This window comes from Callithrix jacchus, chromosome 2 (assembly GCF_049354715.1).
Source record: "Callithrix jacchus isolate 240 chromosome 2, calJac240_pri, whole genome shotgun sequence".
NCBI lineage: Eukaryota > Metazoa > Chordata > Mammalia > Primates > Cebidae > Callithrix > Callithrix jacchus.
Window position 1 is genome coordinate 169,032,952 of NC_133503.1, and position 72,089 is coordinate 169,105,040.

Below are 72,089 nucleotides of genomic sequence, written 5' to 3' on the forward strand. Positions count from 1 at the left end.
TCAGCATTATTTTATACCCCATGTTGGCAAATCACAAAAACAGTTACAAGATATATCTAAAGTGGGAGGTAGCAGAGTCAATGATAACACTCAATTTATAGTTTATACTATGTTCTCCATAGATATTGGTGCTTTTAGGGCAGAAAATTTGGTTGAGAAAAATACATTTGCTAAGTAGATAAAATTCCTATTTCACGTGTGTAAGACTGATTTCTAAGAAGACAGAATTTTAGAATATCCTATTTCTTACTATATAAACTGGGGCTTGGTTAGATGTTAAGGCCAATAGTAGGATGTTTGTGCGTAGAAAGGCCAATGAAGAATTAAATTTACCAAGAGTTACTTGTTTTTGTGATCACGTTTTACTATGTTTGGGTCAGTGTGTGTGTGTGTGTATGTGTGTGTTTTCTTCAGTGTGTTGTTTTTGAAATGTGTATCTGCCCTTGGAGAGTTCTGTGATGAGAACATTTGAAAAACTCTTTAAAAACCTCTGCAGTTCTTTAAATGCTGTCAACTGTTGGCATGTGGTCAAAACATAATTCACAATGAAACATTTGTTCTTTGAGATTAGTCCACATCCATCAGGCAAAAGCTTGTCTAGTCAGGTGCCTTTTCCAGAGGCTGTGATGGGTAGTCTTGCTGTCTGTATTGTTTTAGATGACTCATATCAAAGGTTAAATTCCTTGATCTTTTCTCGCGTCACGTGGCCAAACATGTGCTGGGTACAGAGTCTTTCCTTCTTCATCCACCAGCAAAAGCTTCAAGGTCCATTCTTTTCTTTCTCTCATGTTGGGACTCACCTCTTCTTCATTCTTCCATTCCCATCATTGTTCTCTTCCACTCCCTCTCACTTCACTCACGTGCTGCCTGCCTGGAAGAGGAGGCAATGGAAGAATTTCAGTTAATATTTTCCTGTAAAAATTTTAATTGAACAAGCAAAAAGTGTACAGTCTCATGGAGAAAATACCTAATTAAAGATGACAATGTTTGAGACATATGCTCTAATTGAAGTGAGCACACAGTGTTGCAGCATGTATGGGAGAAAGCTCAAAAGGGAGGGAGGGTCTAAGAAGGTTTTCTATATTAGAAGATACTTTTAGAAAATACTTTTCTATATTAGAAAATTGGGATAGCATGGGGAGAAATGCCAGATGTGGGTGAAGGGGAGGAAGGCAGCAAATCACACTGCCAGGTGTGTACCTATGCAACTATCTTGCATGTTCTGCACATGTACCCCAAAACCTAACATGCAATAAAATAATAAATTATTATTATATTATTTTTTAAAAAAGAAAATACTTTTAGAGGGGGAGGGAGGGGCAGTTTCCTCCTTTCTCCCCTCCTTGAAAAATATATTTTTTTAAAAATGAAAAAAAAAATCCCAAACAAACAAACAAACAAACAAAAAAGAAAATACTTTTAGAGGTGCAACTTGAAGGGTAAGCAGAGGCTAAATCATGAAAGAATCTGAATGACATGCTAAGGAATTTTAAGGAGCCATAGAATACTTTAAAGTGGCCTTTTAAGGTTCATATCTTTGGAAGCTCTCTGTAGTGGCATGACGGAGGATGCACTGTAGACAGAAGATCTAATGGTACACAAATGAATCAGAACAGGTGAGAAATTGTGAGCACCTGACAGTGGGGTGATGAGTGTGCATAGGAGGAGAGAGAATCGAGAGGCATTTTAGCATTAGACTCCATGGTACTTGGCGACCAAGTGGATGGGCAGGTGGAATAGGGATGGTGAGGAGTCAGGGGTAGGTCCTCCAGGTTTGAGGACTGATGGATAGCAGAGGCACTGGCCAAAAAAGGAATATAGGCATAGAAGCAACTGTGTTTGGGGGTGAATGGATAAGACATAATGAGTTTATTTTTGAACATATTGGATTTGAGGTGTCTATGGAGAGATAATAATCAGATGTCTTAAGGATGTAAAGAAAGGTTTTCATTTCTTATTCTTAAAATTGATAGTATTTGGTAACTTTTTAGTTAATATCCAGTAACTTTTTGTATTTTTTCTCTTTTTTTTTTGACACGGAGTTTTGCTCTTGCTACCCAGGCTGGAGTGCAATGGTGCGATCTCGTCTCACCGCAACCTCCGACTCCTGGGTTCAGGCAATTCTCCTGCCTCAGCCTCCCGAGTAGCTGGGACTACAGGCATGCACCACCAAGCCCAGCTAATTTTTGTATTTTTAGTAGAGACGGGGTTTCACCATGTTGACCAGGGTGGTCTCGATCTCTTGACCTCGTGATCCACCCGCCTCGGACTCCCAAAGTGCTGGGATTACAGGCGTGAGCCACTGCACCGGGCCCTTATATTTTTTCAATCATATAAACATTGTAATAATTTTTTTTCTTAATCTATTTGGCCACACATAAACATAGTCCCCACTCCTTTGCACGCAAAGTTTGTGAGTTATTTTTGCATCATCGCTATTATCGGATTAGAAATATATTTTACCTTTAGATATGAATTTCTTTATTTGCATTATTGTTTGATATTTCAGAACAAAACACTTTTTATGTACACATCTCATTTTTTTCTATATAACAGTGCTACAAGTAGTTTTTATCAGATGAGGAAATTGAGGCTCAAGGATAATAGGCAAGTAGTTAGGTTTATGCAGAGAGGGGTCAAAACGTTACTAATACTTGAGAAGTTGGCCTGCAATGGGTCTGCAGAATAAGCAGAACCAGAAGTGGATGTCAGAGCTGGGATAGGAAGGAAGAAATTGAGTGGTGACATGGGACAGTCAAAAGGTCCTCCAGCAGAAGTGGCAGAATAGTGCCTGAGGCTGGGCCTCTTCCACCTGTGTGGAACAGAGTGGCACCTGGCCCATTTCAAGAACCTCTGGGCATATCACATTCAATTCCATACATTAAGAACATCTACTATGTGCTTGGCACAAGGCTAGGAACTGGAGATATAAAGAATAAGTTAGACAGTCCTTCCTTTCCAGGGGCTGGGAGTGGTAGATATATAAACAATTGACCATACACAGTTGTTGAGTTCTAAAACAGAGTAAAGACTAAGATACCTTGAGGATAGGGAAGAGGGAGTAGTTAATATTATGTAAGAGTGCAGTAAAGAGAAGATGAAGAAAAAGTTACATTTGAGCTGAATCTTGGAAAGGCTGGTGAGACATTTCCTAGGAGGAGAGGAGGACAAAGATGTTCCAGGTACGGTAAAAAACAGGGGAAAAGCATGGAAGTATACAAGCTTATGGGTGGATATAGGCTGATGTAAAACATACTGCAAGGGATAGAATAGCTCATGGAAGAAGACTCAGATAGAAAGGTGGACATTTTACTGCCAACTCAATGCAAACTATTCAAAGGCAGGTCTGGGAGGATGGGAGAGGGAAGGAAACTCACAGACCACCTCTCTATGGTATAATCAGCTTCACTGCTGACACTTGTACAGCCCTAGAGACTTTAATAATCTCTGTGTCCCAAAGATTGGACATCCGTGGGAAAGTTTGGTTTTGAATACCCTGTCTTTCTTATGCTGGAGTCTGGACAAGGTTTTGGGCAACTAGTTTTCTGCATGTGTTTACCGCGATCTTGGGGTTACTTGGATCTCCTCACTCCATGAAGTGAAGATACCTATGAAAAATTGGGCAGACATCAATGATAGACTGGACAAAGAAAATGTGGTACATATACACCATGGAATACTATGCAGCCATAAAAAACGAGTTTGTGTCCTTTGTAGGGACTTGGTTGAATCTGGAAACCATCATTCTCAGCAAACTAACACAAGAACAGAAAGCCAAACATCATATGTTCTCACTCATAGGTGGGTGTTGAACAACGAGAACATGTGGACTCAGGGAGAGGAGCATCACACACTGGGGGCAGTTGAGAGGGGTAGGGAGAGACAGTGGGGGGTGGGGAGGGAGGGGAGGGATATGCCAGATATAGTATGCACCTAAAGTAAATAAATTAATTTAAAAAATACAAAATTTTAAAAAAAAGGAAAATTGGGCAGAAATCAAGTGTCAATTATGGGAGAGAGGGCTTCATGACAAAGTCGGGGCTCATGCTCCCCTTGAGGCCTAAGTGAGGATGAGCACCTCGCAGAGAAGGTAGTCTGTGCTCAGGCACAGGTGTGGACATCAAGATACATGGGAAAATGTGGAAACATTCTTCAAATGAACAGACGGCTTGTGTCCCCAGGAGCAAGCTTACGTCAGCAAGGCTGTTTATAAAGCATTTATATCGGACATGGGAGAACTGTGCAGGCTTCTGAGCAATGGGTAGTGAAAGGGACTTTTTAGGGAGAATTATTCTGGATGAGTGGAGAGCCTGGAGTCCCTGATTAAATTTGCATTTTTAATTCCTGGATTCTTATGAAGTGGAAGGAAGCTTTCATGTAATTTTCATGACAAGCAGATTGAATGGACACCCATCAGCCTCTTACTCTTCACAACTGAGGGTTCTGGAGTTTAGGGTAAACATAGGACTGAGTAAAGGAAAAATGGCCTGAAGCCTGCATTGAGTAGCTGAAATCAGCAGGTGTTTATCATCCCTGTGCCATGCCAGTGGCTTTTTCCTCTGAGTGTTTTTTATCTGTGTTTGCTTGAACCTCAGGGGACAATCTGTTCAGTCACCATAAGGGATACCTTCAAAGAGTTTTCTTGGACAAGGTCCACTCATGTGGTCAGCCGTGATCTCATCTCCCTGCTCTGGGGGCCCTGGTTTGGGGCTTGATATCTTGAGTTTCTGCTTGAATAGGAAGCCGAAAGGCCCTGGTTTTGAATGTCTCTCATTTTGGAACACAACAGAACCACTAGTTAGCTTGTTAAATGTTTTTCCAGATTTTGTATTATTTTTAAGTAATTTAGCCCATTGCCCTGTTTATTGTCAAGAGTCGTTAAGAAAGCCAACTGCTTATAATCTTTTCACAAACATACACAAAGTGGGGGTTTGGGGAGGTGCGCTGATGGGGAGAGTAAGGCTTTTCAATTTCTGGCACAAAATTTGTAACTGTAAGGAAAGGATAGAAATACTGGTTCAGACTTTCCTAAATTGTGAACTTGATGTTTTTACCAGCGACCATGATACTCATCTCATGGAAATTTTCACACTTCTCTTTCTTAGCTGTCTCTTTGAATTTGAAACTGTCCAGAGAGGGCTCTATATCCCCCCCATTTTATTTATTCTTGAAAGTGAGGCCCCTTGTCTGACTTCTGCAACCCTTTGGAGAAGCCATGTGTCATGGTACCTTTCTCCTGCCTGGCTCAACCAGCTGTGGGTACAAATTCAAGTCCCCCAGCAACTATATTCATATCTTCCTCCAGTAGCAAAGGGATTTGTACAGATTCAGTGAGAAGAGAAGCTCCAGGGATGGGTGGGGTGCGTGAGAGGATTGGAGACAGGTCTTCCTATAGCCCTGGAGAGAGACTGTGCACGGGACTGGACCTGCTTCCAGAACCAGCCTCCTCTGCCAGAAACAACTTATTCCCTGAAGAGCCTCTGACTCATGCCTCTAATAGGACTATTATGGTTTCCTGGTGGCAAATGTGTCCTTTTGAAATGTTGGGCTTTTTAAATTTCTTTTTGAAATTTGAAGTATCAGTTGATCTATGTAGAAAAGTTCTCCTGGTCCATGCTTTCATGGTACTTTTTTGAAGCTCAATTCGCAATATCCATTTGTAGAACTAAAATTAAAAACTCCTTGCATGCAAAGAATAGTTGTCTGTCCTAGTTACTAGTGTATGTCCAGTATCTGGCATAGTGAAAGGAGGAGCATTATTGCAAAGTGATTTTTCATTGAACAAGCAAATAAGTGAGTGAGTGAATGAATGAATGGTGTGTTATTCCTATGTGATCCTACCAAGGAAGAAAGATTTTAGGAGACATTAAATCTCCCAAAGCCATAGCAGGGGACAACTAACGAATGTCCCAGAATTTTCTTAGGTTTTCATTGGAACACAATTCAGCAATTGTTTTCATCTAGTTTCCAGGCCACAATAGAGTAGAAGCAAATTAAGGAGATGGGATGCTGCTAGAGAGAGGCGACTCTGATAGGAAGAAAGGGAACAACCTAGAGTCTGGCAAAAGAAAGGCCTAATTTTAGGAAAGTGTAGGGGGGTGAGGCTATTGAATGCAGGGGCAGATGACCCTAAACTTTACAAGCATTGAGATCATCCCTACAGTATACTAAAACACAATAGTTGGACAAGCAGTGAGAATCTTCAGTTATTTGGAAAGTTTACTTATGTGAACTAGTTTATGTTCAAATGATGCTAGGCCACCGGGGTATTCTATTAGCACTCTTTAACATATCAATGTTGTCTCTTGCAAGCATTTTAGAAAATCCACCACTGTCTTTGATGCAGGTAGTAATAACCATATCCCATTCTGCTTCTACTTCACCTAATGTAGGATGAGATGTTCCTCAATGGCAATAGCTTGGTAGTCTTTTTGAAAAGGAAGAGAATCCTCTCCTGATTCTGCTTGGAACACAGGGATCTTTATGCACATCTGTATCGGAAATTGCTTTCAACCAAAAAAGGGAAGACTGAGAGAAGAAAGCATGACACGAAGTAACTCTGAGGGTGACAGAGATGCTAAGACATAGAATTCAACGAATGAAGAAACAGAAATTTCTAAAAATGTCACAGGAGAGACAAATAGAGACACACAGCCTGAAAGAGGAGGGGTAAGTCTTTTTCAGGCCATGGAGTGTGGCAGGCATTTGCCAAAAGGAGCTGTGATTCTTCCAAAACCCTTTTAATGTTCATGGCACACAGAACAATATTAGTTTCAAATTTCTTGGCAAGGAGAAAAACCCTGCATGACTTAAGCCATAAAAAAGTCCTTGTCCCAGAATTTAATATTTGAGGGCATACATGAATTTCTCTTTTTATTTCTCGTATTTTAAGCAGGCACCAGGTTGTCTAGCTTGGGAAATGCCACTCAATTAACACCTGAAAGCACTAAGTACATAATGTGAAATACAAGAAACTGTTACATTCAAATTATTATTGGAAAAAAAAACTTAAAGAAAAAGGCAAAAAGGATGATGAGGAAAAATGAACTCTTCAATATCTAGTTTATATCAATTGTGAAAACAAGATTATAAAGAAAACAAATTTAAATACAAAAAAAATTACTCTTACAAAAGTGCTTTCCAGCTTTATACATTATTTTCTAATCTTTGTCAGTATGCTAGTATGTTTTTACATAATTACAATCACAGTGTATACGTACTTTTTTTTTTTTGAGACGGAGTCTCACTCTATTGCCCAGGCTAGAGTACAATGGCGCCATCTTGGCTCACTGCAACCTCCACCTCCTGGGTTCAAGTGATTCTCCTGCCTCAGCCTACAGAGTAGCTGGGATTACAGGCCCCACCATCATGCGCAGATAATTTTTGTATTTTTGTAGAGATGGGGTTTCACTGTTTTGGCCAGGCTGATGTCTTGAACTCCTGACCTCAGGTGATCCGCCTGCCTTGGCTTCCCAAAGTGTTGGGATTACAGGCGTGAGCCACTGTGCCCAGCCTGTATATGTACTTTTGTATTAACTTTTTTTGGTGAGTAAATATTCTGCGGTGGTGGCTACTTGAAAAAAAGCTCATCTATTCAGGGAAGAGAAGAGTTAGTTCTTTATCTCACTCCATAAGCCAATTTAAGTAACAGATTGACTAGATGATAAAACATAAAGATGAAACCTTTGTCAGAAAGTGAAAGAGAAAAAAAATCATATGGTTGTCAAAAGAAGCAAAAAATACAAAGTAACTAGAAATAAACTTAAAATGTGTAAGTCTTGCCTGAAAAAAACTAAAAACTTCCCTGAGAGAACAAAAAGGCTTGATTAAATACAGAGACACATTCTTTCCTAGATAGAAGGCTTTCTATAGCAAAGATGTAACTTCTCCCTTAATATCTATAGCTGTAACATTTTCGACCAAAATGTCAGAATTTCTCTTAGAATTTGACAAAATGCTTCTGAAGTTCACATGGAAGAATTAACACAGGAGAAAACAAAAGAAAATGTTGAACAGGAAGGGAATGATAAGGCTCTGTTTTATCAGAGATTAAGATATATTGTAGTGCTAAAGTAAATGAAATTGTATGGAACTGGCTCAGAAACAGATAAACAGATAAATAAAAAGACAATAGAAACTACAGAAATGGAATTAAATACATATATTTGAATTTAAGATATTCTAAGGGAAACTAATTAGCCATTTGGAAAAATAGTTAGCTCACTAGGGCATACCTTCTAATAAAGTATATTCCTGTAAGATTAAAGTACTTAATGTAAAAGGAGACATTAACTAAATACAAAAATAGATAAATACTTAATCTTGGGATTAAAATCATAAAGCACAATCATTAAGAAAAGACTTGAAATTAAAATGATCTATTTGAGGAGAAAACACTTAGCTAACAAGTAAATGACAAAATATGAAGAAATGAGGCCTGGCGTGGTGGATCACACCTGTAATCCCAGGACTTTGGGAGGCCGAGGCAGGTGAATCACCTGAGGTCAGGAGTTTGAGACCAGCCTGGCCAAAATGATGAAATCCTGTCTCTACTAAAAATACAAAAATTAGCTGGATGTGGTGGCAGGCAGCTGTAGTCCCAGCTACTCTGGAGGCTGAGGCAGGAGAATCACTTGAACCCAGGAGGCAGAGGATGCAGTGAGCTGAGATTGTGCCATTGCACTCCAGCCTGGGCAACAGAGCGAGTGAGATTCCATCTCAAAAAAAAAAAAAGAAAAAAGAAAAAAGAAAAAAGAAATGGCAATATACATGACAGAATGACAGACACGGAATTATTTTTCTTAATATATAAAAGAGACCTTAATCATCAGTTTAAAAATCAGACAATCACAAAAAAAAGAACAAAGAACATGAACAGGAAATTCACAGAATTACTGTAAATGACATTTAAATTATGAATATTACAAACTAAATAAATGACAACATAAAATTCAGGACAGGTTTTGCTTATCAAAGCTTTTTTGATAGTATTCTGTGATGATGAGGATATGGAGAAATACACATTCTTGTATGCAAATATTTTATCATTAGCAATGCAAATACTAAAATCTTTCTGAGAGGTAATTTATAATATATTGTATCAAAAGGCCTAAATTAATATAGACTCATTGATCCAGAAATTCACTTTGAGCAATCTATCTTAAGAACATTATTTAAAAGTACAAAGATGTATGACTACGATGTTTTTCATTGTCTTTTTTTGCCTCAAATTTGAACCCTCCGGAAAATTACGTGAAATATTTGATATTCTTAAAGAAAACTTTGTATTATGAAAAATGTCAAATAGGATAGTAGAAAGAATATTTCAGTGATTACTCAGATATCCACCACGTGCCTAGATTTCATGCTTGCTAATATTTTGCCATATTGGCTTCATCTATTTCTCTTTCTCTCATGTGCTTATCATCTGTTCATCCATTTTTCATTGTTGCTAAACATTTATAACTAACTTTCAGAAAGTGTGACACTTCAACTCAAGTATGTCTGTGTGAGACTCTAAAAATAACATTTTTTACAGCTACAATACCATAAATTATACTAACAAAATTAGCTATAATTTCCTAATATCCATTTCATAATCTAATTTCTCCAGTTGTTCCTCAAATATCTTTATAACTACATTTCTGAACAATGACCAATCAAAGATCACTTATTGCATTGTTATTATGTCCATTTAAATAATAATATTGGAAATGTAGGAACAACCTAAAATTTCAATAGTAAGCTATTAATTCAACGAATTATGTTATATCCAATCAAGTGAAGACTTCAGTGCCATTAACAATGTAGTAATATTTGGTGATATGAAAAAGCTTTTTTCTTTTCTGAGATGGAGTTTCATTCTGTCACCCAGGTTAGAGTACAATGGCGTGATCTTGGCTTGCTGCAACCTCCACCTTCAGGGTTCAAGAGATGTAGCCAGGGCTACAGGTGCATGACACCACACCAGCTAATTTTTGTATTTTTTGTAGGGATGGGGATTGGCCATGTTGCACAGACTGGTCTTGAACTCCTGAGCTCAAGGGATCCACCCGCCTCCACCTTCCAAAGTGTTGGGAGTACAGGCAAGAGCCATCGCACCCCATCAAATAAGCATTTTTAATATATTGTTGATTGACAAAGAAACTCTCCAAATATAGTCAAAGCCCATTTTAATATATGTGTATATAAATTAATGTGTGTGTGGGCATGCAAACACACCCTTACACATGCATACATGTACAAATTTGTGTGTGTATGCACCAAACTGTTGAGAATAGTCCTTTTTGGTTAGTAATATTACAGGCGACTCATTATTTCCTCAATTTCTGCTTACTCTTCTTCTCTCTCATTTTTCTTTATTTCTGCATTTAAATTCTTATAAAAATATAAGTAGTGAATTGTATTTTAAAAACCACTGTAGGCAGGGCTCATTGGCTCACACCTATAATCCTAGCACTTTGGGAGGCCGAGGAGGATGGATCACCTGAGGTCAGGAGTTTTGAGACCAGCCTGACCAACATGGCGAAATCACATCTCTACTAAGAATACAAAAAAATTAGCTGGGAGTGGTGGCACACACCTGTAATCCCAGCTACCTGGGAGGCTGAGGCAGGGGAATCACCTGAACTCAGGAGACGGAGGTTGCAGTGAGCAGAGATCGTGCCACTGTACTCCAGCCTGGGTGACAGACCAAGACTCTGTCTCAAAAACAAAAACAAAAACCAATGTAATAGTATCATATCACTCCCCTTCCCTTCCCCATACCCATTCTCCTCTTCCTCCTTTGTTCCCACTTCTAGGAAGTAACAACTATGAAAGAGTTTAGTCTATACATGAGAATTTTGGGGTTGCAATCCAATGTATCGTTGGACTTTTGCTTGCTAACGTAAGCAAAAAGGAACATACTGGAAGGACAAGATGGGACTCACAGACTCTAAAGCAAATGTGGAGAATCAACTGAAGATGGGCAAGAACCACTGCAGCAGTGAGGGACCAGAATCACAAAGCAAATGAATGCCCATGTAGCAGGGCCAGCTTGGGCCCAAGGGTCACTGGTCACTGTGGGCTGAGTAAACTCCACCTCTTTTTCTGTCCAAATGGTCAAGATCTAAAGTCTCAGAAAACAAAAAAAAAAAAACAAAAAAAAAAAAACATTTTATTGGGGACTGTAGGTCACATGCTCTCAGTCTGTGACTATACCAAGGTGGAGAAGGGACGGCACATCCCTCAGGTGGGCCACTGGGTTTACATTCCACCAAATCTACCTGTGCACATTTTGATGGACATTTCTAAATTACTACCCAAGAGCTGGGTGCTGTGGCTTATGCCTTTAATCCCAACACTTTGGGAGACTGAGGCGGGCAGATTGCCTGAGGTCCAGAATTTGAGACCAGCCTGGCCAACATGGTGAAATCCCATTTCTACTAAAAATACAAAAATTAGCCGGTGCGGTCGTGGGCGCCAGTAATCCCAGCTATTTGGGAGGCTAAGGCAGGAGAACTGCTTGAACCTGGAAGGTGGAGGTTGTGGTGAGCCAAGATCACACCACTGCACCCAGCCTGGATGAAAGAGCAAGACTCAGTCTTAAAAAAAAAAAATTACTCCCCAAAAAGTATTTTCAAATTTCTACTCACACCAACAATAAATATTAATAATCTGGCTTTTTATAGTTTGTGTTTGTTGAATTATCATTGCAGTTGGAAATGCTTTTGTTAATTGGCTGCTTTTTATTTGTAAGCTGTCTATTTTTTTTGCTGACATGTTTTAATGAACTGTTTGTCTTTTTCTTATTGGTTTATAAGAACTGTGTATAAGGTACGAAAATTAGACCCTTTAGATTATGCACCTCCCCATTTGTCATATTTTGTTTTTATTGTGACTTTCTGTTTTTGTCTTTAATTTGTTTTTCTTTTTGTGCTGTTCAGAAGTCATCAATATCTTTGTTGTCAAATGGGTTTATAAACTCCACAAGGACAGAGTTTCATCGCCACTGTATATATGGGGCTTGTCACCATACCTGGAACACTATTAGCATTCAAAATGTGTGAATGCGTGAACGGATGCATCAGTCTTGTATTCCCTATTCCAAAGTTACAAAAATGTTTTCTGATTGTCTTCATGAGGTATATAGGCCATTATTAAGGAGCGGGGGTTATTCTACGTACAGCAACCAGATAAATAATTTAGAAAGTAAATTTGATCACAGTGCTCCTCCTCTGGGGCTTTCCATTACACAGAAAATCAAGCTCTGCTCCTTCCTGTGGTCTGCAAGGCCCTGCACGATGGTCCTGCCTGCCTCCATGACTACCCCACCCACCACTTTCCCCGCCGCACTGTGCGTTGCCAAAGGAGCCTCCTTGCTAGGCTTGTCCCTGTCTCAGGGCCTTGCACTTGCCATAACCTCAGCCTGGAATGCGCTTCCCCAGGTCAGCGCGGGACCCTCTTCTCCACATCCTTCACCTGCTCAGAGTGACTTCTGTGACCTCCCACATCTATGTTACTCCGCTGCTGCTGCCCGGTCACTCTCCACTCCTTTATCCTCCACTTTGATTGCTGAAGCAAACACCACTGCAATTCAATAATTTTTCAAAAATTAACTGACGCCCCCATTAAGATGTAATCTCCATTAGGGCAGGGATTTCCTGATTCCAAAACCTAGAACAATGCCTGTCACATAGTGTTAGTGAAAATTTGTTGAATGATCTGTTTTAAAGAAAAAGGTGGATTGATTAAATTGAGGAATATCCATTTTATAGAATATTATATAATCTTCATTAATCATATTTTCTAGGCCTAACTACATACCAAGTTACTTGATTGAAAACACAAACAAATGTAGAAAAGAGAAATTTTACATATTTTCCTAAAAAAACTTGGCAGTGCAACTTGCTTTATAATCAGCAATTTAAAAAAAATTTTGTTTATAAAATGATAGCAGAAGAAATGCTCATTTTGTGACATTAAGAGGAAAGAGCAGTAAGCAAAATATCTGTTATAAAAGAAAGAAAGAAAACACAAGAAGAAGTACATCAAAATATTTAAATAATCTCAGCACTTTGGGAGGCCCAGCCAGGAAAATGACTTGAGGTCAGGAGTTTGAGACCAGTCTGGCCAACATGGTGAGAACGTGTCTTTACTAAAATACAAACATTAACAGGGCATGGTGGCGCACACCTGTAACCCCAGCTACCCAGAAGACTGAGGCAGGAGAACTGCTTGAACCTGGGAAGTGGAGGTTGTAGCGAGCTGAGATCACACCAATGCACTCCAGCCTGGTAGACAGAGGGAGACCCCGTCCCTCTCCCCTCCAAAAAGAAATTAATAGTAATTATTGGAGGTTGAAATGTTAATCATTTTTATTTCTACTTCTTTATATTTTCTGCAATTAATTTTTTTACAGTAATATGGTAACACTTCTATAATTTTGGGAAAATTAAATCACTTTAAAAGATAGTATTAAGGCATTTCCTTCCCCTAATTTTTCCTGTTTAGAACTACCAGGCATGTTAAATGCAAGCTTAAGTGAGATCCTAAAAAGAAGATGCTCCAGGCTTAATTCTGCTTAGCTACACAAAGATAATTTGCCTGTAACAGTCATGGAGCAGGCATGTGCAGGCAAGGGGCCAGACGTGTTAAGCATATTATTAAACTCTTTGGCATTTCTAAAGAGCGTAGTAAGATCATTCTTTGTTTTCCCCACATTCTCTCCTGTTTTGATAGCCCAAAGCTACCCAATAGAAATTCTGGAGTATTGCCGTATAGTCACTTCTAAAGGGGCAAAAGATTGGAGGCTGGCTCTGGAGGTTCTGAGGGCCCTGAGATGCTCAGCTAGAAAGTCCAGGAAATCAGCAAACAGCCTTCCTCAGGCAAATATCTTGGGGAGTGCAGTGAGTGGGCGGCTAGTGTACTCCACCGGGTAAGCTCTCTTTCTGTTTCTCGGCTTCCCCTTTTCTGCATTTGGACACCACTGGAGAACATGTTGTAACTATGTATATCAACTCTAAGGAAATTCAGGAGCTTTCGTTTTTACTGGCTCTTAATATTGTTTGTAGCTGTTTGCATTGTGGTCAGAGCCAGCCTTCTTAAACTGGCTGAATTATGTGTGCACGGAAACTTATAACGGCTCCTACTGCCTTCTAGCTTTGCTCCTCAAAGTGTTATCATCGGAGCAATAGCATTGGCTTCACATTGGAACTTGTTCAAAATGTAGAATCTCACACCAGACCTACCGAATCACAATCTGCATTTTCATAGATTCGAATGCACATTAAAGTTTGAGAAGCACAGGTCTACAGAATAAAGTCTAAGCTCTTTAGTATGGCTAGTAAGGCACTTTGTGATCTGGCTCCAAATTACTTCTTAAGGTTGGGCACGGTGGCTCACACCTCTAATTCCATCACTTTGGGAGGCCGAGGTGGGTGGATCACCTAAGGTCAGGAGTTTGAGACCAGCCTGGCCAATATGGGGAAACCCTGTCTCTACCAAAAATACAAAAATTAGCTGAGTGTGGTGGCACATGTCTGTAGTCCCAACTACTCAGGAAGCTGAAGCAGGAGAATCACTTGAATCCAGGAGGTGGAGGTTGCAGTGAGCCAAGATCACGCCATTGCACTCCAGCCTGGGTGACAGAGTGAGACTCCATCTCAAAAAAAAAAAAGAAAGTGAATTAATGAGCTGTTAGTAGGTTGTAGTTTATCTGAAACATACTTGTGTGTTTCAATACCTTTTGCCACTTCCATCCATTCAGTATGATGTCGGCTGTGTGTTTGTTATTTTGAGGTATGTTCTTTCAGTGCCTAGTTAGTTGAGAATTTTTAACATAAAGGGATGTTAAATTTTATCAAAAGCCTTTTCTGCATCTATTGAGATGGTTCTGTGTTTTTTCTTTTAGTTCTGTTTATATGGTGAAACACGTTTATTGATTTGTTTATGTTAAACTGAACTTGCATCCCAGGGATGAGGCCTACTTGATCATGGTGGATTAGTTTTTTGATGGGCTGTTGGATTCGACTTGCTAGAGCCCAGAAATAAAGCTGCATACCTTCAATTATCTGATATTTGGCAATGCTGACAAAAACAAGCATCGAGGAAATGACTCCCTATTCCATAAACGGTGCTAACCATATGTATAAGATTGAAGCTGAACTTCTTCCTTAAACCACACACAAAATAAACTCAAAACGAATTATAGACTTACATGTAAAATGTAAAACTATAAAAACCTTGGACGATAACCTAGGAAATACCATTCTGGACATTGGCCCTGGCAAAGATTTCATGATGAAAATGCCAAAAGCAATTGCAACAAAAACAAAAATTTATAAATCGAACCTAATTAGACTAAAGAGCTTCTGCATGGTAAAAGAAACTCTCATCAGAGTAAACAGACAACAGAATGAGAGAAAATATTTGCAAACTATGCAACCAACAAAGTCTAATATCCAGAATATATAAGAAACTTAAACAAATTAACAAGCAAAAACCAAACAACTCCATTAAACAATGGGCAAAGGACTATGAATAGCCATTTCTCAAGAAAAGACATACAGGCAGTCAAGAAGCATATGAAAAAATGCTCAGCATCACTAATCATCAGAGAAATGGAAATCAAAACCAAAATGTGATACCATATCACACCAGTTAGAATGCCTATTATTAAACAGTCAAAAGAAAATAACAGAAGCTGGCAAGGCTGTGGAGAAAAAGGGAATGCTTATACACTGCATGTGGGAAAGTAAATTAGCTCAGCCACTGTGGAAAGCAGTTTGACAATTTCTCAAAGAACTTAAAACAAAACTGACCCAGCAATCCCATTATTGGGTATATACCCCAAGGAATATAAATTGTTCTACCATAAAGACACCCAGACATATGTGCAATTGCAGCACTGTTCTCAATAGCAAAGTCATGGGATCAATCTGAATGCCCATCAACAGTAGACTGGATAAAGAAAATGTGGCACATATACACAATGAAATACTATGCAGCCATAAAAAGGAATGAGATCATGTTCTTTTCAGTAACATAGATGGAGCTGGAGAACATACTCTTAAACAAACTAACACAGGAACATAAAACTAAATACCGCATATTCTTTCTTATTAGTGGGATCAAAACATTGAGTACACGTGGGCACAGAGAAGGGGACAACAGACACTGGGGTCTACTTGAGGGTGGAAGGTGGGTGGAGAGAGAGGATTGAAAAACTGTCTACTGGGTACTATGCTTATTACCTCAGTGATGAAATAATATATACACCAAACTTCTGTGACACATAATTTATCTACATAACAAACCTGCACGTGTTTGTTATGTATGAACCCAAAATAAAAGTTAAAAAAGAATGTCCATATGGCATTACTCATAAGAGCCAAAAAGTAGAAACAGTTCAAATGTTCATCAATTGATAAATGGATATATAAAATGTGGTATATTTATAAAATGGAATATTATTTGGCAATTAAAGGTAGTATTGATACAGGCTGCATTCTGAGTAAATCTTGAAAATATGCTGAGTGAAAGAAGCTAGTCACAAAGGACCACATATTATATTATCGTATTTATATGAAGTGCCCAAATAGGCAAATGTTTTTTGAGACATAAAGTAGATTGGTGGTTGCCTAGGGCTTGGAGTTTGGAGGGAAATTGGGAGTGACTGCTAATGAGTGTAAGGTTTCTTTCTGGGTTGGATGACAATTTTCTAAAATTGGTGCTGGTGGTAGTTGTACAACTGTGTGAAGATACTAAAAACCATTGAGCTTACACTTTAATTCGATGAGTTGGATGGTATGTGAATTATGTCCTTATAAATCTGTTGCTTTAGTTTTGCTCCTTCTTTAAATTCTACTAAAATGCCAGTAAATTGATTTTTCTTGTAAAAAGGCATAAACTAACTCAACATCAACATTTTAGAACTTGGGAAATAGATGGATAAGGTCCCCAAAACATTAACTTAAAATTGACTGTAGGGAACACTAAGAAGCAGCATAGTTTTTGATGCTGAATCCCCAAAAGTCTCTGGAATAGACGGCAAGTTGTTCACCTCCTCCCGCCCCCCGCCAGAAGTGGGAAAACAGGATTGGTTGAAGATCTAGAGACTGAGAGATCCATTCTTCCTTATCTGCATAGCTGGGCAAATGCTCATTCTGCCTCCAGAAGAAGATAGGAGGTTTATTCTCTGGAGAGGGAGAACAGAGGAGGCTGAGGGATATCAAACACAGTTGAGGTCAGAGGTACCATACTAAAAACAGGGAGATAAGTGAAAACGGGCATTTCGAATGGAGAGACTACCCCAAGTCAGTCTCTCGTTTGTTCCCAGAGCTCTAGCATCCAGAAACACACCCTGCAGGCAGAGATTTGAGAGGGTCTTCTCTGGGAACTCTGACCAGTCCAAGAAAAGAGATTTAAAGTCAGCATTTTGCTGTCTCCTCTAAGTGGGAGCAACCCACCCACGTACCAGAACTTTTAACATAAAAGGTCTTAGTGCAATAGTTTTAAAAATATACCGTGGATTATTTTTAAAAGGCAGAAGTAAACAAAAGGTATAACAAATTTCATATAATAAGCATATAGTTTTAATCATTATCAACACATGGCCAACTTTGGTTACCTTTACCTCTCTCTCTGCCCAATAGATCATTTAGAAGCAAATACTGGACATCCTATTACTTCACAAATTCTTCAGCGTACATCTGTAAATGATAAGTATTTAAAATAAGCAAAGTAGTGTTACTATAACTCAAATATAATTCTTTAATATCAAATATCCAGTCATTTTTCAATTTTTCAATTTCTTCCAATTATCTCATAAATGTTTTTTTCTACAACTTGTTTGAATAGGCATCCAAGCAAGGTCCTCACTTTGTGTTTGGTTAATGTGTCTCTTAAGTCTGTGTATCAAGCCCCTCTTAGGCGCACCACCTCAGATCCTCTCAGCCCACCTTTCCCCAGGCCCTTGGCCACTTGTTTTATTCCAGTTGCTTAGTAACAGGCTTCACATAAACAAAACCCAGCAGTGGTGAGGCATCATGCCCATGCCATGGGCCTCCTGCATTCCTTCTTGGGAATTCCTTTTCCATGAGGTGTGAGTTATTTTGGAACCCATGAATGTGCAACAGGGAAGTTTGGGGTTGTTAACACTCAAAGGTAAATGTGATCAACGGGTGATGGGAGCTAGTGCATCAATTCTTCTATCTTCCTCTTCCTAAGTAGGTTGTCCTGAAATGCAGTAGCTCGAATTGTGTCTCAGAAGACAGTCCCTCAAGACTGCACACTTGGCACCAAGTGGGGCAGGTCAGAAATGCACACTCTTTTATTGACCTATTTTCTCTTCTATTTCCCCTTCCCCTCATTTCCTGGAATAAGCTTTGCTGCAGGCTGTCTTTACTAGGGGACTCACGTAAGACAATTTTAGAGACTTTCTCATCCTTTTAATTTCCTTTGTAATCTACTTGTTGAAGAAAACACATCATTTATTTATCATCTAGAGTTTCCCACATTCTGGTTTCTGCTGATTGTACACCTCTTAATAGTTAAACAAGTTTCTCAATCCTTTGTCTTTAATTTGGTATTTGGATCTAGATACTTTATAGATTCAGGGTTGATTTTCCAGCAGGAACATTAAGTAAATGGTGTTTTAAATGTCCTATTGCAGCTGGGTGCAGTTGCTTACACCTGTAACCACAGCACCTTAGGAGGCTGAGGTGGATGGATCACCTGAGGTCAGGAGTTTGAGACCAGCCTAGCCAACATGGTGAAACCCTGTCTCTACTAAGAATACAAAAAATTAGCTGGGTGTGGAAGGGGGCACCTGTAATTCCAGTTACTTGGGAGGCTGAGTCAAAAGAATTGCTTGAACCCAGGAGGTGGAGGTTGCAGAGAGCTGAGGTTGCTGCATTTGCACTCCAGGCTGGGTAAGAAGAGCAAATCTCCATCTCAAAAAAAAAAAAAAAAAAAAAAAAAGTGTCCTATTGTATCTATTGCATTATGTCAGGAGAAAAACACATTTGACTACCTGAATATCTTTTTGTTATGTCAAGATAAATCAGTAGGTTCAGGCATTGTCAGACTGATCTTTCTGTTAGAAATTCTGATACTGGCTTATTTTTAAAAGCAAATTTATAAATGTTTAATTTACATACAATAAAATACATTCACTTTTTACACCTGTGTAACCACCACCATAGTTAAGGTAGAACGTTTTTTAGATTCATCTTTGTTATTGTGTGTATCAGTAGTTACATTTTGAATTTGCTGAGCAGAATTTCATTGTATGACTATAACATGACTTATTTACCCATTTACTTGTTGATGAACATTTGTATTGTTTCTAGTTTTTGCCTGTTGTGAATAAACTTCTATTATTTTCAAGTCCTTTTGTTCAACTGTTTTTCCTCTTGAGAAAAATACTTAGAATTTCTGGGTCACATGGTAAGCATATATCAAACCATATAAGGAACAGCCAAATGATTTTCCAAAGCAGTGGTATTTTTTTATATTTTTGCCCCCAATGCAAAAGAGTTTCAGTTGCTTCTTATCAATACTTGGCATTGGCAGTCCTTTTTTTGAGAGAGAGAGTCTTGCTGTGTCACATAAGCTGGAGTACAGTGGTGCGATCTCGGCTCACTGCAACCTCCGCCTTCCAGGTTAAAGTGATTCTCCTGCCTCAGTCTCCTGAGTAGCTGGGATTACAGGCTTGTGTCACTACGCCTGGCTAATTTTGACAGTCCTTTTAATAGCATCATACTTTTGGATATGCATTGATAACACACCATGGTTTTAATTTAACTTTTCTAATCATTGCTAATATTGAGCTTCTTTTCATGTGTGTATTGGCCATTTGTATATCAGGTTTTGCAAAGTGTCTATTCTAATATTTTGCCCATTTTAAAATTCTGTTGTAAACTTCTTATTGAGTTGTAAATTCTTTATATATTCTTGATAGAAGTTACGTAATATGTAACAGATACATTAAAGTTTCTCCCAGTTTGTGGCTTCTCCTTTCATTTTCTTAACAGTGTCTATAAAAATAAAACATAGATGCTACCCTCAAAGGTATGAGCCTATTTCTAGACTGTCTACTCTATTCCACTGATGTATTTTTTTATCCACATGTCAATAAAACATCTTGATTGTTATAGTTTTACAGTAAGTCTTGAAATCAAATGATATAAATCCTCTCAGTTTTTCTTCTGTAAAGTTGTTTTAACTATTTTAGGTCTTTTTCAATTTTCATATAAACATTTGAATCAGCTTGTCAATTTCTATAGAAATACCTAATTAGATTTTGATTGGAACTGCATTGAATCTATAAATCAATTTGGAAAGAAATGACATCTTAACGATTTGAGTCTTCCAATTCATAAACATAGTATACCTTTTTTATTCGGGTCTTTAAAATTATTTTCACTATTGTTTTGTAGTTTTCAGTATGCAAGTCTTGTATATTTTTTGCCAAATGGATCCTGTAATAGATTGCTTGTGACATTTAAATGGTGTTTTTAAACTTCCAATTTTCAATATGTCATTGTTAGTATACATAAATATAAATTGATTTTTATATATTGATTTTTATTATACCGTCCTTTATTAGTTTTAGTATTCTTCTTGTAGATTTCTTAGGACTTTCTACGTATGTAATCATATCATTGCTGAACAAGGACTGCTTTGTTTCTTTCTTTTCAGTAGGTATGTCTTCTATTCCTTTTTCTTGCTTGATCATAATGGCTAAGAAGTCTGGCATAATATTGAATGAACATGGTTAAAAGAGTATTCTTGCCTTCCTCCTGATGTTAGAATGAAAGTCTACATTTAGGGATGATGTTAGTTGTAGGTTTTTCAATGATGCTCTTTATTAGATGAAAACACTTCCATTTTTTCCTACATTCCTGAAAGTTTTTATTATAAATGGGTGTTTGATTTTTTGTTAAATGCATTTCCTGTATTTATTAGAATCAATAGTTTTCCTTTGTTCTAAGCAATATTACATTGATTGATAATACTATAATAATGTTAAGCAAACCTTGCATTCCTGAGATGAAAATCATTTGGTTATGGTATATTCCCCTTATTACATATTGTTGTGTTTAATTTGCTAAACATTTATTCAGGGTTTTTGAGTACATATTCATGTGAAATATTGATATGTAGGCTTTTTCCCCCTAATAATATCTTTTTTAGTATGGAAGTCTTGTATATTTTTTGCAAAATGAATCCTATCTAATTTTGGTATCCAAGAAAGCCTGGCATCACGGAATGCGTTAAGTAAGAAATATTTCCACCTCTTAAATTTATTTGAAAGACTTTGTCTAGAATTGATATTATTTTTTCCTTAAGTGTTTGATAGAATTTGTCTATGAAACCAACTGGGACTGAAATTTTCTTTGTAGGAGGCTTTTAAGTTATAAATTTTATTTTTAATAGGGGATTATTTGAATTTTTACTTTTTCTTGACTAAGTTTTAGTAGTTTGGTTTTTTTCCAAAGAATTTTTAAAATTTTCATCTCTTTTGTCAAATTTATGTGATCAATTGTTTGTAATATTTCTTTATTATCACTTTTCTTTGAGACAGTGTCTTGCTCTGTGACTCAGGCTGCAGTGCAGTGATGTGAAGCTCACGGCAGCCTCAACTTCCAGGCTCAAGTGATTCTCCCACCTCAGCCTCCCAAGTAGCTGGGACTACAGGCATGCTCCTCCACAACTGAGTAATTTTTAAACTTTTTGTTGAGACGGGGTCTCACTGTGTTGCTCAGGTTCATCTCAAACTCCTGGGCTCAAGTGTCCTCCCATCTTGGCCTCCCAAACTGCTGGGACTATAGACATGACCCACTGCTTCTGGCCTTTTACTATCTTTTTAATGAATGTGATATCTCTAGCTAGAGGGTTATCAATTTTACTTTTTCAAATAAACAGCCTTTGTTTTTGATTGATTTTTATCTATAGTTTTTCTATTTTCAACTTTGCTGACTTTAGCTCTTAACTTTAATATTTTCTTTCTCCTACCTTGGATTTAATTTATTCTTCTTTTTCTTAGCTTAAAGTCAAAGCCTTGTTTGTTGACTTTAGAGCTCCTTTTATGATAGTTTAAACCATTCAAATTCTGTAAATTTCTTCCTATGCACTGTTTTAGCTTCATCTCACAAAATTTGCTTCGTTGCTCTTTCATTTTCATTGAGTTCAAAATATTTTCTAATTTCTATTGTTTTACCTAATTTCTAATTTCTTTTACCTGTGGGTTATTTAGAAGTATATTGTTAGTTCCAAGCATTTGTATATTTTTAGATATTTTCCTGTTGTTGGTCTCTAATTATTGCCTTGTGGTCACATATGGAACAAAATTGTATTACTATATAAGTTCAATACGTTCCATTTTATTGAGATTTATTTTATGTCCTAGTGTATGGTATTCCTTCATAAACATTCCATATGCACTGGAAAGAGTGTGTATTCTGTAGTTGTTGGATATAGTGTTCTATAAATATTAGTTATTTCAGATTGATTTATAGTGTTTTTCAGCTCCATTATACCCTTACTGATTTTTTGTTTGACTGTTCAATCTATACTTATGTTTTGCTTGAGATGAGATGTATTTCTCTGGCTGCTTAGAGCCACTTTCAATAGATTCAGCCTTTTACACTGATTTTACCATATTTAGATTCCTATACTCTTTTGTCTTGATGTGTGACTGGATTTCATCATTAAATAGTGTTTTCAAAATGTGCTTTAAGAAAGCATAATATTTTTGTTTAAAAATGTTTACCTGTGGTTTTTATACCAGACAACATGCCTGTGTCTATGTTTTCTTTTTTTCAGAACCTGGTATATGCTACTTCAGTGTCCTCTGGAATTAAATTTGCTATGGATAAGTCATCCTGCATTTTTACCCTTACTTATGACTTTTAAATTTCTGCCTGGGTTTCTTCCCTTATTTATTTTTCAATTTACGTACTTCATTATGAAATATAGTACACAAACAGATTCCTTTATTTTTAAAGTTTAAGAGTTTAATCAGACTATGTCATGGTATTCATGACATTGTATTACTTTTGCTTGGTACTTAATGCGCTCTTTCAAGTTTTTAGATTCTGTTCTTTATTCATTTGAGGGAAATTTTATGATTATATATCTCTAAATACATTTCCCCACTCTAAATCCATTTTATACTTTACTTCAAGGACACCAACTACATTTAAGTTGAAGTGTCTTTGTTCTCTATCATTTTACCTTTATTCATTTCATTTCTTTTCTTTTTCTTATGCATTCACTCTTTTTATCTTAAGGTGTTCCTCCACACCATTTATTTACTATTTAGCCTTATCTATTTTATTCCTTGCTGTATCTAGGTTACTTATATGATACATGATGGTGAGAGGTTTTTGGTATTCTCAATATGCATTTTTTTCGTTCTGCATCTCCTTTTCTATAGCCATGTTGTTATATCTTCTTGCTTTTGCATTGTTTTTATATTGAATCGATATTCTTAATAAAGTTGTGGTATAGACACATTCCAAGATAATATTTTTCTGTTTCTTGAGACCTATACCACTTTTAGTCCTTCATTTGTCTTTTGCATGCTACATTCCTTTATCTTCTTCTTTTTGTATCTATCCATAGCTTCTATTTAATCTCTTTCAATCTTGCTTAAGCTTGGTCCATACTTTTATTTTCTCTATTATAGCATAGATTTCTAATAATTCCTATTTATAGCAGATGCTTCTACTCTCTCACCCCAAATTGCCTTCACTTACGTGTGTATACCTGCAGCTGCAGACAGTTCTTGGCATGCTGACAGCTTCCTTCCACAAGGACCTGCATTCTTTACTGCCTGCAGGCCTTCTTTGGTACCATGGAAATTTGCTCGATTGCGTGTAAGCATGACCCAGAAGTGTGGGAATAATTATGCTCCTGGGGAAACTCCTAAACGAGGGGGAATAGAAGTCAGTGAATAAAGAGTATCAACCACGGAGAATGCATTGAGGAAGTGGACATGATAACTCAGCCATTAGAGACCAGCCAGTGTCTGTCCTTAACTACCATAGTGCTTGCACAATGAGCCCATGAACAGTGTAGCCTTGGTGGCAAGCATGGAGACTCTGTATCAGTCCAACAACTACACAAAAAACATTTGAGATAATCAAGTAAATTTCAGTGTAGAATAGACAACACAGCCATGTGCTGCCTAACAATACTTTGATCAACAATGAGCAACACATGCAACGGTTGTCTCTTAAGATTACAATGGAGTTGAAAAATTCCTATTGCCTAGTGAGGTTGTGACATTGGAGTGCAACATATTATTTACGTGTTTGCAGCGAAACTATTGTAAACAAACCTACTACACTGCCAGTCATACAGCTAATGTGTATGTTTTTAAATAAAAAGTTGAAAAAGTAAAAAAAAGAATTAAAAATAGAAAAAACTTATAGAACAAGGATATAAAGAAAACATTATTTTGTACAGGTGTACAATGTGTGTTTAACCTAAGTGTTATTACAAAAAAAATCTTAAAAGTGAAAAAAATTAAAAAGCTTATACGTAAAAAAGTTACTGTAAGTAAAGGTTAATTTGTTATTGAAGAAAGAAAACATTTATTTATTTATTTATTTATTTATTATTATTATTATTATTTAAGACAGGGTTTCACCATGTTGGTCAGACTGGTCTTGAACTCCCAACCTCAGATGATCCTCCTGCCTTGGCCTCCAAAGTGCTTGGATTACAGGCATGAGCCACCATGCCTGGCCCTATTTATTTATTTTAATAGTTTAGGGGTACAAGTGGTTTCTGTTACTTGAATGAATTGTATAGTGGTAAAGTCTGGGCTTTTAATGTACCTGTCACTTAAACTGTGTACACTGTACCCAATAGGTGATTTTTTTTTGTCCCTCAGCTCCTTCCACCCTCCCCACTTCTGAGTCTCCAATGTCCATTGTACCACTCTGTATGCCTTTGTACATCCATGGCTTAGCTCCCACTTATAAGTGAGAACAGGAGGTATTTGCTTTTTTGTTCCTGAGTTACTACTTAGGGAAATGACCTCTAGTTCCATCCAAGTAGTTGCAAAAGACATCCATTTCCTCTAGATTTTTTAGCTTGTGTGTATGAAGGTGTTCATAATAGCCTCTGAGGGTCTTCTATATTTCTGTGGGATTGGTTGTAATGTCACCTTTGTCGTTTCTGATTGTTCTTACTTGAATCTTCTATTTCTTTGTTACTCTAGCTAGTGGTCTATTGATCTTGCTTATTTTTTTGAAAAACAGTGTTTTTGTTTTCCTGATTTTTGTATGAATTTCTGGGTCTCAATTTTATTCATCTCAGCCCTGATTTTAGTTATTTCTTCTGCTAGCTTTGGGGTTAGTTTGTTTTTGTTTTTCTAGTTCCTTTAGGTGTGATCTAAGATTGTTAATTTGAGATCGTTTTAACCTTTTGAGGTAGGTGTTTACCACCATAAATTTTCTCTTGACACTGCTTTTACTGCATCCCAGGGATTTGGGTATGTTGTGTTTCTGTTTTCCTTTATTTCAAAACATTTTTTTATTTCTGTCTTAATTTCACTGTTTACCCAAAGGGCATTCAAAAGCAAGTTGTTTAATTTCCACGTAATTGTGTGGTTTTGGGGTATCTTGGTATTGATTTCTGTTGGACTCAGGGTATGATTGGTATGATTTCAGTATTTTTAAATTTATTGAGACTAACTTTATGGTCTAGCATGTGGTCAATCTTAAAGTCTGTTCTATGTACTGATGAGAAGAAAGCATATTCTACAATTTATGGGTGGAGTGTTCTGTAGATGTCTATTAGGTCTATTAGGTCCAGTTGTTCAAGTGTTGAATTTAAGTCCAGAGTTACTTTGTTAGTTTTCTCCATTGACGATCTGCCTAATTCTTCAGTGGGGTTTTGAAGTCCCCCTGCTATTATTGTGTGGCAGTCTAAGTCTTTTTGTAGGTCTAGGAGTAGTTGTTTTATGAACCTGGGTGGTCCAATGTTGGGTGTATATATAATATATTTAGAATAAGATTCTATAGATGTGATTAAAGTAGGATTAAAGTCTTACTTGGAAGGTGAACTAACTCAACAATGAGAATTACAATATGCTGCTGAAAAAAATCAGAGACAATACAAACAAATAGGAAAACATTCCATTCTCACAGACAAGAAGAATCAATAGTTAAAATGGTCATACTGCCCAAAGCAATCTACAGTTTCAATACTATTCCTAGCAAACTTCCAATGACACTTTTTCACAGAATTAGAAAAACTATTCTAAAATTCATATAGAACCCAAAAAGAGCCTGAATAGCCAAAGCAATCCTAAGCAAATGGAACAAAGCTGGAAGCATCACACTACCCAAATTCAAAGTATAGTAAGGCTATAGTAACCAAAACAGCATGGTACTGGCACAAAAACAGGCACATAGACCAATGGAACAGCAGAGAGAGCCCAGAAATAAAGAAGAAAACCTAGGAAATACCATTCTAGACATAGGTCCTGGCAAAGATTTCATGAAGAAGGCACTAAAAGCAATTGCAACAAAAACAAAAATTGACACATGGGACATAATTAAACTAAGAGATTCTACACAGCAAAAGAAACTATCCTCAGAGTAAACAGACAACCTATAAAATGGGAGAAAATATTTTTAAACTATGCATCCGACAAAGGTCTAATATCCAGAATATATAAGCAACTTGACAGGCAAAAAACAAACAACCCCATTAAAAAGTGGGCAAAGGGCCAGGCACGGTGGCTCAAGCCTGTAATCCCAGCACTTTGGGAGGCAGAGGCGGGTGGATCACGAGGTCATGAGATCGAGACCATCCTGGTCAAAATGGTGAAACCCCGTCTCTACTAAAGATACAAAAAAATTAGCTGGGCATGGTGGCGCATGCCTGTATTCCCAGCTACGCCGGAGGCTGAGGCAGGAGAATTGCCTGAACCCAGGAGGTGGAGGTTGCGGTGAGCCGAGATCACGCCATTGCACTCCAGCCTGGGTAACAAGAGTGAAACTCCATCTCAAAAAAAAAAAAAAAAGTGGGCAAAGGACATAAACAGACATTTCTCAAAAGAAGACATATACACAGCAAACAAGCATATGAAAAAATGCTCAACATCACTAATTATTAGAGAAATGCAAATCAAAACCAAAATGAGATACAATCTCACACCAGTCAGAAAGGCTATTATTAAAAAGTCAAAAAATAACATGCTGGTGAGGCTGCAGAGAAAAGAGAATGTTTATACACTGTTGGTGGGAATGTAAACTAGTTTAGCCACTGTGGAATGCAGTTTGGCAATTTCTCAAAGAACTTAAAACAGAAATACCATTTGACCTAGCAATGCCATTATTGGGTACATACCCACAGGAATAGAAATTGTTCTACCAAAAAGACACATGCATGCATGTGCTCATCCCAGCACTATTCACAATAGCAAAGACATGGAATCAAAATCAACCTTAATGCCCATCAATGGTAGAATGGATAAAGAAAATGTGATATGTATATGCCATGGAGTAGTACACAGCCATAAAAAGAACAAAATCATGTCCTTTGCAGCAATATGGATGAAGCTAGAAGCCATTATCCTAAGCAAACTGAGGCAGGAACAGAAAACTAAATACTGCATTTTCTTACTTATAAGTGAGAGCTAAACATTGAGCACACATGGACACAAAGAAGAGAACAATAGACACTGGGGTCTTCTTGAGGGTGGAGGATGAGAGGAGGACAAGGATTGAAAAACTATCTATTGGGTATTATGTGTATTACCTGAATGATGAAATAATCTGTACACCAAACCCCCGCGACACACTTTTTATCTGTATAACAAACCTGCACGTGTCACTTTGAATCTAAAATAAACCCCCACTTTTTTTTGAGATGGAGTCTTGCTCTGCACTCCTGCTGCAGTGCAGTGGCACAATTGAGGCTCACTGCAACCTCCGCCTTCTGGGTTCAAGCAACTCTCTGCCTCAGCCTTCTGAACAGCTGGGATTACGGGCACCCATCACCACACCTGGCTAATTTTTGTATTTTTAGCAGAGATGGGGTTTCACCATCTTGGCCAGGCTGGTCTTGAACTCCTGACCTCGTGATGCACCTACCTCAGCCTCCCAAAGTGCTGGGATTACAGGCATGAGCCACTGCGCCTGGCCAAATAAAAACTTTTTATAAAAACTAAGTCTTACTTGACTAAGTAAGGGAGATATACCTCATACTATAGGTAGGTCTGACGGAATCAGTTGAAAGGCCCTAAGAACAAAACTGAGGTTTCCCTGAAGAAACATTTCCATCCATGGACTGCAGCTTCCTTTCTGTACCTTCCTTTCCTGATGACTACCTACAGATTTTGCACTTGTAACCAGTTCCCAGAACTACATAAATCAATCTGTTGCAATAAATCTTTTTTAATTTTTATTTTTTGAGATGGGGTCTTGCTCTGTCTCCCAGGCTGGAGTGCAATGATAAGATCTCAGCTCACTGCAACCTCTGCCTCCCAGATTCAAGCAATTCTCGTGCCTCACCAACAAGTAGCTGGGATTACATGTGTGGGTCAACATGCCTGGCCAATTTTTGTATTTTGTGTACAGATGGGGTTTTACCGTGTTGGCCAGGCTGGTCTCAAACACCTGACCTCAGGTGATCGGTCCTCCTTGCCTCCCAAAGTGTTGGGATTACAAGCATGAGCCACCACGCCTGGATTTGTTGCAATAAATCTCTTAATATATATCTCCTATTGGTTCTGTTTTTCTGTGGAACTCTTACTGATGCAAGTATTATGTTGGCTTGATTTCCTATCTATTTACTAGTGGAATGTGTTGTAACCTCTCTAGGCTTGCTTATCATTTGTAAATTAGAAACAATAATATTGTCCACCATTAGCGTGTTGGTGAGGATTAAATAATTATTTCTTTTTGTAATTGTTTGCTATGTTAAAGCAGGCTTTCTTTACTTCTGATTTACCAAATTATTATCAGGAATGGTTGTAGAATATTATCAAATGCATTTTTAGCTTCTATTAGCAGGATCATGAAGTTTTCTATTTTGATTTATAGATGGCATAACAAAAGATTAGAAGTAAATCTGCTTTATGTTCCTAAGATAAAGCCAATTGTTCGCAGTGCATCTTTCTTTCAGTATGCTCCGAAATTCAACTTTTCTGACACTGTATTTAAAAATTTCCATCTATGTTTTAAGTGAATTCATGTCATACATTCCTCAAGGATTACCATAAAATTATGCTGGCTTAATAGAATAAATTGGGAAACTAGCCATATTTTTTATTTTGTTTTGTTCCAATAATGGAATGTTACCTCTAAAGTATCTACAATTGGAATTTATTGATAATTATTATGGTTACTATACATGATCAATCTTTATAGATGTTTAATGGGCTCCAGGGAGGATAATGCATTTCTTGTAGGGAATAAAATTTGGCTGTAACTATAGCTATAGCTATTCAACTTTCCTATTTTATTCAGACCTTTATTTTAATGTATTTACTTTTATTATTTGACTTGTCAAACAGCAAAACAGGTGCTCTTATTTTCTTCATGATGCGCCACACTTATTTATTTATTTTGCCTTCTTTGAGTGCTATTCTATTCATAATGACTCATGATTAAAATTCTTTTGTTTTCTTTTTTTAATTGCCTTTTGTGAGTATTGTCATGATTAAGATTCTTTTAAAATTACCTTCTTTAAATAGAAAAACATATTTGCAAACTATATATCTGAGAAGGGCTTATGAGGAAATTATAAGGAACTGAATTCAACAACAACAACCTGATTTAAAAATGGACAAAAGATCTGATAAGACATTTCTCAAAAGAAGACTTACAAATGGCCAACAGGCATGTTTTTTAAATGCTCAACATTATTAATCATCAGGGAAATGTAAATCAAAACCACAAGGAGATATCACCTCACCCCAGTGAGAATGGCCATTATCAAAAAGACAAAAGGTAAGTGTTGGCAACAATGTGGAGAAAAGGGAGCCCTTATACATTGGTGGGAATGTAAATTGGTACAACCATTATGGAAAACAGTATAAAGGTTCCTCAAAATATTAATAATAGAACTGCCATATGGTTCAGCAATCCCACGATGGAGCATATATCAAAAGGAAATGAAATTAGTATGTCAAAGAGTGATCTGTACTATCACAGCACCATCCACAACAGCCAAGATATGGAATCAACCTAAGTGTTTATCAATGGCTGAAGGGATAAAGAACATGTGCTATGTACACATTTACTGTACTCACCTATTTTCACACCACGGTTGATTGTAGGTAACTGAAACACTGCAAAGCAAAACTGTGGATATGGGGGGACTACGGGTTTCTAGGTTTCTTTAGTAACACACTTGCTTTCAGGTAAATGCTCAGTATTTTGAATATTCCCTTCCTCAGTAAGAAAGGTTCCATGTCGCTTTCTTTTTCTTTTTCTTTTTTTTGAGACGGAGTTTCGCTCTTGTTACCCAGGCTGGAGTGCAATGGCGCGATCTCGGCTCACCGCAACCTCCGCCTCCTGGGTTCAGGCAGTTCTCCTGCCTCAGCCTCCCGCATAGCTGGGATTACAAGCATGCGCCACCATGCCCAGCTAATTTTTTGTAATTTTTAGTAGAGACAGGGTTTCACCATGTTGACCAGGATGGTCTTGATCTCTTGACCTCCTGCCTCTGCCTCCCAAAGTGCTGGGATTACAGGCTTGAGCCACTGCACCCGGACGCTTTCTCTTTTAATAAAGGCACTAATCTCACCATGAGCCACTACCCTCGTGAGCTCAATTACTTTCCAAAGGCCCCATCTCCAAATACCATCACATTGGGAGTTAGTGGCTTCTTCAACATATGCATTTTAGGGGGATACAAGTATCCAGCCCACAGAACCTACCTATGCACTTGATATTTTCCACAAACTGTTATAAACAAAAGACATTGTTTTCAGTTTCTGTTGAATCATTCCTACAACCTGAACAAACTCTGCCCAGTTCGATGGGTCAAATTCTGGATCACTATTCTGGCAGGGCAGCAGGGACAAATAACAGCTAAAATGACTTAAGTTTTACCCCTGAACTGATCAGGATGAGGTTCCAACTCAACCTCTGATAGCAGGACCTGAGTTTTCTCATCTGCAAAAAGGGACTTAAGAAAAATAGCTAGCTATGTAAGTGCTAAATAAGACACTGTGCCAAGCATCTTTGGTAAACATCGAGGTAAATACTATTATTACATGTGTTTTGTTGATGAAGGAATTAAGGCTTAGTGAGGTTAAGTAGCAACGCTGCAAGTTAATCCAAGTCAAAGAGCTTGTATTCCAACCCAGCTCTGATTCTGAAACCTAAGCTGTACAATGATTGTACATTTTACATACGAAGGTACATACAGGGTAATTATTCATAGGTATTATTTTATGTTTATCACTGTGGAAGATGAACCTCCTATATTCAATTCTTTCATTCATTTGTTCCTTCATTCCATATTTACAGAGTCCCTGTTACATGCTGAGCTAAGCACTCTGGCACAGCCGAGCCGAGCCTGCCCTTTCTTCTCTCTTTCATCTCTTGTTCACTCCCCCGGTACTTGATCCAGGAAAAGCTCTGTGATGGAATTCCAAGTTGACAGATTCAGTTCATGAGCCAGGCTGCCTCAGTGAGGGTTCTCCCTGAGGTGGAGCCTGAGACAAGGACTTGAGTAATCTTTCGGGATGCCTCTTTACTGAGATGTCCTTAGGAAGCAGGAGTGAGGGTTGGTGACAATGAGGCGAGGAAGGAGGAGAAGCCAGTGTAAGGATGCCTGATCAAAGCTGCTATTATGGACAGCAGGGCTGGATTCTGCCAGGGCCTCTTGAGCAGTGTACAGAATGCCTGTCTGACAGTTTCCCTGAAGATGAGAGGGGCTAGAGCATTTACCTGCCCACTCTACTCTGTGCTAAATTCACTGGGTTGCCCCAGGAGACTTAAATTTCAGCCTGTACTTCTCTATCCTACAGAGGCTGGGGGAAGAATGCAGAGACTCCACATATGTGCGAGGTGGGTCACTAGTGCAAGGTGAGTGTGAGCCACTGCAGCTACAGCTGAAAGCTTGTATCTCATACACATGCTTCCTGCCTCCCCGCTCATGGCTCCAGTTCCAGTCTCTCTATACTTCATATCACAACACGTTTTATTCAAAGCAATAGCCCTCAGCACCAGGAAAAGGTTAACTGATGTTCTACTAACTTGGTTTACCTAGGGAGCAGCAGTAGGAGAAGTTTGGCGGTATAATTTGAAAAATGTCCCTGGCCACCAGGTCACAGGTGAAAAATCCCTGGCCCATAGGCATATTCTCAAAGAAAGCCATTCCTCTTCAACTCAAACATCTAGAGTTGCTACTGCCATGTGCAACTGAGGACATTGACTGATATAACCCCCGTGACACTGGATAAATGGCGTTTTGCTGTATGATATTTGGCCTATGTTATTATGAGGAATTAAGACTGGATTAGTCCTAGCAATAACAATAAACTCTAAGATTATCTGTGTAGGTCAAAGTACCAAGAAACATGAAACATTCAAAATTGGAATTTTTTTTTCTACCAAGAGTCTGAAAATTCAAAGACAGCCCAATCACTGTATATAGAAAGCAGATTTTTTGGCACACGGTGAAGGAAATTTTTCTATTAAATTATTGCTGCCCTTACAACTGGGGCTCCTTGTAGTTTAGATTGTTTCTTTTGTCATTATGTGCCAAGTATTTTACACAAAAAGATAAAATGCAGCAAAGATAAATCCAAGTAGAACGGCTGTCCTTCATGGACAACTTCCATTCTTTGCTGGATTCTGACTGATTTCCTCAGTTCAGAGTTCTAGAGAGCAATCAGAGGTGCATTTTTTAAGATCATGAATTATAGAACTTTACAACTTGAAAACCAGAGTCCAATCTTCTTGTTTTGAGGTTTCACAACTAATCAGAGTCAGATATAGATTAGTAAAACCCTGGTGTATTGTTCCTTCTCTGCAAACACATCTGTTCGAAAAGAAGCAAGTGTGATTCTGTCCTGCACAGACATTTATTTACAGCATTTTTTTCTGTCCATGGCTCTCAAATCAGGGATTTTGCTGATGCAACAGATGGACAAAGAGATGAAATTCAAAATGGCCTTGGTATTTGGGAGGGAGGAAAATGTATGTGCTGGGCTTCAGGGCTTTTTCCTGAAAGTGGCCCCCATGTGGCAGCACGTTCCTTCCCTTCCCTGGGTTCTCCCCTGAATTCCAGATTTAGTCAAATTTATTTCTCCTCAGGGTCCTTTTAGTTTCTGCTTAATGAGACCGGGGGTTGCTGAGTGTTTGATTGACGCTTGGTTATGTACGGCCTGTATTCATCTTCCTGAGAAAGGACATTGCACAAGAAAGGATTGCCAGTGGCAACCGTGGTGGCATTTCTGAGAGCATTCCCAGCAGCTCTGTTCCCCACCCCAGTGGAAGGAAACCCCACACTGACCAGCGGATGGAGGGACGGAGCGAGGCGTGACGCCCAGAGCAATTATAATATCCCTATGCACAGAGAGAACTTGGGTTCCTTTTAGTCAACATTAGACCTGCTCACTTTTTACCCACATACAGTTCTCCTGATTTCTAAGCCACCTGAGCCAAGTCTAGGCTGGAGGAAAACACTTCTAAAGTAAAATCAGATCAGTTGCAAAGGAGTTGCAACATCTCCATTAGCTTCATGGATCAAATAACATTTCCATGTCAGACTCAGGCACCCGAACTGATTTCTTTGCTGGAATCCCCCAGCTAAGAAATGCAAATCTCTGGGCAGCCTATAGCAAGGTCCCAAGCAATGCCCTTGGTGGCTTAGCCAGGACACAGTGACTTGGAATACAGCTTGCTAAGCGTGTGGCCTGGCTAGGATGGTGTAACTGGCAAGCTAGCTGGAACAAGTTCTTCTGCTTCAGGCCAGTGAATATTTATGTCAGGCCAAGAGTAAAGAAAATGGATTTCACTTACTTTGTATCCTGTGTATTGCCTGGGGATTGGTGGCAAGTGAAAGCAGTTTTTTGTGTAGGTAGCACTTCTGGTAGCTCCAGCTAAACTTGCTGCCTGTGCCCTCCCTTTCTCTCCACCTCTCCTTTCCTCTTCAGGACGAACTCTGCACACTGCACATAAATATGCAGGACAGAACACATCCCCTGGTTTCAAGTGGCCCTAGATTTTAATAAAGCTGGATGGTCCTTCAAATTCAAGCTTTAAAAACCTTCACATTGAAAAGAAAAAAACACCCCCACACTTTCATAGAGGTATAATCGACACAAAATAACCAGATGTGCTTAAGTGTACAGTTTGATTTTTCCTTTTATTTTTAGTTGACACATAATGGTACATATTTATAGGATACAGAGTAATATTTTAATGCATGCATACAATGTGCAGTTTTCAAATCAGGGTAATTAGCATATTTATAACCTCAAATATTGATCATTTTTTGGTGAACATTCAAAACCCTTTTAGCTTTTTGAAAATATACAATTATTATTTGTAGTCACCCTATAGTACTATAGAACACAAACTTTTTCCTTCTATCTGCTTGTAATTTCCTGTCTGCTAATCACCCTCTCTGTATCCTTCCCTCCCTCCTATTCTCAGCCTCTGATAACCACAGTTCTGCTCTCTACTTCTATGAGCTCAAAATTTTTTAGCTCCCACATAGGAGTGAGAATGTGGTTTTTGTCTTTCTGTGCTTGACTTATTTCATTCAACATAATGTCCTCCAGGCTCATCCATGTTGCTGCAAATGACAGGATTTATTCTTTTTTATGGTTGAATCGTATTCCATTGTGTATATTTACCACATTTTCTTTTCTTATTTTTTGAGGTAGAGTCTCGCTCTGTCGCCCAGGCTGGAGTGCAGTGGTGCTCTTGGGTCACTGCAATCTCCACCTCCCAGGTTGAAGAATTTTTCCTGTCTCAGCCTCCCCAGTAGCTGGGATTATAGGCATATGCCACCATGTCCAGCTAATTTTTTATTTTTATTTTTAGTAGAGACAGGGTTTCACCATATTGGCCAGGCTGGTCTCTAACTCCTGACCTCAGGTGATCCTCCCGCCTTGGCCTCCCAAAGTACTGGAATTAAAGGCATGCCACCCACCTGGTCCCACATTTTCTTTATCCATTCATCTTTTTTTTTTTTTAATTATACTTTAAGTTCTGGGGAACATGTGCAGAATGCTGCAGGTTTGTTACATAGGTATATGCATGTGCTATGGTGGTTTGCTGCATCCATCCCCCATCATCTACATTAGATATTTCTCCTAATGTTAGCCCTCCCCAATTCCCCACCAGCTGCTGTCCCTCCCCTGGCCCTCCAACTCTCTAACAGGCCCCAGTGTGTGATGTTCCCCTCCCTGTGTCCATGTGTTCTCACTGTTGAACACTCACTTATGAGTGAGAACATGCAGTGTTTGGTTTTCTGTTCTTGTGTTAGTTTGCTGAGAATGATGGTTTCCAGCTTCATCCATGTCCCTGCAAAGGACATGAACTCATCCTTTTTATGGCTACATAGTATTCCATGGTGTATATGTGCCACATTTTCTTTATCCAGTCTATCTTTGATGGACATTTGGGTTGGTTCCAAGACTTTGCTATTGTGAACAGTGCTGAAATAAACATACATGTGCATGTGTCTTTATAGTTGAATGTTTTATAATCTTTTGCCATTCATCTGTTGATGAGCATTTAGGTTGATTCCATATCTTGCTATTGTAAACAGTGCTGCAATAAACATAGGGTTGCAGATATCTCTTTGACACACTCATTTCATTTCCTTTGGGTAAATGCTCAGTGGTGAGATTGCTGATTATATGGTATTTCTATTTTTAGTTGTTTGAGGAACCTCTTACTGTTTTCTATTTGGTTTGTGCAAAAGTAATTGCAATTTTTGCCGTTTCTTTTAATTGTGGTTTTTGCCATTAAAAGTAACAACAAAAATGCAATGGCTATTATATCATAACAATATAACAGCTATACTAATTTATATTCCCTCCAACAGTGTATAAGAGTTCCCTTTTTCTCCCAATTGCCACCAGCATTTATTATTTTTTGTCTTTTTGATAATTGCCATTCTAACTGGGGTGAGATTATATCTCACTGTGGTTGTTTTTTGCCTTTTCTTCAAGGATTAGTGATGTTGTGCATTTTCTCACATACTTGTTGCCCATTTGTATGTTTTCTTTTGAGAAATGCCTAGGCGGAGCCTTTGCTGATTTTTCGATGGGATTTTTTTTTTCCTGGATGTTCAGTTGTTTGAATTTCTTGTATATTCTAGATATTAATTCCTTGTTGGGTGAATAGTTTGCAAATGTTTTCTCCCATTCTACAGGTTGCTGCTTCATTCTGTTGTTTGTTTTCTGTGCAGAAGCTTTTGATTAGTTTGATACAGGCCCATTTGTCTATTTTTGCTTTATTCGCCTGTGCTTCTGAAGTCTTCCCCATAAAGCTGTTTCCTAGACCAATGTCCTGAAGCGTTGCCCTTAGGTTTTCCCATTTGATAAGTTTTGGCAGATGTATAGGTCACTTGATTGTGGTAAAGCTGACAACATAACCAAGATCATGAACATACTCATCACCCCCTAAATTTTCCTCTTGCCCCTTTGTCTTCTGTTTCTCTCTTCCATTCCTGCTTCCTGACTTTCCAAAGCCCCACTCCAAATCCCCAGGCAACCATTGATCTGCTTCCTCTCAGATTAGTTTTTATTTTCTAGAAGTTTATGTGAACGGAATCATACATACTCTTCTTTGTCTGTCTTCTTTCACTCAGTATAATTATTTTGAAATTAATATACGTCAAGTGAGCTTTATTAGTTTGTATTTTTCAAAGACCTCATCCATTTTATCTAAGTTGTTGCATTTATCGGAATAAAATTGCTCATGATACTTCCTTATTATTTTTGAAAGTCTATAGAATTTGAGGTGCAGTCACTTCTTTGATTTCTAATATGAAGGATATTTGTTTTCTCTACTTTCCCCCTGATCTTTCTAGGTTGAGATTCATTAGTTTTATTATTTATTCATCAGTGTTTATTTATCTTCTCAAGCAAGAGTTGTTGCTTTCATTGCTTTTCTCTATTGTTTTTCTGCTGTATATTTGTTGATTTTTGCTTTGATATTTATTATTACTTCCTTCTGCTTTACTTCCTTGCTTTAATTTGCTCGTTCTTAAATTTCTTAAGGTGCAAGTTGAAGTCATTGATTCGGAAACATTCTTCCTTCTAATGTAGGTGGCTACTGCTATACTTGCATCTCTGCCGTTCTAGCAGCATCCCACAATGGAATTCCATTAGAAGTCGGCATAATATAAATCCTTGTACAATATAGTTCTCTTAAATATATACGGATTTGTTTTATTGCTCAGAATGTGGTCTACTTCGATAATTGTTCTATATGCACTTGGAAATACTATATATTCTGTTATTATTGTGTGGAGTGTTATATAAAGACCAATTCGGACAAGTTGACAGATAGGGTTGTTCAAGAGGTCTATATCTTTTTTGATTTACAGTCTGTTTTTTCTATCAATTACTGAGAGACAGACATTGAAATCTGACAATCATGAATTTAAAAATGTTCTCTTTTTAGTTATGTCAGCTTTTGTTTCATGTATTTTTGAAGCTCTGTTATTAGATGTACACAGTTTTGGAATTGCTATGTTCTCTTGACCCGTTTATCCTTGTGTAATGATCTTTTCTATCCATGACAGTATTCTTTACTGTAAAATCTACCTGTCTAATATTAAAATAGCCACACTAGCTTTATTTTGATTAATGCTAACATAACATATCTTTTCCCATTTATTTGAATTTCCCATTGTTGCTATAATGAATTATCAAAAACTTAGAGACTTAAAACAGCATAATTATCAAAAATAAGTCTCACTGGGCTAAAGTTAAAATGCCAATAGGGTTGATTCTCCTGCCTCATCCTCCTTAGTAGCTGGGACTACAGGCATGTGCCACCATGCCCAGCTAATTTTTTGTATTTTTAGTAGAGATGGAGTTTCACCATGTTGACCAGGATGGTCTCGATCTCTTGACCTCATGATCCACCTGCCTGGCCTCCCAAAGTCCTGGGATTACAGGTGTGAGCCACCGCACCCAGCCTCTTTGCTTTTTCTAGATTCTGGGGGCCTCAGCTCATGGGCCTTTTCCTCCATATTTAAAGCCAGCAGCATAGCCTCATTACAGGGAGATCCAGGAGGGCGCAGAGTGAGTGCTAGCTGTGGCATGACCATGCTCTGTGTTTCATAAGAAATTAAAGCATTGTACAAAAACTAGGTGGTGCTACTGTATTTACTCATGAAGGCATCTGGGAACATTCAGCCTGGAGAAGCAAAGACTCAGCAGGACAGAATGATTATATTGAACTATCTGAAGAGCTTTGAAATAAAGGATAGAAGTATGTGTGTTGATGACTAGCAAGACCTAACTTTCTTGTCCCATGTGGGTGCTGCATATACAATCACATATGACCCGTAGTTACCGGGAGAGGACAAATCCCATGTGCATGTCGCCATCAGTCATTCTGTCTGGGAGAAGAAAGGTGGAAACACACAGATACGAAGAACAGAACCCCCAGTCTTGGGCATGAGGCTGAGGAGGGTGTCTAGGGGTTGCTCTTGGTGTCCTGCCCATGTCCCCTCTGGCCTTACTCTTGTAGTTCCAGACTTCTCACACCCTAGGGCTTTCTTTCAGCAGGTGAGAGGTGTCTGAAGATTAGTTCCATTTCCCCTACTCAGCAGTCCTCAACCAGGGACTGATGAAAGCTGGTGTACAGATTTTTCGGCTCCCTTGCCCTTGGGGCTTGATAACTCGGAGGCACTCATTCTAACCGACTCCTTTTGTTTCCAAATGGATTCATGCTCCAGTTACAGCAGATATTAGCTGTACCCCATTTATTCATTGCTTCCTCTTTGCTTACTTCCTCTCTTCTCCTTCAGTGTTCCATGGGATCACCTGCCTCCAAAACTTCTCATACTTGAGTCCTTATATCAGGATCTGCAACTGAACTAAGCAGGGAAGGCAGAGGGGATAGGGCTACAATACAAACTCACATTTCACCCACTTTCCCAGTAAAACCAGAACATCGAAAAGATAGTTGAAAACCCCTCGCTTAGTAAAGCTCTGGAACTAAACTGTAGTGGGGTTACTGGCAAGAATAATGGTTTTTTAAAATGTCCCTTATGGGAGGGATATAGGACCTTTAAAGGAAAAAATAGAACACCCTGCAAACCATAATGAAATGCTTGCTCAGGAACATAAAACAGATGCTCTAAAAACCCTATCAGTAAGACTGCGAGTCCAGAGCACATTGGTGATTCCAGCCTTGTGCTTTATTTGCTGGCAGTAGACTTGCCAGAGCTCCTGGGGTTGCCATAGTATTTGTAAACAAACTTTGTGGTCAACAGACTCCAGGGTGGTACAACAATGCTAAGGGGAGTTTGGAAGAGGCAGAGTGCTCTTGCTGAGAAGAAGTCTTAAAAAATGACGTCCTCAAAAGGTCACAGAACACAAAGCAATGAACTGACTGCCTTGCTGATCAGGATCCACCATATTTGGATCAATTCCCTCTCTCCCTCCTTCTTCCCACATCTTCCTCCCCGCAGGCATTTCACCACTCCTTCCTTAGGAGAAGGAAGTTAAAATAAGATGAGAAAATCTCCCTCAGGACACAGATGGGGTGGCCAGGGAATTGTTACAGGGTTCAAGCAATTCTCCTGCCTCAGCCTCCCGAGTAGCTGGGACTACAGGCGTGCACCACCATGCCCAGCTGATTTTTGTATTTTTAGTAGAGATGGGGTTTCACCTTGTTGACCAGGGTCCCTGAAAGTTAAGGTCCAGTTGAGGAAGGGAAGATAACAAGAATTATTTCACATTGCTTTGGCTGCCTGATCAAACCTGCTGAGTAGTTCAGAACTGCCTACCATTCCCTCTTCTCTGAAAGGTATTTATTCCACAAACGGTTATTGTACATCTACAAAACAGTGAGCTCTGTGCCAGATATTGGGGTATGTAGAGAGGGTTAAGATACAGCACTGTCCTCAGGAGACCACTGTCCAGCTCGGGGAGGCTGCAGGGTGATGAAGGCAACTGTAGCTGCACATACCAGGCACAGTGCTCAACAGAGGGGTCATGCGGGTTTTAACTGAGGACAGGAAGAGCTCATGAAAATAGTTAGTATTAATTGAGCATTGACTTAACACCAGGTACCATTCAGACCACATACCCAGATTAACTAGTATAAAAATCCTTGAGACAGATACTCTTGTTATTTTCAGATGAATAAACTGAGGTTAAGTAACTTGCTCAAGGTCACACAGCTGAGTCAGGATTCCACACCCCAGAGCACACAGTCTTAATGACTATCTGGCTCTTCAGGGAATCATTTCCAGTAAGCTGCTCTGGGGCCAAGAGTATGAAAAATAGCTGGGGATTAGTACTATTTTACATTCGTGATTTCTACCCATAGAATGTAGACTAGAGTCCCAGGTAGGAGACTAGAATATAGGATATCCTAAGGAGAAGCACCCAGAGACATTACAGCCCATAAGTGAAATGACCACTAAGTTCCTCTTTCAAGTAAGCGTGCTTTTATAACTCCCTCTCCCAAAGATGATGACAAGGGTTCAGACAAGCGACTAGAGGTTTATGCATTAAAATGCAAATTAGACAGAATACTAAGCATTTAAAGAGCTGCAATTTAAGTGCATTGGGCTTCCCGGAGCTGCATCATTGTCTTGTCCTTGAAAACGGAGATTTCAGAGTTTTGGAGCAAAAGAGTCCCAAATGGGACCTGGCATGGTGAGGCTGGCCTGAGGCAGAGCTGGGAGGAAGCCACTTTGTAGAGGAGAAAATGCCAAGAAAGGATGAGCGTATATCTAACCCAGAATGGGCTTTCTGAAAATGGAGAGATTGGGTGGATGCTCAGGCAAGGAGAGCCTTGATGAGCACAAACAGGAGTGATTTAGAAAATATGGGCTTCTAGCATGCAGGTGGTGAGGAATGTGACTACGCAGCCTTCTGTTCCAAAGAGGAACGCTGGCCAGCACGGGAGAGGGCTTTCTCCAGGACCAGCGTGCAGCTCACGAATGATCTCAGCTTTGGCCAGGGTCATGGAAGTCAGCTGTCCTGGCCAGAAAAACAGTAGCCTTGAGGGTCAGGGACTCTAGTAGGGCCCGTGTCCTGGCAGAAGGGGAGAGCCTGGATGGGCCTGATTACATGCTTTCGGCAAAAGCCAAGCTCATGAGTAACGTGCTATCGCACCCAACTGTCCTCACCATGAAATTTCCTCACACTGTGGCACTGTTCCTTTCGGATCTTCAACTGACAGTGTGTTGGACTTAAAAAGGTCAGATCCAGAGAGGAGAGGAAGATGAGAAATTGGCCTTCAACATACTCATCTGTGGAGAATCTCTTCTTCCCACCTTACCTTTCTCCTTATAAGAAATTTTTTTTTTTTTGAGACGGAGTTTCTCTGTTGTTACCCAGACTCGAGTGCAATGGCACGATCTCTGCTCACCGCAACCTCCCCCTCCTGGGTTCAAGCAATTCTCTTGCCTCAGCCTCCCGAGTAGCTAGGACTACAGGCGTGCACCACCATGCCCAGCTGATTTTTGTATTTTTAGTAGAGATGGGGTTTCACTTTGTTGACCAGGATGGTCTCGATCTCTTGACCTTGTGATCCACCTGCCTCGGCCTCCCAAAGTGCTGGGATTATACTAGTTTAAAGAATCACAGAGGTCTCTGAGATTTGTTAAGAGAAAAGCCACAGTTGTGTGACCTGACTGCCCTGGGAGGAGCTTGGAGGGTCTGACTCTAAAATATAGACTTTCAGCCACCCTTACTTATTTCAGCCACTCCTTCGGTCCCTATCAGTGGCTGCTAATTTTTAAGCCTTTGAGGATCTCTTGTTGCAAATCAAATTGTGTCTCAGCTTTCTGGTTGACGGAATGCATTTGTGCATTTTCTGCCTTCAAAAGTTTGCTCTTCATGCCGCTTCTCATGGACTATCAGTGTTTTAGACTTGTGGCTTAAGAAAAAAAATCTCTATCGGCATTTTTAGTGGTTTTAGGAGGGGAAGAAAGTAGGTAGTCGTGTTTAATCTGCAAACTTTACTAGAAATCACCTGCCTTCATTTTTTTTTTTAATCTTTTGTTGGTGACCAAGAAAAATTAACTCTAAGAGTGAATATTGATAGATGGGCTGTGGGTTCAATTGGGAGTCTCTGTAGTTGGTTAGCCAGTAAGTCTGCCCACTGGCACCCCACGCTCAGGGACTCAGGGTCTGTGTTCGTCCTGCACTTTGATATGATAGTGGTTTCAAAAGAGAGATTAAAGCAGATGGCGAATGGAATGGCAGAAATAAGTTTACCCCTTCATCTTTTAAAGACAATGGCGAGTCCTCATGCCCTCTTATCCTTTGAAGCAAGCTTTTCTCTACTGTATGTCTGGATCCACACCTTAATATTCATATTGTGAAAGGGACAAGCCACAGGATCTCTAGAGTGCACAGTAACAGGGACACTAAGCTGTGTCCTGCAGCTGAGGGCAGAGACCCAGCAAGAATAACCTTCCTACATTGCTAGACTGACCCCTGTTATAACTTAGGGAGAAACCAATGAGAGGTGGCTGGGAAGCAGCAACTTTTGCTTCAATACATTGGAGAGGACAGAAATTCTTATTTGCTGCTGGCAGGAACTTAGGGGAAGGAAGAAAATACCCCTCTTCCTCACATTTTCATAATTAATGGTTCCTTGCTGGGAGACAGAAATATACTTGAGAGGGGACTATATCATGTGCCCTGAGAGTTTCTGTCCTTAGTGATGAGTCTGCAGGCCCCATGAGGATGGGATCTCGGGCAGGAGCTCCGAGAACGATGCCAAAGGAAGACTCGCCGGCTTCCCACGATGTCGACTAGTGGCCAGACCCTTGTACGCATCTACAGAACCAGGGTAAAAGGAGCACTTGCTAGGGGCAGTGGTGCCTGTGAGTTCGTTAACAGCTTAAAGGAAGTGGGCCTGGGAAAGGAGCCCGAGGAATGCAGCACCTCAGGCCACCTACCCTACTTTACAGCTGTCACTCCTCAGGCTTGGAAAGGCTCAGGGTTGTCCCTTTTTATAATTAGTCAACCCTTCTTAATAGCCACAAGAAAGTTCATGCGAGTGTCTGGTTCAGGCACCGGAGTGTCTCGCAATATGTAGGAATCATCCTCCATTCCCTGGGGCCATTCAAGAGGTTTGGAGCAGCATTTCTTGGGGGTCAACTGAGGGTGCTAGGTAGAAATGAAAATTCCAAGTCTCACTCTAGGGTTCTCAAACTAAAATTCTTTGAGTTAGGGTGGATCTGCCTGGCAATCTTCATTTCTTAAAAACAGGGTTTTCAAGTAACTCAGGTAAAACAAGGTTTTCAGGTAACAGCTGAGAAACTTTAGGCAGTGTTTCTCAAAATCCAGATGTTATCATTGCTGGAAGCAGATGCTTGGTGCCACAAAGAAAAATCAGTACTGATACAGAAGATCTCTCAGCACAGCAATTTTTACTTCCTGCAGGAAGGGTACTCTTGCCAGCCATTCTGCCGTGAGAGTACAGGGAACAAAGGAAGAGCAGGCATATTTATCCCTTGTGCTTTTGGGGTTGTCCTTACTGCTGTGTTTGAATGCTATTGGCTGGAGCCAGACCTGGCAATCTAAACTAAAACCCAATTGACTAACAACTCAAAACTTTTCTAAACAAGTAAAAGTAATGGAGAAGTCCAAATAAGGAAGGGCAGAGGCTGAGAGCCGGGACATGCCTGTGAGTACGTCCGGCACAGATATCTTGGTTAAAGTACAAGGACATAGAATGTGCTATGTGCCTACAAGCATGTTTAACAGCTACATAGGATAGGACTTGACAAAGAGTTATTAGCAAAAAGCAAGAAGGCTTTGAAGAAAGTCTTTAAAACAAACTATTATTTCTAACACTTATGAAACTTTGAAGAAGAACTTTTCTACTTCCCACATCATTCACCTACTTTCTAGGCCTCTTCCCCTAAGACTTGATTCAGAGAAACTGGGATGGATTGGGAAATTTGTATTTAGCAGGTATCTCAGGTGAATATTATCAAGACGGCTGGCGAAATTCTGCCCTAGGTTAAAAAAAAGTATATATGCCTAGCCCAACCCTGACGCTTTCAGAACATACCCACATAATTATAATTACCATGCACACATCCAGGCTACAAGCACAACTTTTCCCTCTTTCAAGCTGGCTTGATTCCCATGAATTGTAGAAGATAGTTTTTAATCTTTTTTAAAAAATTTAATTTTTGTGGGTTTGTATATATATTTATGGGGTACATGAGATGTTTTGATACAGGGATGCATTGCATAGTAATCACACGCTGGAAGTGGGGTATCTATCCCCTCAGCATTTATCCTTTGTGTTACAAATAATCCAATTATATTCTTTCAGTTATTTTAAACTGTGCAATTAAATTATTACTGACTATAGTCACCCTGTTGTTCTATGGAATACTAGGTCTTATTCATTCATTCTATTTGTTTTGTATCCGTTAACCATCCCCACCTTCCCCCGACCTCCCCACTACCCTTCTCGGTCTCTGATAAACTTCCTTCCATTCTCTTTTGGTGAGGATAGCTTTTATCACTGAGTAGGAAGCATTTGAAAAGCACTTCTTTTCTGGAATAGAAATCTACCTGAGAAACAATGATGGCAGTTTCACTTCAATTTACAAATGACCTAGGTACTTTTGCCTGCTTTACCTGACTTAATTGTCCCAATGTAGGGTTGTGATGTGGATGTTTTTATTCTGTCACTTGATGAATGAGAACCCTGGCGCTGAAAGAGGTTAAGTAACCTACCCAACATCTCACAGCCTGTGTGTAGGTATGCGTGAGAGCGGCTCTTTGTCCCTGGTCCCAGTAAAGCAAGTAGCTGTATACCAGAAAATTAATAAAGGAATATTTGCCCAAGAGATGGGGGTGGCATTGACATGGGCCTGATCTATGAGTGAAAAGCCAGCTACGGTTTGGAGAGAGAAGAGGAGGAAACAGTTATGACGTGAATGTACTTTCTTTTATTTATTTCCTGCTGCTGCCAGCAGCCCTCAGTGAGATGTTTCCTTTGAAGTCTCCCACCTCCCTGTCTCCCAGATGAACATGACCTAAACCAGCCGACGCTCTGTGGAGGCCAGACCAAGGCCACTCTCCATAGTCCTTGACTGAGAACAGGGGAATTCAGGGCACACAGCACATTTTCTTTTATGCAAAACCTGCTGGCCTTTTGGGGACTGATCCTTAATGTCATTAGCACCAATAAGTGCAGCCAGGTGGACTTACCCCCAACTCAGACCATAACAGCAATGACACAGTAACCACCACTGCCATCTTGCAACTTCTCAGATGCTCCAGGAAGTTGGCAAGTTTTAGGAGGGATGACTTTTTTTTCCCGTGGCTCATTTTTGGAGCCTGCATGAAACAGTTGATAGATACATGCTGTATTTATTGAACAGGGACTCTAAGCAAGGCCCTGGGCTAATGCCTAACTGACCTACAGCAGGGGACAAGGAGGCCCTTGAATCCTAACGTGGTCAGGACTGGATCACTTTGGGTTCTGCCTTGTACTCTTATTCACATGACATCCATCCCAGCCAGGGAGGTCCTGGGGAGAAGCAATAGATTCAGAGAAGAAAGAGCGACAGAAGCCACAACACCCTTCACCAGGCCTGTGCTTAGAATTCATGTATAATTTGTTTGCTGTTGTAGGGAAGAAGAAAACAAGAGTAGGGGTGAAGTGTGAGTCGGAGCCACAGAGTGATCCAAGAGTGGCTGGCTCCCTGGAAGGTTTCATTGCATTGGCCTGAATTTCTTTGGCTGCCAGTTTATTTGGATCCAGAGACGGCATGGAATTGCTGGCACTGGGATTCTCCTCCTTACCACATACTTACCAAATAATCCCTAACACTTGCAGCAAGATGTGCAGCTGAGGTCTGGCCAGGTACAAGGGTGGAAGGAGCAGGAGGGTGCAGGGCAATGAAAGAGCTAGGAGTCAGTAGGAGGGAAAACACATTCTCCAGTCTCTTCCACCAGTGATCAAGGGCACAGGCAAGGGGAGCATGAAGATGAAGGGGAGGAAGGGAGAGTGGGAGAGAAAAAAATCCTAGCAAAGAAACAAACCCTAAGGAGAGAGGGAGAGATGGATGTGGCTCAGGTTTCATGTTTCTGGGGTGCTTGCACAGTGGTGCCAGGTGCCAACGCACGTGCACACACACACACATGCACACATGCACACACATGCACACATACATATACACATGCATATACATGCATATGCACACACCTGTGCCAGTTACCAGCCTACAAGTTAGCCAATAATTAATTTTTAGATTCTTCATCTTAACCATTCTCTTTTGAAGTATAATCACCATTAAAATACATTCTTTGGGCTGGGTGCGGTGGCCCACGCCTGTAATTCCAGCACTTTAGGAGGCCGAGGCGGGTGGATCACAAGGTCAAGAGATTGAGACCATCCTGGCCAACATGGTGAAACCCCGTCTCTACTAAAAAATACAAAAATTAGCTGGGCGTGGTGGTGCATGCCTGTAGTCCCAGCTACTCAAGAGGCTGAGGTAGGAGAGTTGCTTGAACCTGGGAGGTGGAGGTTGCAGTGAGCCGAGATCACATCACTGCATTCCAGCCTGGTGCCTGGTGACAGAGTGAGACTCTGTCTCAAAAAACAAAACAAAACAAAACATTCTTTGCCTTTATGAGTCCCTTTTTAAACATCACATTTACTGTGTTGGTACCACATTAATAGCTAATTTTATGCTTACTTATTATTTTTCTCATAGTCACACTTTTGACCTCTCATTGAACATAAACATCTTTGATGGCAGAGACACTATTTCATTTCTTTCCAACTCCCTACACTGAAGAATCATGCGTGCTCTTCTTTTCTTTCTTTTCTTTTTTTCTTAGATGGAGTTTCACTCTTGTCACCCAAGCTGGAGTGCAGTGGTATGATCTCAGTTCACTGCAACCTCTGCCTCCCGGGTTCAAGTGATTCTCCCACCTCAGCCTCCTCAGTAGCTTGGATTACAGACACCCACCACCACCCCAGCTAATTGTGTGTGTGTGTATTTTTAGTTGAGATGGGGTTTTGCCATATTGGCTAGGCTGGTCTTGAACTCCTGACCTCAGGTGATCTGCCCACTTCAGTCTTCCAAAGCACTGGGATTACAGACATGAGCCACGTGCCTAGGCCACGCATGCTTTTCTGCATATGTGAGGTGCTTCATAAATGCGTAATTGGCTATGTCCTTATAGGAAGGAAGGATTCCATAGCTTTCCTGGGCAGTGTCAGAGTGGCTGGACTTGGCAATGGGCCCAGAAGCAGTTCTGCCTGTGTGAGCCTTGTCTTGGGTACTGGAATGTTCAGCCTGTGTTACAGTCACCTGGTCCCATGAGGATCAGTTTCTCCTGTCATCGGGAACTTCCCTGGCCTGGCCTGCTGTGGTTTGAAATCTTGCAGCATGATTGCCCTTGAGATCTTTTTTTCCAGGACCACATTCTCAACGACACTATGTTCTTATCCAGTACCTCTGCTAATCTGACTCCCTTGACTGGAGCCCAGTGAGGTCTCCTGTAACCCTGTACTCTGAGCCAAGGAAAGTCATGTTCCGGCAGAGTTCCTGCAAAACAAGAGTACTCAATTGCATGCTTTGAAGAGAATTTCAGAAAATTCTATAGGCCTTTCAAGCTTGCCATATACTAAAACTGTTTATTTTTCCACCAACCCTACCCACATGGATTAATGAGACTCCCCATCTACTCAGAACCACATTCCAATCTCCTCCTGAGCTGCTAAGGGAGAGGGAGCATACACCCAGATGTAGTTACGACTACTGGGAGTTACACTCCAACGAATTTCAAGAGAAGCCTAACCAAAAGGTAAATAAAAGGAGAGGATTGTCACAGACTCACTGCTGCAGTGCTTTAAAACCTCAGCCTCATCTACTGAACACTAGCCCAGGTAGGGATGAGGCCCCATCTTGGTACGTCTACAGAGGGCATGGAGAGACTTAAGCCTTTTTGGGTTTGGGAAATGATAAATCTTAATACTGAGAAGAAAGCCAAGTCTTCTGGCCTGGGACATGGCCTGGGGCTGAGCTTGGCATGTGTTAGTGTAGCCACAGGGGACAGTGGCTCTAACAGGAATTTGATCTTTCCTCACAATAAGCCTTGGGAGGCTCTGTGCCTCTCTCAGAGGAGACATGTGGTGTGCCTGGCTTCTAGGAATCCTGCTGCATTGTAGCGGCCAGAGGCCCTCCCACCTGGAATCTGTGCTTCCTGGAGCCTAGTTGCCAAAGACTAGAGCTTACTGAAGAGGACTGGGATAGAAACACAGGAGCATTCAGAGTTCATAATTACCTCTTGGAGAGTTTCTTGCTTCTTGTGTGTGAGTGATTAATATGTTACCACAGCTTTAATCTATCACAGTTCTTCCAAACTTTGGGGTACTTAAGAATTTCCCAAGGAGCTTGTTGAAAGAGAGATTTCCTGACTTTTACTCCAAGAGATTCTGGCTAGCAGGGCTGAAACACACCTAAGACTGTAATGCACAGGGTCTAAAGACTGTACTGTGAGAAACCCAACATTTGTCAATCCCAAGGGCAGAACCTGGTCTTCAGTACCTTTCATCATCCTCACCACCATCACTATCACAACCACCACCATCATTATCACTATCATCACCACCACCATCACCATTGCCAGCAACACCACCATCACTACCACCACTACCACCATCATCACCATCATTACCTCCCCCACCATCACCATCACTACCACTACTACCACCACTGTCACTATCATACCACCACCATTATCACAACTACCATCACATTATCACTGGCACCATCACCACTATCACCACAACCACCACCATTACCATCACTACCAACACCACCTCCAGCGCCACCTCTTCCATCACTACCGCTACTGCCACCACCCTCATCACTACCATCTCCACCATCACTACCAGCACCAATGACCACCATCACTTCACCACCACCACCACCACCAACAACAACAACTATCTGGGAATTTTTATTGTCCAATGGCCCCAGGTTCAACTGACTGTGAAGCCAGAACCTTCCTCACCAGACTACAAGGACTTCCAAAGACCCCAGTAACTGCAAGAAACATGTAGAGTGCATGATTTCCAAGTAACTGAAATATGGTAGTAAGATTGAAGAACTGAAATTTTCATTTTATTTTGTTGTAACTAATTTGAACATAAATTTAAATAGCAACATGAGTCCAATGTCTACTGTGTTGGACAAGGCAGAACTAGAGGGTGAGAGGAAGAGTCTGATCTACTCAGCACCTGCTTGCAGATCAGGTCACTGCTGCAGTAAATCCACTGGAAAAATACCAAGTCTTAGAGTTGAGAGAATCTGGACATATACTTAGAAAAGCATGGACAATATGCAAGAATTGATTGCTTCTTCTACTCCTTCCCCTATCCACCAGACTACTGACTCCCACAGTCACCAACCTCCTTTCCTTTCATTCATGGAGACTCTATCCTGGGAAAGGTCATGCTGCCTTTTTCTGTAATTGCACTATTAAGAATGGAAAAAATTGGGGGTGATGATGAAGCTCACTCTGGGGCTGCTGCAAGTAAATTGTCTGACCAGACTCCAGAAAAATGTTGCAGTATTTAAGAATCTGAGCCCAAGAGCCAGGGAGCCTGAGTTAAAGCTTTTGCTACTGCCTTTGCTACTTGTCTTCTCCTGCATAGCCCTGGAAAATTACCTTGCAAAACATTATTTACTTATCTGTAGAATAGGGATAACAAAAATTCCAACTTCACCAGGTTGCAAAGAGTCAGCGGTTCTCAAACTTTTGGTCTTCTGATCCCTTTATACTCTTAAAAGTGAGGACTGCCCCAAAACCTGTTTTGTGGGGTAAATCTATCAATGTATGCTGTTTTAGAAATAAAAAGAACATTAACAATAATAAACCCATTCTACATTAACATAAAGAACATATTTTTGTGAAAAATTACCATATTTTCCAAAACAAAAAGTAATTAGTGAAAAGTGTGACATCATGTTACGTTTTTGTAGCTCTCATCAGTGTCTGGCATAATAGCAGACAGCTAGGTTCCCATCTCTGCTTCAGCATTCCATCTGTTGCAATATGTTGTTTTGGTTGAAGTATATGTTGAAAATCTGGCTTCACACAGGTGTGTAATTGAAAAAAAAAAAAGAGTATTTTCATAGCCTTTTCAGATAATTTTGGGTAATCAGGGCACAGGAGGCAGGGAGCTTGGGTGAGATGCTACGTAAAACTTGTAAAGTGGGCATAATTAAAGGTTAGTTACAATGTAGGATTTGAAGCCATATCAATAAACTTTTCGTACTTCATTACACTAAAATCTATTGGTGTATCATGTACTTTGAGAGTATCTTTTACCTAGGCATAATTTTGTAATATCATACATCAGCCATTTGGAAAATATTGGTTCACTGAGTTATGCTTGATTTTACAAATGTTATCATGTTTTTATTATGCAATATTAAAACATCACATTTTAAAATATCACCACCTACATCATCAGAGTAAGTGTTTTTAAATCACATTTTATTTTTTAACTTATATTTTAGGTTCAGGGGTACATGTGCAGGTTTGTTATATAGGTAACTTGTGTGTCGAAGGGGTTTGGTACAGATTATTTCATCACCCAGGTAAGCACAGTACCTGATAGGTAGTTTTTCAATCCTCACCCTCCTCCCACCCTCATGTTAGGCCCCAGTATTTGTTATTTCCTTCTTTGTATTCATGTGTATTTGTTGTTTGGCTCCCCCTTATGAGTGAGAACATGTGGTGTTTGGTTTTCTGTTCCTGCATTAGCTCACTTTAGGGTAATGACCTCCAGCTCCATCCATGTTGCTTCAAAAGACATGATCTTGTTCTCTTTTATGGCTGCGTAGTGTTCCACAGTGTATATGTATGACATTTTCTTTATCAAGTCTACTGTTGATGGGGATTTAGGTTGATTCCATGTCTTAACTATGGTGAATAGTGATGTAACGAACATATGAGTCCATATGTCTTTATGGTAGAACAATTTATATTCCTTTGGGTATAAACCCAGTAATGGGTTGCTGGGTTGAATGGTAGTTCTAAGTCTTTGAAAAATCACCAAACTGCTTTTCACAGTGGCTGAACTAATTTTCATTTTGACCAGCAGTGTATAAGCACTCTCTTTTCTCCAAAACCTCATCATCATCTGTTATTCTGGCTGTGTGTGATGATATCTCATTGTAGTTTTGATTTGCATTTCTCTAGTGATTAGTAGTGTTGTTGAGCTTTCTTTCATATATTTATTGGACATGTATGTCTTCTTTTGAAAAGTGTCTGTTCATGTCCTTTGCCCAATTTTTAATAGGGTGGTTTGGTTTTCTCTTGTAAATTGTTTGTTCCATATGGACATTGGATACCAGGTCTTTGTGAGATGCAGAGTTTACAAAATTTTCTCCCATTCTGTAGGCTGTTACTCTGATGATAGTTTCTTTTGTTATGCAGGAACTATTTAGTTTAATTAGATCCCATTTGTCAGTTTTCACTTTTGTTAAAATTGCTTTTGGAATCTTTGTCATGAAAGCTTTGCCCATTCCTATGCCCAGCATGATACTGCCTAGGTTATTGTTCCACGTTTTTAGAGTTCTGGTGTTTACATTTAAGTCTTTAATTCATTTTGAGTTTATTTTTGTATATGGTGTAAGGAAGGGGTCCAGTTTCAATCTTTTGCATATGGCTAATCAGTTATCTTAGTGCCATTTATTGGATAGGGAGTTCTTTCCTCATTGCTTGTTTTTGTCAGCTTTATGAAAGATCAGATGGTTGTAGGTGTGTGGCCTTATTCCTGGGCTCTGTATTCTTTTCTACTGGTCTATGCATCTGTTTCTGTACCAGTACCATAATGTTTTGGTTTCTGTAGCCCTATAGTCTAAAGTCAGTGAGATGCCTTCTGCTTTGATCTTTCTGCTTAGGATTACGATGGCCATAAGGGCTATTTTTTTGGTTCCATATTATTTTTAAAATAGTTTTTTTCTAGTTCTGTGAGTGATGTCATTGGTAGTTTGACAGGAATAGCATTCAATGTGTAGATTGGGCAGTATGGCCATTTTAACAATATTTAAAATTATTTAACAATATTTAACAACATTTAACTATGAGCATGGAAAGTTTTTTCCATTTGTTTGTGTCACCTCTGATTTCTTTCAGTAGTGTTTTGTAATTCTAATTTTAGAGATCTTTTACCTCCCTGGTTAGCTGTATTCCTGCACATTTTAATATTTTTGTGGCTACTATGAGTGAGATCACATTCTTGATTTGATTTCAGCTTGGATGTTGTTGGTGTATAGAAATGCTACTGATTTTTGTACATTGATTTCATATCCTGAAACTTTGCTGAAGTTGTTTATCAGATATAGAAGCTTTTTGGCAGAGACTATGGGATTTTCTAAGTATAGAACTATATCATCTGCAAATAGAGATAGTTTGACCTATCAGACATCTTCTAGGACAATAGTGTTTGCAATTCTCTTGTGACTCACAGAATTTCAAATTTATCCAAAACACAAAATGAACTGGAAGATAGTAATGAATGGCATCAGATTTTTTGTTTCTCTCTGTTGTCTTTGTAGTAGTTTTAGTGCATGCTTACATTTTGAAAAACCAGATGAAAAAATGTCTATTCTTTATTCAATAATCCAGGGCACTGAATTACCTTCTTCTGTAATCTTTATACAGTGCAGACCTCAGGAATGTATGAAGAATAATCAGATTCATTATAGAGGATATCTTAGCCTGTAGTTAGAATGTTTTTGACTTGCATATAGAAAAAAAAAATAGGATGGTTTGTTTGGGAGCCAGGTAGGTACCAATGTCCTGAAATTTCAGACTTGTTTCAGGAGTGAGTATTTCACTTATGTAATACTGCATAAAAAACTACCTCAAAACTAAGTTGCTTAAAACAAACCAGTCATTTTTCATCCCTTGTGGTTTCCGTAGATCCGGAATTTGGGAGTTGCTCTGCTGGGCAGTTCTGGCTAAGGGACTGTATGAGACTGCAGTCGGATGCTGGCTGATGGAAGGAGGCCTCAGTTTCGCACCACGTGGACTTCTCCATAAGACCCATTGAATGTCTTAATACATGGTGGCTGGCTTCCTCCAGAGCAAGTGATCCAAGGTAGGGAAAGGTAGAAGTCACAATGCCTTCTATGGCATAGCCTCAGAAACACACAGCATCATGTCTGTAATATCCTATTGGTTATAAGTTCAGACCTTTCAATGCAGGGGAGAGTTCACAACAATACTGAATATGAGTAGAAGAGAATCATTGGGAGCCATCTTGGAGGCTATCTTAGAGATTTGTTTTTGATATAGGTTTCCCTTTTCTGCCAGCAGTTTTAATCTAGGCTCCATTATTTAGAAGTTTACAGAATACCTAATCCACAAGCATGGACAAGTTAGTATCTGACTATAGTGAAGGCAGTGGTAGAGTGGGATCATATCAATGGGATCCACTTTTGTATTACATGCTACACCATCCTGAAGCAGCTGGTATCTTGGAAAGGTAGAACCGTCTTCTAACATTGCAGCTGATGCTCCTGCTCAGAGGAAATGTTCTAATGGTGGGTTGCCATCCTTTAGTCTGTGGTATATGCATCAAATAATAGACCTTTATGTGACACTTCAGTAGAAGAACAAACAGATCTTGGAACCAAGGAGTGGAAGCAGGAGTAGCCCCTCTGGTGGATTTTGTGCTTCCTGTCCCTGTCTGATCTCTGCAGGATTGAAAGCCCTGGTTCCCAGAGAGAGAGTACTCTTGCCACAGGGACACAGCAAGGTTTCTACTGAACTACAAATTACAGTTACGGCCAGACTCCAGTAGACAAGAAGAAAGTTGTCATACTGACAGGTGTAATTGACTATTAGTCTGGGTCCTCTGAGAAGCGAACCCCAAGATGGGATTAAATGTGTGAATTTTACTGGAGCAAAGGCTTGTGAAACAAAATGGGTTGTAGACATGTTAGGCTAGGAGAATGGCCAGACTATGTTCTAAGTCTGATGCTGAGAGAGGTGGAGAGGGAAGGATGGGAGGGCCCTAGACTGCCATGCAATACAAGGAAGTTTCAAGAAGGGCCTTGGGGAGTCCTAAACCCAAAGCAAGCCATTAGAGGAGTCCTGTGTCTCCCAGAAAGCCCCACCACAGTATCCCTGCTGTGCCAGACATTGACCTAGAGCTGCATGTGGGAAGTGCAGCCTCAGATTTCAGGGCCAGTAGCTAGGATCCTTGGTCAGTTACACTCCCTGTACTCGGAGTTCTGCTAGATGCTTCATCACTGCTGCAGCATTAATCCTGATCATTAGGAGGAGGCAGGACTGCTTTTACACAAGGAGGAAATGAGAATACATGTGTATCCTTCTGGTATTATACTTCCTCACCCCATCCTAACTGTGAATATATGAATGTGTGTATGCAGTAGTCAGGGTTCTTCAGAGAAACAGAACCGATAGGATATAATATGTAGACACACGACAGGGGGTTTAATTACGGGAATCGGCTCAAACAGTTACAGAGCTGAGAGAGCCCATGATATGCTGTCTACAAACTGGAGGAACAGGGAAGTCAGCAGTGTTGCTCAGTCACCTAAAGGCCTGAGAACCAGGGGAGCTGATGATGTAACTCCCAGTCAGAAGCTGAAGGCTGGAGAACCTGGAGTTGTGATGTCCAAGGGCAGAAGAAGCTGGGAATCATAGTTCGGGGGAAGAGAGAGAAAGAGAGAGAGAGACAGCAAGTGAGAAACTTTTTCCTTCCTCTGCCCTTTTTTATTCCAATCTGGGCTCTCAGCTGCCCACACTGAGTGAAGGCAGATCCACCTGACTTAGTCTGCTGATTCCAATGCCAATCTCCTGTGGAAGCACCCTCACAGGCCAACCCAGAATATTCTCTACCTTAATCTAGTCATGTTGACAACTAAAATGAACCATCACAATGTGTGAGGGTTCAGTACAGTCCTGTATATGTCTGTATAGGATCGTAGGAGCATGAAGAAAAATGCAAAAGGATATACATTAACTTGGAAACGGTGTGGCAGATAATGTTGATTTGTTGACCCAGCCCTATTCCCAATCCTCTTTCCCCTTGCCACTTTGCAGCCAAAGATGGCCATGTGACACTGTCCTGGCTGATAAAACCTAAGTAGAATTCTGCTGGTTGCTCTGTCTGCCTCCCTCCTGCTTCCTATTGAGATGTGGGCTTGATGCATGAAGCTGCAGTAGCCATCTTGGGACCATGAAGGAGAGGCCGAAAGAATTGCCAGCAGCAAAGTAACTCCGCTGCTTCTAATGAGAAGGAAACTAAATCCCTCTGGTTCACTCACAGTCAAAGCGTGTCCTATGATACACACAGGATGTCGTGGGGTATACATGTGCGTGTAGGGGGAGGGGTCAATTGAGACATAGAAAAGCAAATACAAGACCACTTAAAAATCATGTTATGTTGGCTGGGTGTGGTGGCTCACGCCTGTAATCCCAGCGCTTTGGGTGACTGAGACGGGCAAACCAGGAGGTAAGGCGATGGAGACCATCATAAACAACATAGTGAAACCCTGTCTCTATTGAAATACAAAAAATTAGCTAAGGATGGTGGTGTGCACCTATAGTCCCTGCTACTCGGGAGGCTGAGGCAGGGAAATCTATCGAACCTTGGAGGTGAAAGTTGCAGTGAGCCAAGATCGCGCCACTGCACTCCAGCCTGGCAACAGAGCAAGACTCTGTCTCAAAAGCAAAAAAACAAACAAACAATCAGGTATGTTGTTACATGTAAACCTTTACACATACAGTTCTGTAAATGTTTTGATATATATTAACAAATAATAATTAAATATTTAAGTTAAAAAACTATCCCTTTATATGTATTACACTTTATTGGCATAATATTGCATATATATTTTAAAAATCATTTCTTTAATTATGCCTCATTTTAACATTTTTAAATGTGTATACTTCTTTCTGTGCCAGATGTTAATTTATTTACCTTTTAAGAAAAGCTTAGATTTTATTGACCTCTATTATTTATTTTCTAACCATTGAATCCTTACCTACCTTTCTCGTTTCTTTCATTCTGCTTTCTTTGGGTTACCCTGTTCACTTTTTTAACTGCTGGAGTTGAATATTCAATCATAAACTTTGAGCTTTTATTACTTCTTTTAATGTCATAAATCCTGGTCAAAACACAAATTTTGGTTTAATGCAGTTGGTGATGAACTCCCATGGTCTGCCCAGTCCTTGTTCTTAATCAGGAGGTGAATTAAAGTCCTCCTCTTCTATGTAAGTGGAAGAGGGGTAAGCAGAGGAGAAATGGCAGGTATGAAGGCAGAGAGTGGGTCCCCAGCTAGTTCCTGGACTCAGAATCCTCCCGTCAATATTCAAGCCCGAGTAGACGATCACCACTAGGTGGCGCCCAACCTCAACCGGGGCTAGGATGAGTTTTGAATTTGAACCTAAAACTGGACCTTCAAGAAATTTTTACCCATGTGCTTTTATTTTTCCTCATCTCCTTTTTTTCCTTTTATTATTTTGTTAGTTTTCATTACACCACTCCTTCATCTTCTATTGGCTTGAAAGTATTCTTTCTATTTCAAATATTTTACTAGTTACAGTCAAGATTCTATCATGCATACTTTACTGGTCAATATTTCTTTGTTTTCCCTCCCCAGCTTACAAAGATTTAAAACTCCTCCTTCCATGACCCATGTTATGTTTTCTTAGAATTTTAGTTTTGCTTGCTTTTGGTGCTTCCGGATTAGATGATCTTGTCGTTTTAAATCAATGCTTATTGACTTCTCTGCTCATTATTTCTTCTTGCTTCACACCCTGTTTTGGGTTCAATTATACTTTTTCTGAAGTACATCAAATCAGTAGTTTTTTCAGCTATAAATGTCAGTGGTAAATTTTTTTAGCTTTAGTTTTTGAAAATATTTTTAGTTTAGTTGGGTATAAGAGAAACTCCTCTATCGTTGCTAATAATAATTCTGTGGTCAGCCTAATTGTTATTTCTTTTTAGGTTATATCGTTTTTTCAGGTGCTTTCTTATTTTTAATTTTTGTGGGAACATAGTAAGTGTATATATTTACGAGGTACATGAGACGTTTTGATACAGGCATGCAATGTGAAATAAGCCCACCATGAAGAATGGGGTCTCCATCCCATCAAGCTTTTAGCCATTGAGTTTCAAACAATCCAATTACACTCTAAGTTATTTTTTAAATGTACAATTAAGTTATTATTGACTATAGTCACCCAGTTGTGCTATGAAATAGTAGGTCTTATTCATTCTTTCTAATTTTTTTGTAACCATTAACCATCCCTAGCTCCCTGACAACCTCCAGTACCCTTCTTAACCTCTGGTAACCATCCTTCTACTCTCTATGCCCATGAGCTCAGCTGTTTTGATTTTTAGATTCCACAAATAAGTGAGAACACGTGATGTTTGTCTTTCTGTGCCTGGCTTATTTCAGGTGCTTTTAAGAGTTTGTTTCTTGTTTAAAAGTTTGGCTCCGGCCGGGCACGGTGGCTCAGGCCTGTAATCCCAGCACTTTGGGAGGCTGAGGCGGGTGGATCACGAGGTCAAGAGATCGAGACCATCCTGGTCAACATGGTGAAACCCCATCTCTACTAAAAATACAAAAAAAAAAAAAAATTAGCTGGGCATGGTGGCACATGCCTGTAATCCCAGCTACTCAGGAGGCTGAGGCAGGAGAATTGCCTGCACGTGCCTGTAATCCCAGCTACTCAGGAGGCTGAGGCAGGAGAATTGCCTGAACCCAGGAGGTGGAGGTTGCGGTGAGCCGAGATCGCGCCATTGCACTCCAGCCTGGGTAAGAGCAAAACTCCGTCTCAAAAAAAAGAAAAAAAAAAAAATGTTTGGCTCCAATGTATGTAGTTTTGTGGGGTTTTTGTTGGTTTTGTTTTGTTTTATCCTACTTGGAACTCAGGGGTTTCCTTTAATTCTGAAAAAATTCCCAGATATTTCTTTGAGTTGTTTCTAACCCCCTTCCCTCCATTCTTTTCTGGAATTGGTAGTTCATTTAGGTTGGAATTTGTCAATTGACACTCCATGGCTCTCAAACTCTCTTTAAGATTTTCTATGTTATCATCTTTCTGTATTTCATACTGGATGATTTTCTCAAATCCATCTGCCATTTCACTATTTTTTTTAAGTGCATTTAACCTGCTGTTTAATTTGAGTTTAACATTTGAATGATTACATTTTTCAGTTCTAGAAGTTCAATTTATTTATTCTTTAAATCTCTTGCTTACATTTTAAGAGTCCTGTCATTTTGAGGTGTTTATTATGCCTTCTTTTATTGCCTCAATTTAAACATACTTATTTTGCAGCATCTTTGAGATTATTTCATTATTTCTGGCTTTTGGCCTCATTGTATGAGCTGATACTCCTTGCTCATACCTTTTTATCATATAGTTAGTCATTATTATTATTTTTTTTTATGTAGAGACAGGGTTTCACCATATTGGTCAGGCTGATCTCTAACTCCCAACCTCAGGTGATCCACCTGCCTTGGCCTCCCAAAGTGCTGGGATTACAGGCGTGAGCCACCACGCCTGGCCAGCTAGTCATTATTTACTACATTTTATTTCTCCTTCTAGTGAGCGTCCTGTGTACTCTGGGTTGTGGATAACTCCTTACAGAGCAGTTTGGTATCACTTCTCTTTCTTTAGATTCCTGTGACTCCACTGGTCATGGGCCAGTGATTATGTTAATATCTTGCTTGAGATTCTTATAACATGTAGATAGCTTAAATTCACACCCCATACCCAGGATAGGTTTGGGGCTTTTCGCAGTATGTATATATTTTTTCCTACTCGCAGTCCAGAAAAGATAGCCTGCTTTCTGTCATCCCCAGTCAGTAGACAAAGTTCAAGTTACCCTTTTAAGTCCTGGAAGTATTTTTGAAAGTCCCAGTTTTAAACAGAGGTATAGGTTCCAGCCTGAGCAGCCTCCAGGCCAAATTTACTGTGGGGCCTGTAACCAGGCCTGATTATTTTTGTTTGTTTGTTTTTTGAGATGGAGTCTCACTCTATCTCCAGGCTGGAATACAGTGGCACCATCTCAGCCCACTGCAACCCCTGCCTCCCGGGTTCAAACAATTCTTCTGCCTCAACCTCTCAAGTAGCTGGGACTACAGGTGTGCGCCACCATGCCCAGCTAAGTTTTGTATTTTTTTTAAATAGAAATGAGGTTTCACCATGTTGGCCAGGATGGTCTCCATCTCTTGACCTCATGATCCGCCCACCTTGGCCTCCCAAAGTGTTGGGATTACAGGCCTGAGCCGCTGCGCCCAGCCTATCCAGGTCTGATTCTTTCCTGGTTCCTCCTGTGTCAGTTGGAGCTTACATCTCTGAGTTTAAATTTCCTTTTTGTGTCTGGCACCTGGGAATTATCTTGGCTTTCTTTCAGGCTATGTATTTTAGCTTTTTAAAATATTTACCCAGTATTTACATGTATTTGAGTGGGAGAAAGTCTTTGCTGAGTCAGGCTGCCATACCTGCAGTCTTTGAGGACTTTTCAAGGAAGAAGTTGGTCATGCACTTCTCTCTTAAAGGAGTCTGGCCAAGTTCCCTTTAACCCCACTGACCTCATGCCTCAGGGAAGTTTGACAAGCCAGAAGCATAAATTGCATATCTAAGCTGAGCTTCCTTTTATATTTTATTTGCATCATTTCTCAAAAATAATCACAGAAGGATGGAGCTTTGTGAGGCCTTATAATCCTCTAGTCTAATACTCTTTTTAATCAGAGGAGGGACCAGGGACCACCTGGGCCCCTGGATTTTGGATTCTCCATCTGAAACACTTTCAAATTCATTATCTTGAGCAGAGTGTAGGAATAGGAACACTGGGTTTTGAACCAAAAAACCAAGAATTGCATCCCAAGTTTGCCACTTAACCGCTGTTTGATCTTGGGCAAACCTTTTGAGATCTAGTGCGTTATCTGTCAGCCCAAGGCAGGCTGCAGGGAACTTTTGATTCAGCAGATGTGACAGTTTCTGATATGCAATTAGCATTAATATTTTCTTCCTTACGATTAAAATCTCTCATACCCACTCTTGGAAACATCTCTCTGAAGCTGTTCATTCTCACAGAATCTGCCTGGAAAAAACTCACAAGATACCTGGAGACTTATTAAATCAGAAGGTTTAAAGCTGGGAAACAGAAGGTCCTTTGCTCCCAGAGGGTAAGGTAAGTCTTCGTTAAAGAGTTACACAAAGGCTGTAAAACCGCAAGTGAAGCCATTGCAACCTCACATGTTTTTATTCCAGCTTCATATTCATTGGCTTGTGGCTTTCTTATGGGATTCATGGGTGAATTCTAGAACAGACTGTTGGCAAACTTACTCTGTAGAGGGCCAGACAGCAAATATTTTAGGCTTTGAGGATCACACATGGTCCCTATCACATTCTTTGTTTTGTTTGCAGCCTTGTAAAGATGTAGGAGACGTTCGTAGTTCATGGTCTAAAAGAAAGGAAAGCTGTGGGCTGGATTTGGCTCATAGGTCTGGCTGTAGCTGCCGTTTTCTGAACCCTGTTCTAGATTGACAGTTTTCTGACTATGTCCATGAAGACTTCCCTGACTTCCGCAGTATCATTCAGTGCTTAGGGGCACTTAGCCTAATTACCCTGCCATGTTTGTGCAGACATGACAGCCTCCCTGATCTGCCGCCGCTGCCCCCAGCTCATGACCTTTCCGCCTAGTGCTAAAAGAAAAAAGGCTGCCCTCAGCACATGGTTACTTATGGGGTTTCCACCCACCCAGTGCTTTTACCTTTTAATCAGAAAGTGACTTCCTAGGGGTTAAATCAATTCTTAGCAGCATTTACTATGTCAGGCACATTTGAAAAATGGTAGTAGTCTGTAGAGCTCAGAGATATGTAGGGAGGTGAGCGGAAGAGGGTTGAACAGATGCAAATGTTCATGGCCAGAGGCTACTGGGTTTAGGGACTCCATCTTCCTCTGGAGGGTGGATGGGATCAGTCTCTCAGCAAACCTCTTAGGAATAGAGCTCCGCAGCAGTATGTATAATAAGCATTGGAGCCAGTGCCAAATTTTAAACCTAACCTTGCTTTTTACTAACAATATGACCTTTGTCAAGATTTTTAACCTCCTGTGTCTTAAGTTCTTCCTCTATAAAGTGGGAATACTAATAAAAGTAGCCATCTTGCAATGTTTATTTCACATATAAAAATGTGCATGTAATATATGCACATACATGTAATATGCATGTGAGCATCGTAACTGAGGTGCTTAGTTATTAATACTAAGACATAGAATGTATTCTTCTCTTTTTAGAACAGCAGTTATTTTGCATTAAATCAATCTTCTTTATTGAAGAAAGTCCCAGGAATGAATAACTTCTAGTACCAAATTGAGACCGTTTTTTTGTCATAAAGGTTTGTTAAAAAATTTCCTTACAAGTTTAAGCCTACATTTTGTGTGTCTATTTTTGTAGTTCAAACACACAGTGCCAAGGAGACCCTGCCTTCTATACCCAGAGGACACTGCGATGAGTTAGGAATCTGCAGTTCTTTCAGGCCCGAGTCTCTGCTCTCTAGACAATAGACTACAGGAATTTCTATGTCCCAGCAGTTCCTCAAGAGTTGATATAGGGTAAGAAGCAGAAAGCATGAGATAATCTTACAAAGTCTGGCATGTGGTATGAGTTTGGTACAAATTTGATAAAAGTTTTGAATTATATAAAACACTGGGTTGAGCAGAGCATCCTTAGTGGCAGCAATCACGTCACTGATAACCACAGTTTGCTGATGGAGCTGTGGTTAAACCTCCTGTGGATAATCAATATTTGGCTGTCCCTGGGAATGCATCCTCTCTGTACCTCCGTGGAGCTGACCCTTCCAGGAGTCCCGTGATACAGTGCAGGGAATGGCAGTCAGAGAGCAATAATGTCAGGAAATGAAGGATCACTTTACCATTGGAAACCACAGGAATCCTGGGTAGGCAGAAAGTCATCATGAAAACTGCTTTTTGGCAAGGTGACATGGATCAGCTTTCTTGGCCTCATGAAGAGTGTCTGCGATTTATTGTGGCTTTAATCACGTTAAACCTCTGTGGTTATGGGATAGCTGCATCACAAGGGGGTTGAAGAACAATTTTGCTTTAGTCTAGTAATCAGTTTATGCCTAGTATTTTGTGAGAGTGAAGGAAAGTGGACAGTAAGCATCCTTCACCTAAAATCCTAAAACTGGCTAGAAGGTCACAGTTTACACACATATAACACTTAAATACAGAAGTGACACATCTCAGAAGACAGGAAGCCCAGGCTACAGGTCCTCCAAATCGCTTTAATAAAACAACAACAAAAAGGATTTATGCCAAAGATGGCTCAGGAAACTCCAAATCTGAGATTCTCATTTGGAAAGTCAGAAAGACATGGCCATGACAAAGAGTCTGAGAAGGCCTGCAGTAAAGAATATGGCGTAGCTTTCTTTAGCCCTGAGTTCCACAAACGTAATTGACCTTGGCACCCCGATTCTGCCCACTGCCCAGTGATCTAGAGTTCCTTGGGTTTTCAGTTGAAAGCATCAGAAACAAACTCTAGCTAAAAAGAGCAAAAGCAAGTTTTCTGGAAGAATATTGGGAGCTTATAGAATTGTTAGGAAGACTGGAGAACCAAGCTGCCTCCCACGTGGTTGACCTCATAGCTAACATGACTTAGCCTCACTACTTAAAACTAGATCATTGTGAGGGCTGGAGGGGGCCTTAGGTATCAGCCAGAGGGACCTTGTGACTTCATGATGAGGATGAAACAGACAGAAGGGCAATAGCTGAACCCAGTCACCTGGCCAGTCATGGGAACATGTGATTGCTATTACTTCCTCTACACTACCTTCTCTTTTTTATTCTGACCTTTTCTTTGAGGGGGTAGGGAATGTTCCTTAAAAGCACAGCATTCCTATTAAACATGAAGACAATGAATCCACATCCTGAGGGGCTGCTTGGCAATCATGAGCTTTTTTTCCTTTTTTAAACTTTCATTTTAGTTTTGGGGGTATGTGTGAAGCTTTGTTACATAGGTGAACTCGTTTCATGGGGGTTTGTTGTACAGATTATTTAATCTCTGAGATATTAAGCCAGTACCAAATAGTTATCTTTTCTGCTCATCTCCTTCCTCCAATCCTCCACCCTCACGTAGACCCCAGTTTCTGTTGCTTCCTTCGTGTCCATGAGTTTTCATCATTTAGCTCCTAAGTGAGAACGATTGTGAGCTTCACAGACTTGGTTATTTCTACCTCAACCGAACTCAACAGTAGATCTTATATTTACAAAGTGACAAAATATATAAGCTTATATCTTTTCTACCTATTTCTAAAAATGAAATGATTTTGAGGTGGCTTAACACATCCCTATTAAAGCAATTCTATGGGTCTTTGGAAAGTTTGTCGTATCCATGGTCAGGATTCCTAATTCAAACATTCAATAGTCCTTGCTTCCTTTCTTTTCTTCTCTCTCCTCTTTCCCAAATCTGGAGGGAAGCTACTTGCCTTCAAGACTCACCTTTTCTGTGAAACATATTCTACTACTTATTTACTCTCATTACCTAGAATTGCCAGATAAAATACAGCACTCTCTGTTAAATGCGAATGTGAGATAAACTATGAATAACATTTTCATATAAGTATTTTTTAAATACTGCCTGAGACAGGCTTATACTAAAAAAGTTGTTTTATCTGACATTTAAATTTAACTGGGGAGTCTACATTTTTATTTGCAAAATCTGGCAAGCGAATCCCACCCTCAGGAAAATGAACTGCTTCTTTTTTTGTTTCCTTCTTCTAACACCATAGGCAAATCTCTCAACACTGTGCCGAGCACATAGCAAGAACTGAGTAATGCTAATTACTTTTGTTATTACCGAATTCTGCAAATACTCTCGTCATAGTACTTGTAGCATTTAACCACTTTATTCTTTTTTTTGAAACAGAGTCTCGCTCTGTCACCCAGGCTGGAATGCAGTGGCGTGACCTCGGCTCACTGCAACCTCCACGTCCCAGATTCAAGCAATTCTTGTGCCTCAGCCTCCTGAGTAGCTGGGATTACAGGTGCACATCACCATACCTGGATAATTATTTTGTATTTTTAGTAGAGACAGGGGTTCGCCATATTGGCCAAGCTGGTCTTGAACTACTGCCCTCAAGTGATCCACCCATCTTGGCCTCTCAAAGTGCTGGGATTACAAGTAGGAGCCACCGCACCTGGCCCACTTTACCACTTTATTGCCCTTTATATGGGTCATCTTTGCCTTCTCCATCAGTTTGTCAATCTAATGACAGGAGGAGTCATGTCTTTATATCTTAACCACTGGACATAGTTGGTACTGAATAAATGTTGAATTAAAAAAAGTAAGGCACTTGAATAATAGCTAGTTAGTAGAAGAAGTAATCCAAGAGGAATATTGGTGCTATATATAAAATGAATGCTATTTTTCAGTGGGTGTGGACAACTGATAGTCTTGAATTTAAAAATCCCAGGTCTGCTGGCTGTGGTGGCTCACACCTGGAATCCCAGCACTTGGGGAGGCTCAGGTGGACAGATTGCTTGAGCTCAGGAGTTTGAGATCAGCGTGGGAAGCATAGAGAAACACTGCCTCTACAAAAAACAAAAACATTAGTTGGGCATGGAGGTGTGCATCTGTAGTCTCAGCTACTTGAGAGGCTGAGGTGGGAGATCACTTGAGCCTGGGAAGTTGAGGTTGCAGTAAGCCGAGATTACACCACTACACTCCAACCTGGGCCACAGAGTGAGACTCTGTCTCAAAAAAGGAGAAAAAGGAGAAAAAAGTCAGCTCCGCCATTTAATTCCAGTATAATCATGGTCAAGTTGGTTGTCATCATCATGATTCAAATTCCTTACCTGTGAAATGGGGTGATATGGTTTGGCTGTGTCCCCACCCAAATCTCATCTTGAATTGTAGCTCCCATAGTCCCCATGTGTCATGGGAGGTAATTAAATCATGGGGGCAGGTTTTCTCGTGCTGTTCTCCTGATAGTGAATAAGTCTCACAAGATCCGACAGTTTTATAAAGTGGAGTTTCCCTGCATACATGCTTTTGCCTGCCACCATGTAAGACATGCCTTTGCTCCTCCTTTGCATTCCACCATGATTGTGAGGCCTCCCCAGCCATGTGGAACTGTGAGTCCATTAAACCACTTTTTTTTTTGTAAGTTGCCCAGCTTCACGTATGTCTTTACTTACAGCGTGAGATTTATACATGCGGATAATGTGTTTTTCTAGTGCTGTGAGATAAAGATGTCTCCTGTCTAGGCCAAATAAAGAAGGATCACAGTCCTGGGGCCTTGGCAATGTTCAGGGGGGCTCCACATGTGTAGTATACCACCTGCCTTCAGCCCACTCAACACACTGCTGCAGTGGGGGATGGGAGCAGAGTGATTCTTAGAAAATAGAACCTACCTTATAAAGCACCTTCATTTCCCCCTTTATCCACTTTAGGAGAAAGTCTGCATGGATCACATGTTTTTTTTTTTTTCTCCTTTTTTTTCCCTCTTTCTCTTCCTTCTTCTCACACTTGCATTTCTTCTTTTATTCCTTTTGTGAGCACTGACAAGCTTTGAGTTCCAGAGCCTCCTTTTTGACACCAAGAAGTATTTATTTATTCTTTCTCCCTCCTGTGTGAGAAAGGAAAGACCAGAGGGCTGGAGTTTGTCTGTCTCCCTCATCTGTAGGGGAGTCCTCTCTCAGTATGTGGGTTTACTATTGGGGTACACTTCCTGCCTTCTGGAACATTTTAGGGAGAATCTAAACCTTTCTTAGTAACTCAGAATTATCACTATAGGCTGTGGCCTTGGAAAGACGTAGGACTCTGAGATTTTGACTTAAAAAATCAACTTATAACAGGAGAAAGAAAACTTCCCTGGCTAAGTAAGCAATTAATCAAAGACTTTTAGGTCTCTTAACCTCCTGGGAAGAATGTTGCGTTGGAGCTAAGGTGGGCAGCGGATAATGCGGTCCCTATACTCAAGGAGACAGAGTCTGTCAGAATCTGGTTAGCATCATCCAGTAGTGTTGAGTTTGTGAAGAAATGACTGTGTTCTGGAATTTGTACTTAACCTTGATCTCCCACCAATGCAGAAAGTTAGGTGCAAAAGAAAATGGTTAAAAGCTGTGGCTTCTCAAGTTCAGCTCTCTCATTCCAAATCCCAACTTTGCCTCTCACTAGCTGAAAAATCTCAGGAAGGATGCTTAACTCTAAGACTGGAGCACTAATACCTACTGCATAGGATAGTTGTGAGAATTAAATGAGATGGTGCACAGAAGCAGACACAGCACAGAAGCATCTAATAAATATTAACTCTCATGATATGCATTTATGGGGAAGAAAAACTAGGCAGGAGTGGAGCCAAGGCTTGACTCCTAATTCTACATTTTCCATTTCATCATGAAGCCATTGGCACAGGACAGAGAGATAGTGGAATAGAGGCATAATCACTAAGATATTTCAAGTCACATTCCTACTTAGAAGTAATAAAATTTCACTAATTTATTAGGGAGGATGTAGATTCTGTTGCTAAAAAACAAAAATATTAGTGGTTTAAGCAAGATAAGGTTATATTCTTATCAAGAAACAGATCAAGCATAAGCAGTATAAGGTGACATGGTGGCTCCACTGTGGCAGCAACACAAGCTCTTTCTTGTTGGTCTGTCACCTTCAATGTGTTTCTGGCTGTCCCCCCTCCATTGCCATGTGCACCTCCAGCCAGCAGGCGAGGGGGCTGGAAAGTCTGAGCCTTCCCTTAAAGAAAAGTATGACTTGGAAGTTGTCCACATCACCTGCAATCACATTCCATTGGCTGTACCCAATTTCAAGGGAGGATGGGAAACACAGCTGGTCCTCCGTATCCATGGGTTATGCATCTGAGGATCCATCCAACTGCAGATCAAAAGTATTCAGCAAAAATTTCATCGACACTTAACATGTACAGTCACTTTCCTTGTCATTATTCCCTCAACAATACAGTATAATGATTTACATTGCATTTGCATAATATTAGATATTATCAGTAGTCTAGAGATGATTTAAGGTATATGGGAGAAGGTGTGTAGGTTATATGCAAATACTATGTCATTTTATGGAAAGGACTTGAGTATCCATGGACTTCAGTATCTGAGGGAGATCCAGGAACTAATTCCTCACCAATACCAAGGGACAACTATATAGACTTTATTCTGAACAGTTATGTCCCCAACTTTTATTAAAATAAAAAAGGAACAGTAACTATTGGGAGCTTAGGTGAAATAGTTCCTCCCCATCAGCTTGTTATCTTTGTCTTGTTTCCAAGCTAAATTGACAATTCATTGTAAGCCCATTCTAGATATGCTGTAATCTAGATTACTTACCACGGGGGTTAATGGGTCTATGTATCACCGTTAAGTATTCCAGACTGCAAAGTTTCTTTGATCTCCGTTTTTCCTTTATTGCCTTTTATTTCCTTTATCACTGTCAGGCTGCCCATTGGCATGTTGCTAGGCTGGCCTCTAGCCCTCAGAGCCCTCTCTCCTTTCATGCCTGTCTGGTCCTTCCCCTTTTCCATTTGATACTTGCAATGCAAAAGCAAACTGGTTTGAGTGAACGCTAACTGATCACAACTTTTGTGATTAATCCATGTTGGCTATTAGATCCACCTCCTTGCTTGTTTCCTGATTCTCAGTAATGTCAGAGTCGTTGAGACTGCTAGGTAGGAAGGTCTTTGTATTAGAAAAAGAGAGGAAGTGCAAGGAGACCAGCGATGGGGAGAACTAAGCCATGAGAAAGTACAGTCTTGTAGGAAATTTTTTGAAAGAAAAACACCACCACCACCACCCAGGACTTCAGGAGAAAAAGATGAAGCGGGTAAGGAATACAGCAGAAATGAATATGGAAGAGACCAGCAAAAATCCAGAGATTAGAAGTAGCTTTAAGTCTTTGAGGAGAATTGTGGCTCCCTAGTGTGGATGTCTGGAGCACAAGGTTTGTTCTCACTGAAAGCACAGTTTGGGGGTGGGGAAGGGTCTCCAGTTTGTTAGGGCTGTGGTTAAATTAAAGTTGGGGAACACAGGATCTGGAGTTAGTATGCAGTTCATCCTCTCACAAGTTGAAAAGAACACCATTAAGATGCTGGGCACTCAGCATGCCCTGGCAAGGCATAAACAGGGAGCTGAATGTTGGTCTTCACGCCGACCATTCTAATAACTAATCCTCTTTGTAACGGTCGATTTACATGTTAGAAGATCTAAAAGGCAGGAAGCGTAGAAATGGGCTTTGAATTTTCTTCCTTAGATTTCGTTTCCAATTAATCTTTCTGAGACAAGAATTGCAATCCACCACAAACTGTTTTGAAGCTTTCAAGAGCAGGTTTTGCTCCTTTGGACAAGATGCTAACATATTAAAAGGAAAGAAAACAACTTAGTGTTTGGTTGGATATTTTTTCTCCTCGAATATGAAAACAACCTCTCAGTACCAATAAAAGGGCAGTTGAGAAATTCTATTTCACATAGACTTTTGGCAGCTTCCTTAGAATCATAGGACTGGTGAGGAATGCCCAGATATTTTAGAGATGAGGAAACTGAGGCCCAGAGAGGCCAAGCCAAGCTTGGAAAGATGCTCGGCAAATTAGTGGGACTAAAACCTGTCTCCTGTTTCTTTGTCATGCCCTACTACCACTCCGTTGCAGAACTGATCTGTAACAAAGAACGAGTGGCATCCTAAGCCTGATTTGTATGAAATTTCTAAGGAAAGTCTACATTTTACATAAGTGGAAAGGTTTTGCCTTCAAAGAGAAACACGTGCTACTAAGAAGAGAAGATGAAGATGCCCTTGCTCCTAAATGGGGGTCTTTGGATATAATCTTAAGAGCAAACAAGAGGAGCTATTTCCTGCCCCAAACAGTCTTTCCTGCATCACTTGCCTCTGGACTGAAAACTCTCATATTTTCCTGAGGCAAAAACATTTAGCAGACGGTAGTTTCTCCATTGCGCTGTGGTTAAAATTCAAACGTGATGTGAGAAGAAACACCCCTGCCGTTACCAGCTCTCAATATTAGCCCATAGTGACTTTAACCTTTTCTGGGGGTCAAAGGTAGAGTTTAGAATCTGATGAAATCTATGAGTCTCTCCCTTGGAAAACGGGCACACAAAATTGTAGTACCTTAGGGTCTTCACTTCCCTCTGAAGCCCATGTTTGGACCAGATGAAGGAATCGTGCTCTTGAGTAAATTAGCTTGTCCCATTAACTGTCTGGTCTTAACTAGCAAAGACTAATGGGAATAAAACTAAGTTTCCATGGGAGAAAAAGAGCCAAATAGAAGCTTCTCTCAGGAGTAAGAAGCCAAGATAGAGAGATCTGGACAAGCTAGAGAGAAGGGGGATAAAGAGACACATCAGAGAGAAAGATTCCCAGGGGAGTTTGGAGGGAAGCCCAAGACAAACTTCTCAACGTCAGCACCTTGTCTAGCGTTGGCCGTAATTATGATTTCCAGGCTTTTCTAACTTGCTTTGCCAACCTCTGTAATTATTCCAAAGTCACACACCTCCTTGGAATCCTTCCCTAATACACACTGCTCTCAAAGGCAGCGCAGGGCTGGTGAATAAGATGTCTCCATGAGAGCTGAGTCCTTTTCCCCTGGCATTTTGCCACCTTTTGCTGTTCCTGGACCTTGCAGACCCCTAAAGCGGGTGGGAAACATCTTAGAATATGCTATGGGGAGATGATAGATCACCACAGCCTAAACATGATCTTGGCAAGCACGCTGGGTAGTGATGTGTTGATAAACATCAAAAGAAGTGCTGAATTCCAAACAAGAAAGTGAATTGGAGTCACTCCAGTGAGTCCGTTTTTTTTTTAATTTTTTTTAAACAGAAGGTGATTTGTAATGCTCAGCAGGACGTGTTTGAGTGCGAAGAGCTGCCACAAAGTAGGACCTGAGCCTTCAGGACACATATGTACTCTGGACTCCCCAGCAGTTCCAAAGAAGGGATTCTGAGATGGAAAGGGAGTGCTGAGCAGCCGTTTTATGAGCTGTTGAAAGTGGTTGCGAGTCATGAGCTGCTATTCAGGACTCCACTGATTTCATTTTTTAAAACAGCGAGGTTCTCATCCCATAGCAAGAAAGAATCTGAGTTAAAAGCAACTGGGTTGTAGGGCTGGGCACTCGGAAGCCAGGTGGTTGGCCGTATCTAGTCAGAACTGGCCGAGGGAATTTGTGCAAAATGGTCTATAATCTGTACCACTGGGTAGACAGTAGCCCAATGTAGCTGTTGAGCTCTTGAAACATAGTGCAACAAAGGAAATAAATTTTAAATTTCACTTATTTAGTTTAAGTAGCTACACATAGCTAATGGCTACCATATTGGACAGTGCAGATCTGAACCTATGGCTGAAACAAGTCAGCATTCGCTCATGGTATTGACCCTCTGCTGGAGGTAATGCCCACCTTTGCTCACTTCTCCATCCCTCCATTCAGCAGGCATGCCTGGACCTACAGAGGGTCTAGTAGCCTGATCAGCTCTGTAGCCTAGGCCCCTGGATGTTCTCCAGTGAGGTTATGCAGCTCATCTCCAGCTCAGCTGATACACTCCCCCACAGGCTAACAGGAAGGCTGGCAGTTCTTTCCTCACCTTGACCAGGATGCTCATCTTCCATTTCACCATTCTACCTTTGTCTTGCCCTTCTGGGAACATGTTGGCTTTGTTCATGTAAAGCTGCCAGTCTTTATCAGTCGGCATTAAGTGATTGGTTTTCTTTTCTGCTTCTGTCTGTAAAATGGGCATTTTTGGTATTCCCGAAGAGGACAAGTGGCTAGGTTGAAATCCATAACTCATTATGAGGTTTACGATGAGAAGGACAAAATTTAGAGTTGGAAATGAGGTCAGAGTTGTTGAAGCTGAACTTTTTTATTGCTCTAAAAACTATGGAACCAATACCTTGAGTCAAAAAGGCAGTGTTCATTTATTCACTTATTTGACAATATTTGTGTGCCAGGCACTGGGCACTGGTGCAACTATGAGTACATGAGCACACAAAAACAAAACCCAAACCCAGAAACACACTTTCCCACACAACCACCCAAAACCCCCCAACAAAGAAAAACAGAAAAAAAAAAAACCCAGGAAGAGTTTTTGCCCTCAGGTAGAGGTAAGTGCTATAAAAATAAAGTAGGGGAAGGGCATAGCTGCAGAGTGGTGCTCTTCTAAAAACTCCTCTCTGTGGGGTGGTATTGGAGTTGAGACATGGATGAAGTTAGGCACTGAGTCATGTGACTGTTTGGGGGGAAATCAATAGGCAGAGGAAATAGCCCAGGCCTGAGGCTGGGTATGTTTGGCTTGCTTGAGGGACAGTAAGCAGACAGCAGAGTGAGTCAGGGGGGAATGAAAAGAAATGAGTCAGAGAGGGAGCCAGGGGCCAGAGCGTGTAGGGTCTTTTAGGTCATGGTATGGACTTGGATTTATTCAAAGTGCAGTAAGATGCCCCACTGGAGCCTTCCCTAATGTCAGCTATTATCCATTCATTAGATAAGGAGACGCAACCTTGTATGCCTACAGGCAGTTAATGAGAGGGCTGTCCTGTTGGAAAGGGTTGGCCACTTCTCTGCTCCGGACCATCATGGCCATACAGGAACGCAATACCTGGGCTGTCAGTGGTCACTCTCCATAAATGAAAATATAGAAATTTTAAAATGTGAAAGCCTCCAATTTTAAAATACTGGCAAAAATTCAATTTAAACACATACACAAAGAGTACAGGTCAAGGAAGAGATATCTGCAGATAGTGTCCACCAGTCTGCACCTTCTGCATTGCACAATCAATTCCAGGGAGTTTGGATTTTCAGTTAAAGCACCCAAGAGAAAGAACATTGCAAATGACACCCAAACAAAATCAGAAGAGGATGTGGAA

At 40.1% G+C, this 72,089-nt stretch overlaps 1 long non-coding RNA gene across 1 annotated transcript; it reads right to left on the reverse strand.

The window, feature by feature from the left end:
• Nucleotides 1–734: 734 nt before the first annotated feature.
• LOC103791637 (uncharacterized) lies at nucleotides 735–34,143 on the reverse strand. The gene is made up of 3 exons (XR_001910117.4): nucleotides 33,993–34,143; nucleotides 17,618–17,693; nucleotides 735–871 (listed from the first exon to the last, which is right to left on the reverse strand). It is a non-coding gene; the product is annotated as an uncharacterized LOC103791637 (long non-coding RNA).
• Nucleotides 34,144–72,089: the final 37,946 nt, after the last annotated feature.